This window comes from Protopterus annectens, chromosome 3.part0, assembly GCF_019279795.1.
Source record: "Protopterus annectens isolate FY-2018-M chromosome 3.part0, PAN1.0, whole genome shotgun sequence".
Lineage (NCBI taxonomy): Eukaryota > Metazoa > Chordata > Ceratodontiformes > Protopteridae > Protopterus > Protopterus annectens.
In genome coordinates this window covers 762,269,839-762,341,927 of record NC_056731.1, presented here as the reverse complement: position 1 = coordinate 762,341,927, position 72,089 = coordinate 762,269,839, and positions in this window count along the sequence as shown.

Below are 72,089 nucleotides of genomic sequence, written 5' to 3'. Positions count from 1 at the left end.
GAATCAGTCTCCAGAGCTGTGGATGAGGGTAAGGTAGTCCACACAGCCTATCTGGACCTCTCCAAGGCCTTCGACACCACCCCCCACTCTGGAATCATAGATAAACTTACCAAGCTGGGCATAAATCCCTACATCACTCAATGGGTTGCCATTTGGCTTACTGACAGAACCCAGACTGTAAAAGTAGCCGACTCCAAATCCAACTCCAGACAAGTGACAAGTGGAGTACCTCAGGGTTCAGTCCTGGGACTGCTCTTGTTTGGCATCTACTTCTCTGAAGTACAGGCCAACACTAAGGGACTCTGGCTAACAAAGTTTGCAGATGACTGCAAGCAGGGAGCCATTACTGAATCCCCAAATGATGTGGATATTCTACAAAAGGGCCTTACAGAGACAGATGTTTGATGCCAGAGTCATGGGCGCAAGCTTAATGCCAAGAAATGTATAGTTATCCCCTTTGGGAAAAAACATGTACCAATGAATTACCACATATGTGTCAGTACACTAAACACTGAAAGTGTGATGAGAGACTTAAGGACACAGGTAGACAGTGGTCTCACCTTCAATAACCACATTGTCACAACAGTCAGGAAATCCTTCTATGTGGCACACCACATCACTAAGGGATTTTCATCCAGAAAAAAGGAGACCATTGTCCCACTGTACTCATCCCTCATTAGACCCATTATAGAGTACAACACCCCATTTGGTATGTACCTCACAAGACATCTGCAACAGCTGGAAAGGCTGGAGAAATACCTCACTAAAAGAATCACAGGCCTAAACCAGATGCCCTATGCTGACCGTCTAAAAAAACTTGAGTTATAGTCTGTGGCATATCGCCTACTCAGAGGCGATCTCTGCTTAACATACAAGGCCATGTCAAACCCTGAGCTGTTGGACATGCTCCACTTAAAGAAATCCCAATCCCTCAGAGCCACATGCTCCAGGGATCTAAACCTTGTCATCACAATGAACAAAACAAGCTGGAGGGATAGGTTCCTGTCCCAGAGACTCCCCATACTCTGGAATAGACTGCTCATACATGTCAAGAAGAGTGCCTCCTTAGCCCTCTTCAAAAGGAACCTTGATGATTGGATGGGAGATAGGAAATTCAACCCAGGGATCACATCAGTTGCCCTGCTAGACAGAGGTCCAGGGAAGTAAATATTGTGGGAAGAAATATCCAGGGAATTGTTATGGCTAGGCTTGTATAGGCCCTAGGGCCGATAGCCTAGTACCAGCCTATGAACCTATGAAAATACTTGAACCATGGAAAAAACAATGCTCCCTTTATTAAAACTATTGTTTCGCCCTCTTATATGTGATTTTTGGGAAATGCAGATTATTCTTAGTAGGATGTATGTTCCTACTAGACAAGCTGTAAATCCTCTATGAAAAAAAGAATACAAAGTAAAAAAACATAAAAATAATATATAGTAGATAAACATGAATGTAATCCTTTAACAGATGAATATTTTAAAGTTAACCTTTCATATTACACCTTTGTCTTTTCTAATGGCTCATGCTGCCCTTGTTCTATGACTCCCCTGGAATAAAAATAAAACCGCTTAATAAACCTGCATTGTTTGTTTTTATTTCACTTTCACCATTTTCACTTATTGACATAATTTGCACCATGATGTGGTCCTGCTTACACTGTCATTATACATAATTTACTGGATTTACTAATCTTCCGTGGAGGACTAACTTAGTCCTGCATGGAAGTGGCCGTTTAGGAGCAGGATGGCAGCGTGCCATGCATATAAATGAAGGCACGCTGCCTGAGCTCCAAATCTTACACGTAGTGTGTAAAAGTACAGGGGGTGTGTCTGAGAGCAGAGATCTCAGACTATACATGCCTCCACAATGAAGAACAGCAGAAAGGCCAAAAGAATGAGTGAGACTGCTCATATGTGTCCACATACCCCCAGCAACATCCCCCCACGTGTACAACAGCAATACTAAATACAAACAAAATAGACATACCATTTTTTTTTTATGAATCCGATTAAATCTAACCGTAGGTGCACGGGTTTGCCCATTGCTTAGCTATGTTTAATGGAGCTTAAATGGCAGAAGAGGATAAGAAGGAAGATATATGCAAATGAAGCAGTATAGCAATAGTGTAGTGGGCACAGCATTCGCCTTATGAGCAGGCATTCCCGGTTTGAGTCCCACTGCAGCACATTCCATTTTCCATGTCAAATCACCTTATGCCCAATATTTTGTTGCATAACCTACTAAATAACATATATTTGTGAACTGGAGTACTGCATTAAATGCAGATGTGAGGTATCAATGTCATAATTTTGCAAAGTCCACAGGTAATCACATGTGCCCCATACAGTATATGTACACAGAAATCATGGATACAAATGGATGGTAAAATGTGTAATGAATGATAACTACTTACAGCTTCCAAATCCCCCACCATCGCAAGAACCATTCGCCATTACTGTCTAAATTAGTCCAGTGGTAAGTGGGAGTAAGCACAAGTAAGCAAGTGTAAGCAGTAGTAAGCAGTAGTATGTGGGAGTAAGCATATGTAATCACTAGTAAGTGGGTTTAGGCCTGTTTGCGCAGGGGTAAGCAATGCAAATACAAGTTAAGCAATATTGAAGCTAACTCTCTGTAAGCATATTTAACCGGAGGTTAGCAGTGCTTAGCCTCGTGCAAACCCACACAAACCTGCTTACAAGTGCTTAAAAGTGCCTTAATCACTCTGTATCCAACAGCCGCTTTTCTGCCCAGCAACAAAATGAACAGCCTTGCAGGTCTTGAACCCAGGACCCTATACACTATAGTCACAGTAGTTAACCACCAAGCCATCTCAGCAGTACATAAGAGTGAGGCATCACCAAACAAACCCTCACTATAGTAAAATCAAACTGAACATGTGAAAGGCATCAGTATACAGTCCTGTGTTCTATAACCTACTCCATAACATAAATATGTGAACTGGAGTACAGAAGTAAGGCCAGATGTGAGGTGCAAATGTAGTTAGAGTGTTGAAGTCCCCTACTAAACACAAGGACCCCATACAGTCTATGTACACATGAATCATGGATACCAGACATATATATAAGTTGTAATGAATAATAAATCAATGCCAAAAGGCAAATATAATGCAAAGTCAATTTTAAGCAATGCTAAGCATTGCACAGGTGAGCTTAGGAGATGTAAGCAATGCGTAGGCCAGCTAACTCAATGTGCCCAGAAGTATACCCCTTTAAACAATGCCAACCTTAGGTAAGCAGGTTTGCCCATAGCTTAGCCTTTTCATAACCAGCCAATCACAGCAAAGTGTGGGAAATCGGCCCTACTTAAATCCATCAGGTGGGAATACATCTCATAACTGGTTGTAGCTTCCTCTTGCAGGCACCATGGCAGAAAGGGGAGATGGAGTGCACTTCCGGGCACAGCGCTGGGTCATCCAGGGGTCCAGAGTCATGGCAGGACTTCTTGTCAAAGACCATGAGCAGAGACTGCTGCAGGGCCAGTACCAGGGTTCCCAATATAAGCCAGAAGCCTGGGAACATCTTGCCCATGACCTCACCAGTGCCACTGGCATACCCCAAACTGGTGAGCAGATCAGGCATCACTATGCTGACCTGAAGCGGCGAAAGAGGGAGCTCTTGGATCAGTGGATCCAAGAGGCTAGGACAACAGAGGAGGTCCCAGCTGTGTGTAAGTATCACTCTGCTACCTGTTTAATAATTGCTAGCTCATGTATATTATGGATAGATATGGCTAAATATTCCTCTATGTCCTTCACACCTGCAAGTGAGCTGGCTGTGAACCAGGAGTCCCATGGCTGTCGCCTGGAGAGGTTGCGACGCAAGGCAGGTTAGTAATACTCTTGTATGTACTGTCACAGGAAATAAATCTAAAAGTATTAGTAAATTAATTGCCAGTATAAAACCCGTATTGTTTAAGGCAAGTAATGCATACACCGGAGAATATGGCAGGAAGTGTCTCGTATAGTTTGTATGTAAATAAAAGCATAATAGCCTGGCAACAAAGGTCTAACTGCTGGACTGCATATGCACACTCTGGTATCATATGGTAATGTAGATTTGTAATCACTTAATAGTAGTGTTGTAGTAAGCAGTTACTCACACTGCACAACAGAAATATAATGTGTAGGAATGTCTGTATATGACTGGTGTAATCCCCAGAGGTCACTTATTACAACTGAGAGACACATATTGACAAAAAACAGTGAAAAGGCAGACAACAAAATCCAAATAGCACATGCAACTGAGAAGTGAACTGTTTTATTTTTATCACACACAGCCATGGTTTGAATCCTGGGAGTGGTAGTAGTCTGCATACAGAATCATACCCCACAACTGTTACAGATATGTCCAGAATGTCCAGTAAATTGGCCCATAACAGCTGCCTGTCACCCTGTCCCCATGGGAAATCAGTGGGATGATTCCAGACATATAGGCAGCAAACAGGAAATACAACTGATTGTCACACATCTATGAGAACAAAGATGGCACACTAGCAATTCCCCAAAATTTTATGAGAGTAATAAGCCACTTATGTCCCATTTATACCCTATGTTGTCAAGCTGTGACCAGAGCGTGTACATTAACAGAGTGAGATGTATGTGCATAATAGTAATGTGAAATCTGGTACTGTGTGTGGCAACATTCAGGTAGTGCTAACAAACATTGCTCCCACAGGTCTGTCAGATATGAACACTGTGCCCAGAAATAAAATAATGATACCCTGTACTGGTACTGTTTATTGTGGCATTGTATGGCACTGTGACTGATGCAGTTGCTCTGAATAATAAGGTATTACTCATCACTGTCACCCACACTGTGCTACATGATAGAACTGTCTAGGAAATCCTGTATAAGAGTGTTGTAATACAAGGTCAGAATGTAAAACCACAGGAGAATTATAAGACAGAAAGCAGATGGTAGATATACAGCAATATCTATATAGCACACATAGCTGTGATGGACAGTGTTTTAATTTTAGCAGACACAGCCATTGTCTGAAAACTGGGAGTGGAAGTAGGTTGCATACAGAGCCACACCCCACAACTGTACAGATAAGTCCAGAATGTCCAATATATGGGCCCATATCTGCTGCCTGTCACCCTGTCCCCCTGGGAAGTCAGTGGGATGCTCCCAGATGTTTAGGCAGTAAACAGGAAATATAAGTGATTGTTACACATCTATAAGAACAAACCTGTCACTCTAGCCACTCTAAAAACTGTTATGAGAGTAATAATCCAAGTATGTCCTATCTACACTCCCATGTTGTCAAGCTGTGACCAGAGTGTGTACAGTAACAGAGTGAGATGTATGTGCATAATAGTAATGTGGAATCTGGTACTGTGTGTGGCAATGTTCAGGTAGTGCTAACAAACATTGCTCCCACAGATACGTCGGATACAAACACTGTGCCGAGAAAAAAAAGCTTGATACCCTGTACTGGTACTGTTTACTCTAGTACTGTATGGAATTGTGAGTGTTGCAATTGCTCTGAATAATAGAGTATCACTGATCACTGTCACCCACACTATGCTCCATAATATAACTGTGTAGGAAATCCTGTATAAGAATGTTGTAAGTCAGTAAAGGTTGAAGAGGGCAATAGTCTAGATATGTCCCAGTTCACCTGCATGTGGTCAAGACATGGCCAGACTCTGTGCAAAAAGAGATGGACAGGTATGTGCACAACATCAGCCTGGAATCTGGGAGTATGTGTAGAAACAGTTAGTGTTAACAAACATTTCCTCCACAGGTATACCAGGTAAGAGGTGCATACTGCAGGTAAAACCAGTTCATGTACAAAGATGACAACAGCTATATCACTGTCCAAACTAAGGCAATATGGTAGTGTAGTAATACTTATAAGGTGCAGATAACAGCACTGACTAGGAAAGTAATGTGAACTACAGGAATATACTAGTTGTTAAACGACATCTTTCCCTCCCCCCACCATAACTCCAACAATACACTACATATCCACCTCAACTGGTATGTGATTACTCCACTGTTAGTTGGGACATATGTCCTATTGGTTGATAATTATTTAAATCTGGTTCTATGCATGTGCTATGTTGAAATACTCCAACACTGGTGTCATGGTGCCATCAACGTACCTGCATGCTGTTGTTATTACCACTGTGGTCCCATATATGCATGTGTTCCGTTTGCTATGGAAATGTTCTGTATCTGGTGTCTGGATTAATGGGAATATCTATGCATGCTGTTATACCTAATCCTGGAATGTGTTGACTATTACTAACCCACATATGCTGATACACCATAAACACCATAGCACATATGGGAATGCGGGTCCCAGTGGACCCACCTGTTCCACCTCAGCTGGCCATGGCACCAGGCACCAGCACATGTGGGGCCCAACCCAGGAACTCCTTGTCCATTGGCTCTGCACCACCTTTGGGTGGAACCGCCTCAGAGGATGGGGCTTGTCCCCCCCAGGAGCAGGTGCGGACAGGAAGCTGTCACCCATTGCCAGGTCCGGGTCTTGGTGCGTAGAGAGCTCGATCAGCAATTTGGAGATCTTCTATGCCAGCTCAAGGGCTGCATGTCATGACTAGAGGGTCAGCTGGCTCTCTGACTCAGCCCCCAATGCAGCCACCTTCAGTGCTGTGAAGGTGCAGTGGTGACTGCCATGGGTGGGGATCTCATTCCCACTGTTTCCACTAGGGGGCTCATGGGCTTCCGATTTCCCAACACATCTCCCCATCAAGGTGTTTACCCCCCACATGTGTCATATACCACCCCTGTATGCGTCTTGTTTGTCTTGTCTGGTAACCTAACCAATCTACCTTCCTGAATATACCTACTATCCCTCCCCAACATCCCACTCTCACCTGAAAATAAAGGGAATTCTGTTTCCAAAAAAAAATATCACCCCATACATAGCTGTCAATTTCGCACACGTGTCCACTGGACACATATAATCTGGTCTAATTGGCATCACAACATCTTATTGTTGCCCTCACCACTCTCTCAGGGGTATGAGTGTCCAAACCTACCTCCAAATTTAGTGTATATGCACAGCTGTTTCTCTAGATGAAATGGGCAGCTATGGATGTTCCCTATACCCTCCTGCACATCCCTAGCTATTTTCTCCACTGTCTTTCCCTTTTTGTGCCTCTTTTTCACCACTTTACTATCAACCCTATTTTCTTTTCTTTTAAAGAAATTAGTGCGGGAGTAAACAGGAGTAAGCACTTTTAAGCAGCAGTAAGCGGGTTTAAGCTTGTTTGCATGGGGGTAAGCAATGCCTACACAGGTTAAGCAATTTAGAAGCTAACTGAGTATAAAAAACTGTAACCGGAAGTTAGCAGTGCTTACCTCAGCTCAAACAAGCTTACAACTGCGTAAAATTGCCTTAATCACTCTGTATCCAATGGCCCGTGTTCTGCCCAGCAACAAAATAAACAGCCTCTGCAAGGCTCGAACCCAGGACACCATAGCCAAAGTGATCTACCACTAAGCCATATCAGATACGCATAACTCTGATGTTTTCAGAAACATTATCCAGCCCAGTTGTACAGGAAATGTATTTAAACATGTAGATGTATGTGCGTGTGTATATATATTTATATCTAAATATATATATATATATACATATCTATACATGTAGATATAGATATATATATATATATATATATATATATATATATATTTATATATATATATATATAAACATATATAATACATATGCATACATCTATAGATATATATGTCTACATATATATATATATATATATATATATATATATATATATATAGATATATATCTATATACAGCAATATACATATATATATATATATATATGTGTGTGTGTAAGCAGATATATATATATATGTATATATATATATATATATAAAAAAAAAATATATATATATATATATATATATATATATATATATATATATTAAAACAAACCACTGGCGAGTGTGAAGGACGAACAGCTCAGTGTTGTATGTTGATGGAGCTGGTGTTAGACAATAATTTCTTTAATTTTGAAGGAGATTTGCATAAACAAATATCCGGTGTAGCCATGGAGTCTCGAGTTGCACCAAGTTTTGCTAATTTAGTTATGTCATCGTGGGAAAACAAGTTTTTGGTGACACATTCTAAGTCCAGTAATATTGTATTTTACAGAAGGTACATAGATGACTTGATTTTTCTTTAGAAAGGTGACATTAGCTCTTTCACTAGTTTTTTTGAAGATTTGAACACCACTACCAATTTTTTTAAAATTCACATTAGGTGAGTTTGGTAACACTATTAATTTCCTGGATCTGCACTTGACTATTGATTATCAAGACCACAGTTTTCATAGCAGCATTTTCAGGAAAGCAACCTTTGTGAATCAATATTTACATTATGACAGTTTACACCCTAGACACATAAAGAGGGGTGTAGTTAAAGGTCAATTTATACGACTTAGTCGTGTAACTAGTGATGATGAGTTATTTTTGCAGGAGAGCACCAATTTGAAACAATTCTTTCTAGACAGAGGATACATAACCAGTTGGTTAGATTATATCATTGGTGAGGTAATAAACTTGAGAGAGAATAAAGCCAGTCCAATATTAAAAAATATTCATCACAACAAAACTTTAAAGAAAAAGTTGGAATTGATGAATAATTTTAATTTGTCTTTCCCATTACCCATTACAAATGAAATGGATATTATTAAAGGTATAGTCCTTAATAACTGGAAAATAGTGATGGGAAATTATGAGTTGGCTAATATTATTGGAAATCGTCCTATTTTTACATACAAAAAAGTGACTAACATCAAGATGATTTTAGAAAGAGGTGCCAGAAGTCTTGGTCAAATCAGTGATTCTATTTCGGGCACTTTTCCTTGTACAACTTGCAAACAGTGCAGGTTTATTAGTGGAACATCAAGTATTTATTTGAAACATCAAAATAAGGACATCAAAGTCACTGGACATTACACGTGTAAAACAACTAATATAGTCTATTTGGCACAATGTGTTTCATGTGAACAATTTTACATTGGGAAAACCATACGTGCCTTAAATAAACGAATATATGAGCACAATTTAGCTATAAAAAAGAAAGACTTGTCTAATGCATTAGCTAAGCATTCAACTTGTTGTCCTTTTTTTAAAAAATTCATTTTTTCTGTCTTGAAAAGAGTTGACGACACTTTGTTTAGTGAAGATTTCAAGACATATTTAGAATGTAGAGAAGCCATTTGGCAAATTAGGTTAAAGGCAGACCAGCCACCAGGTTTAAACGATATGATTAACATCAAATGTTTTTTATTAATACAGAAGTTTTAGTTCACATTTAGTTGGTATTTATGACTATTTTATGATTATTTGTAAAAAACACTTAGACAGTATTCATTTTATTAGGTTCATAGGTTAGTACTAGGCTAACTGCCCTTGCGAGCCATTTTAAGCCTAGCCAATTATCCCCTGTGAGATTCAAACCCTGTACCTTGTGTTTGTAAGGCAAACACCTTAACCATTAGGCCATATTATGAAAGTATTATTGAACATTTAGTTGTATCTCACTAGATAATTGTGACAAAGTATTCATTGGTTATTTATTACATGTGACTTTTTTTGAATTTGTATATAAGCTATGCATAAGGTTTTGGGTGCATTTCTGAAGAAGTTCATTTTTATTAAAAGAACGAAAACGTTAAAAGGCAGACTGAGCTGTTCGTCCTTCACACTCGCCAGTGGTTTTTTGTTTGTTTTATATATATATATATATATATATGGGTCTACTTCTTTTGACCTAACTTTCATTTGCCTGACACTCATTTGCCTGACCCCATTTGACTGAAATTTCATTTGCCTGACACTTCATTTGCCTGACACTTCATTTGACCGACAAGTATTATTAGCAAGAAAATGGAATATGCCCCCTTCCCCACTGCAGTGTGACCCTGGAGTTAGAATATATAGTTAGGGGGTGTGGGGGTGAAGCCATATTCCATTTTCTTGCTAATAATACTTGTCGAGCAAATGAAGTGTCAGGCAAATGAAATTTCAGTCATTTGGTCTCAGGCAAATGAGTGTCAGGCAAATGAAAGTTAGGTCAAAAGAAGTAGACCCATGTATATATATATATATATATATATATATATATATATATATATATATATACACATAGATAGATAGATAGATATATACAGACATACATCTGTAGATAAAAATGGGAACATAACAAAAACATATATGTCCACATGCACCGTTAATGGGGTTGAGGGGGCCCAAACAACATAAGTCCTGTACGTATAGGTACCCCCCCCCCACAGCCAAATACATCTGCCCTGCAATACACTACCAACTGTTGCAGATCCCATAACCAAGACCTGACACAACATGGGCACAAGATGTTAACAGTACAGCATCCCACCTGTATGATGTCAGGCTGGTATCAGTAACATATCATGCAGTACAGTCTGGCTACCATAGGGAATGTACAATGTGGAAGCACTCAACATCCCTAGGATACATATACACAGACACATATATGCAGATACAGATATATTATTTTATATATATATATATATATATATATATATATATATATATATATATATATATTGATATAGATGTAACTACACATACACACAGAGAGATATGTATAGGAAGATACATATGTAGATGGTGCACACAGTATGCATACAGTTACCACCTTACCAGCTGGACACTTTGTATGAGCCACCCATACAAATGACAATTGTTGCCTGCAACATATACCCACAGAGAGGTCAAAGGACATAACACCACACACAGGTTTGCATACATGGGAAAGCTTTATTTGTGCACTATTACAGTTGTATATGCCATGTCATATAGCTGTTTAGACACTGACATACATATAAACAGAGTAATGCAACTGTAAAACAGTTATATTAATACAGTAGTCTGGAAAGGTTTATATATGTTGCTGTCCAGGCCGAGGCCTTCAAGTAGTACAATAGTAAAGACAGACTGGGCCACAGGATACCAATCAATCAACAGTAAGTAATGCAGATGTATAGCCTAGCAGCCTCTATCTACACTCTGTACACAATCCATAGGGGGTACAGACCTCAACTGACACAATGGGATGTATCTGTTACATAACAAAGCATAACTGACACAATCACAATCACACTGACAAACAGAACAGTCTGTATGTCAGGAGGCAGTAGGCCTGCATTTACCCAAGGTGAATTGTATGGTGATGTACATCCAGATAACTTAAGACAGTTTACCTCTGATACCCCTACATCTTGTAACAGCCTAGGTTTGTTATGGAGCATCCCTCTCCCCAAACTCAATAATACAGGGACATATACCACTGTTACATACACTGGCCTCTGGAGTGCATAAGGGCACACATGTATTGTGTAGGTGAAGCCCACACATATGTGGACTTCACCCCACAGTATGTGTGGGGGACACAACAGCAGTGGACTGATGGCAGGAATGGCAGCATGACATACTCACAGCCCACTACATAACAACCCCTGACAGCATGTCATATGTACAAAACCTGGTATGTAGGTGGAGGACAGAGGCTGGAACACAGGCCCATATGTATAATACTGTTTTCATACACTAAGCAAGTTGCTGGTGTTACAGGATAGTCTGCAACATACCCTTACTCAGGAATATGAAGTTAGAAATAGAAATGGATGTAGCCATGTACTGATAGCACTCAACACACACTGCCAGTGATATATCTGACACAAGACCTGTGTTGTGGACAGACAAAACATAACAGGCACACCTCTGGCCATCAAGAGGATAGGCCCACAGTTGAGAGCTATGTAGACAGACTGCATTCCAAGTTAAACTAGTATGTACACACAAACCCTGTAACACCGGTGCTATACAATGCAGACAACACTACTCAAACTCGGTCTGTAGTTCTGGAACCTCCTACAAATATGTGGCTTGCCTGAGTGTGCAGGTTCTCCTGTAAGAGGTATTGCTACCTGCTGTCTGTAACACTGCTGCCCACACATAGGAAGGATGTCCATCATACAGGAAGGGTAAAGGGACCATGCCCACATGATGTAGGGATTTATAGGGGTTGATTGCCATGACAGTGGTAATTGGAAGCACTACACAGCATGCTGCATGCAGGTAGCAAGTGGAGGACACTGACTGGTGCAGAAGCCATCACCTGATCTTGTGCATCATCTACAAATTCCATGCTGCAATCTATGCAAAGCAGCTCATTCTATTTACTGGAGAGAGACTGAGAGTGAGAGAGAGAGTGCGTATAAGGCACAGAAAAAAAAAAAAAAAACATCCAGAAGAGTCTGCATTCCCAGAACAGGTATGTGAATTATATATGTATGCAATTGACTGTAGTACTTGGTCCATAATAATTTTACACTGAAATTGCATTTATCTGTGCCTGCACTTTAAAATTAATTTTGTGTTGTAAATTGTATTTTTAACTGTTACTGGCTTCCCATTCAAGTGTGACAGCAATTACTGCACTATAAAAATGTTTTTTTGCATTTGTTTCTACTGTTTTCTTGAAAAAAAAACAAAAAAACAAAAAACTCTTGCTATTTTCCCGCCTTACTAAGCTAGAAATGTCCAGTTTCAGATAGCTGCTGATACCTGGACTGTGTTTAAGGTTCTGTGTTTGGGCATACCTTACTTGGGCAAAAAGGAAGTTTCTTTGTTCACCATTGAGAGTGGGGAGCTTTGAACAACCTACCTGCCCTTGGAGGAGTGGTTTCTGCCCAGAAACTGTAGTTTTATTGGCCATTTTGGGCTAATTTCTATCTCTTTAATCTTTCTGGTATAAAAACTACATTTGCGCTGTTTTTGTGTTTGTATAAGCTCAGCAGATCCTGTCCAGGTGTCCTGCATAGACCTACAACACCAGAGAGACAAAAGGAGAGATTTTGGACTGTTTAAGTACCATATTTTTGGTTTTTCATGTTGCTTATTGCTATATCCACCTAAACGCTCGTTTTCTGGTGTTTATTGCTTCTCAGAACGCTCATTTCACACTGAAATTGCACTTATTTGTGCCTGCACTTTAAAATTTATTTTTGTTGTACATTGTATTTTTAACTGTTACTGGCTTCCCAGTCAAGTGTGACAGCCATTACTGCACTATAAAAAAGTTTTTGCATTTGTTTCTGTTTTCTTGAAAAAAAACAAAAAGAAACAAAAAATTGTGCTATTTTCCCACTTTACTAAGCTAGAAAAGTCCAGTTTCAGATACCTGCTGATACCTGGACTGTGTTTAAGCTTCTGTGTTTAGCCATACCTTACTTGGGCAAAAAGGAAGTTTCTTTGTTCACCAGTGAGAGTGGGGAGCTGTGAACAGCCTACCTGCCCTTGGAGGAGTGGTGTCTGCCCAGAAACTGTAGTTTTATTGGCCATTTTTGGCTAATTTCTATCTCTTTAATCTTTCTGATATAAAAGCTGCATTTGCACATTTTTTGTGTTTGTATAAGCTCAGTAGATCCTGTCCAGGTGTCCTGCAGAGACCTACAACCCCAGAGAGACAAAAGGAGAGACTTTGGAGTGTTTAAATACCATTTTTTTTTTGTTTTTCTTATTGCTTATTGCTATTTCCGCCTAAATGCTCGTTTTCTGGCATTATTGCTTCTCAGAATGCTCATTTTACACTGAAATTGCATTTATTTGTGCCTGCACTTTAAAATTCATTTTTTGTTGTAAATTGTATTTTAACTGTTACTAGCTTCCCACTCAGGTGTGACAGCCATTACTGCACTATAAAAGCATTTTTGTATTTGTTTCCACTGTTTTCTTGAAAAAAAAAAACAAAAAAAAATATTGCTATTTTCCCACCTTACTAAGCTAGAAAAGTCCAATTTCAGATACCTGCTGATACCTGGACTGTGTTTAAGCTACTGTATTTGGCCATACCTTACTTGGGCAAAAAGGAAGTTTCTTTGTTCACCAGTGAGAGTGGGGAGCTCTGAACAGCCTACCTGCCCTTGGAGGAGTGGTTTCTGCCCAGAAACTGTAGTTTTATTGGCCATTTTGGGCTAATTTCTATCTCTTTAATCTTTCTGATATAAAAACCGCATTTGCACGGTTTTTGTGTTTGTATAAGCTCAGCAGATCCTGTCCAGGTATCCTGCAGAGACCTACAACCCGAGAGAGACGAAAGGAGAGACTTTGGAGTGTTTAAATGCCTTTTTTTTGTTTTGTTTTTTCTTGTTGCTTATTGCTATTTCCCCCTAAACGCTTGTTTTCTGGTGTTATTGCTTCTCAGAACACTCATTTTACTCTGAAATTGCATTTATTTGTGCTTGCACTTTAAAATTCGTTTTTTGTGGTAAATTGTATTTTTAACTGTTACTGGCTTCCCACTCAAGTGTGACAGCCATTACTGCACTATAAAAGTGTTTTTATTTTATTTATTTTTATTTTACATTTGTTGACCGGGATAGTCCAACTGGATACATGTCCATTTTCAGTGGAGGCCCGGGGAGAAAATCTCCAAGGTAAACGCAACATGACAAAAAACTTGGTAAAAGACAAGTTTACAAGTTCAGCTGGCTATACATAAACATAATCACACAAGATATTAATTTTACACAAGGTAAGGTTTAAAAAATGCAATTCTGCACAGTTATGAATTAGTACAAAACATAGTGAGAGGATTAGTCTGGCTTGGAACAAGGATATAGCCAGTGCGATTTAAAATATAGTTTAAGACTTTTTTTTTTAATTGACTTAGGGTGCTCTCGAGGGTGATTTCAGCAGGTAGTGAGTTCCATATTTTACCGACATAGCTGGTGAATAAACAGCCACCAGCTGAATTTTTGGCTTTGACAGTTTGTACTAGTAACCTGTTAGAGGAGCGAAGTGGTCTTAGGTTACTGCAGGGATTGATAACTTTTTTAAGTGCAGGTGTACTATCAGGCCAGTAGAGTACTTTATGTGCCACTAAAAGTTGGTTATAGTGAAATAGCCAAGGCAATTCTAACCATCCTAAATGGTTCTGTTTTTACAGTGGTGTGTCTTATATGGCATACCAGTGGCAAATCGGGCTATGTGATTATAACAGCTAGAGAGTTTATTCAGTTCAGTTTTGCCTAAGTTGGTGAAAAGAGGGGAAGCATAAAGGAGAGACGAAAGAAGGTGAGAGCATGCAATGGCTATTTTAGCAGGTAGTGTTAGGAAGGGTTTAATCCTGTAGAGTGAGCCAAGGTTTTTATTAATAGTTTTAACAGTCTGATTAACATGCAGATTGAATTTGAGATTATTATCTACAGTGACACCTAGAAGCTTTGTGTAGCTATCTGGGGGTGGGGGGGTGGGGGGGATTATGGTACCATTGTTAGATTTTATAGAGAAGGATAGAACAGTGGACCTACGAGTAGGGGCGAACAGCAGTAGCTTAGTTTTCTTTGTATTTAGGATGAGGTGTCAATCTGTTAGCCAATTTTCGACTATATTGAAGGTGTTTTGGTTAAGTGTTTGTAGATCAGACGGGGAGGTGGCAGAGCAGATCAGAGTGGAGTCATCTGCATACTGAATGCAATTCGCATCTGGGATGACCGTAGAGATCATTGATAAATATAGAAAATAGGAGTGGTCCAAGTATGGAGCCCTAAGGAACTCCCAGAGTGTTATGTAGGAGGTTAGAAATTTTGTTTTGCCATAGGACGGCCTGTTGTCTACTGCTCAAATAGGATTGGAACCATTGTAGAACTTGGGTGTCTAGGTACAGAGTCTTTAGCATGTGAATTAGTTGTTGATGATCCACAATATCAAAAGCTTTGGAGAGATCCAAAAATAGGGCAGAGGATATTTTATTACTATTACGGTTGTTGTTTATGACATCAGAGAAGGCAGGAAGGGCTGTGGTGGTGCTATGGTGTGGCCTGAACCCGTGCTGGGAGCTAGCCAGTAGGTTGTTTTGAGTCAGATATTGTAGCAGTTGCTTATGAATGCATTTTTCCATGATTTTAGCCAATGGTGACAATATGGCTATAGGACGGAAATTAGACAGTTCAGTGGAGCTACCACCTTTATGGAGTGGAATAACATGGGCTATTTTCCAGATTGTGGGAATGGAAGATTCTGTTATGGTTCGATTGATTATAATGGAGATGGGATATGCTATTGCATCTGCAGCTTTTTGCAGATACTCAGCAGGCAGCAGGTCAGCAGCTAGGGCAGTTGGTTTTAGTTTTTTAATTAGACTTCGAATGTACGATGTAGACACTGGTTGAATGCTAAAGGAGAGATGGTTGTTGGGAGTGGTGCTATTGGAGCTGCAGTGGCTTGGGGGAAGTTGATTAGCGAGGGACTGAATAGCCTCAGTAAAGAAGCTATTAAAGGTGTTTGCTACATCATCTGGTTGTTTGTTAATACAGGTTGCGGGGGTTGGGGTGGAGGTATGTCCTGGGCACAGCAGTTTATTTATGCCTGCCCAAAACCTTTGAGGGTTAGCTTGATTTTTTTGCTGCAGCTGGCTATAGTAGTTTTTTTTTAATCTAGGATTATGCTTTGTTTAGTCAAATTCCTTAGTTGTCTATACCTGTTATGATCTAGGGGGTCCTTTGTGGTCTGCCATATGGCCCATGCTTTGTTTCTGGTTTTCAGTTTAGCTTTGGTGTCTTTAGTTAGCCAAGGTGCAACTTTAGTTTTTGTTCGAGTGGAGCAGGCAGGGGCATGAGAACTAAAGATAGTTAGAAATTTGTGATTGAAGTGAGCAACAGCTTCTTCAAGGGGTAGGTATTTTAGGACTGACCAATTGCATGATGATAGTTCATCTTGCAATTTAGCAGGGATAAAGTTCTTATTGTTTCTTACTGTTTTTATGGTAGGTTGATGGGGATTAGTGACTTTGTGTTTAAGTATAAAGATAAGAGACTGGTCACTTAGGTCATCGGGCAGGGTCCCTGTTTTATACTGTTGTGGAGGACTATTTATAAGTATCCAATCCAGTATACTTTCTTTGTGATTAGCTTTACCTAGTCTGGTAGGGGAGGATATAACCTGTGTAAATCCATAAAGATTTTCATGGGTGGTTGGAGAGTGAATGGAACAGGTGTTCCAGTCTATATTAACATCCCCAAGTACTATGGTTTCTTGGGGGTAGGTACTGGATAATCAGTGGAGTGTGTTTTCTAGGGTAGATTCATATATTCATATAGATTAATATATTATTACTAGGCTAACTGCCCTCATGGACTACTTTAAGCCTAGCCAATTACCCCCTGTGAGAACCAAACCCTGCACCTTGCATTTCTAAGGTAAGAACCTTAACCATTAGGCCACCCTCCCACATTATTCCCTGGGGGGATGTATAGGCAGACAATATTTATGCTTTTGTTTTTATTAATTTGCAGTTTGTCAGAAAGAATTTCTGCATTATTAACTTGGGGTGGTAGTGAGGAATGTATAGATACTTTTAGAGTTGCTTTAAATAGTATAGCTACCCCCCCCCCTTTCTGTTAGTGTGGTCTAGTCTGAGTATGTTGTAATCAGATGGCAATACTTCATTGTCATGCGTGGAGGGCTTTAGCCAGGTTTCAGTTAGGCAGAGTATGTCAGGTGAATGAGTAGCTAAGAGAGCATGCAGATTATGTACTTTATTATTTATGCTTCTGATGTTTAGGTGAAGTGTCAGGAGGGAGTTTGGGGTCCTATTTAAAGATAAAGTTTTGGATGGGCTCTAGACACAGGTTATGGGACCATCAGCAGCAGGGGGTCCTGAGTTTGGGTGGATATCACCATCTATTATAAGGTTATAGAGACATCCTTTATAAGCTTCAGGAATTTATTGATAAGCTTTTGATATAGTCTGTGCCTGGAACTTGTGTGTGTGTACGTAATGGGGTGATAGTGTGGGTAGGGTGAGGAACGAGTTTGTGGGCAATATATTAGATGTTCTGTAGTGTTTGTTGTTGTGGTGGTGGAAGTTTGGGAATTTGGGTGATGAAATCCTTGGTGATACTTATTTTCATAGTAGGTGAGGAGATATGGAATAATCATAAGGGGTAGTACCGAATAATGTAACATTATATTAGCAAGCAGATGTTATAGGTGGCTGAGACTGCGGAGCTAGATATATTATCAGTAGGATCTTGGTAGTGAATAAGAAATGATAGCGAGAGGTAGGAGGAGTAGTGTAGTTAGGGAGGAGTGTTGACTGGTTGTTACCAATGCTGTTTTTGCATTTGTTTCTACTGTTTTCTTGAAAAAAAAAAAACAAAACAAAAAAAATCTTGCTATTTTCACACCTTACTAAGCTAGAAAAGTCCAGTTTCAGATACCTGCTGATACCTGGACTGTGTTTAAGCTTCTGTGTTTGGCCATACTTTACTTGGGCAAAAAGGAAGTTTCTTTGTTCACCAGTGAGAGTACGGAGCTCTGAACAGCTTACCTACCCTTGGAGGAGTGGTTTCTGCCCAGAAACTGTAGTTTTATTGGCCATTTTGGGCTAATTTCTATCTCTTTAATCTTTCTGATATAAAAACCGCATTTGTGTGGTTTTGCGTGCCGGGTAGCGCCGGTTAGCTAGGGTTAAATTATTCCCGACTCCACGAATTCTACTCTTCAGTTTTTCCCTTGGAACTAGACAAACCTTCAACTTTAGCACTCAAGCCTTTCATTTTACAGCCCAGCACTTGCTTAAAACTCATAACAAGCACTAAATACCCCTAGCACTAGCCCCCCCTTATACCATCCAAAAGGACAAGGCTGTCTGTTTGTCCACACCAGCCAATGATAAAAACAGCTCACTCTACCTATTCAGGCATGTCCAAAGAGCTGTTTCTGGTGTACTCTCTAGTCCAACTGGTGAATCTGGGCATTTTGAGGCAATGTTACAACTGCCTCATGTACACAGACAACCTTCTCCTCCTACCACCAAACACTAATATATGCGAGAGATGCAATTATACAGCCAGACTGGAGGCAAAGCTCTCTCATCCCCAGACTGTAACTGACTGTCAAGAGGAGAAGGATAATACTTGCAACACACCACCAGTCTCACATACACCTAACAAACCAACACAGGCAAATAACATGCATAAATACATGAAACCATACTCGGAGGTGCTAAATAAAAATCTGCAAAAGCAGCAGAGACCTCCAAAGCAGACATCCAAGCAACCTCCACAACCCTGAAACACATACTTCACATAATCAGTGTGCCATGCAATCACAGCCCTCAAGGCAAAATAACATACCCAACACACTAGTGATAGGCGACTCTATAGTCAGTCACACTGATGTCCCACTAACTAGGCTGGACAAGGAGAAGGTTACAGTTAGCTGACTGTCGGGTGCCAGGATCCGCCACATAACATAAGCACTCAGGTCATTTGAAAACAAGCACAAATACGACTCTGTCATTGTACATGTTGGTGTGAATGACCTGAGATGTACCTCCCTGGACTACATGAAAAGAGACATGGAAGAGCTCTCTGATCATGTAGCCCAAGCAGGTATGACCCTGACCCTGACTAACATCCTACCCTCACCAAGAATGATGCCACAGTATAAAGAAAAAATGATCAACTTCAACAATTGGCTAAGTTTCTGGTGTCATTCAAAGGAGATCCAGTATCTGTCTGCCTGGGATGACATGCTCGACAAGCCATGTTGCTTTGCAAGAGATGGCTTGCACCTGTCACCGTTAGGCTTTCAAATACTGGCAAAGGCTTTTGCCGCCCCAATAGTGCCTTTTTAAGGCAAGGCTCAAAAGACAAACCCACCGCCATAAATAGCACAAGTAACCAAAAACTGAGGGTAATGCTACTCAACATCAGAAGTCTAAACCTCAAAATGCACGCACTCGAGGCACTCCTCAGTATGGAAAACATTGATATCTGTGCAATAACGGAAACCTGGTTTAAGGCTCCAGAGAGCACCCCAGCACTATCAGGCTATAACTCATACCATACCTTTTGGCCACAGAACCCGGACCGGAACACAAAAGGCGGGGGTGTATCCATATTCATCTAGGATACTCACACCTCCAGGTTAGTGGTGCAGCACGATGCATCAGAGATCATTCAAGTGCAACTAACAACGGGCAAAACTGCAATCTAAATTGTAGCTTGCTACAGATCACCCACCATGACCCAGGACCCCCATTCCGCATTTCTGGAGACACTGGGAAATATGAAGGTCCTACCAAACACCCTAATACTGGGTGATTTCAACTACCCAAACATTAACTGGGGGAGCTACTCAAGTACTAACTCCCTTGCCCAATGCTTCCTAGAATTTATAAACTTGAACGCCCTGGATCAACTGGTCAACATCCCCACCAGAGGGAACAACATATTGGACCTGGTCATCACCAACATGGGAGACTGGTGTTCCACAACTGACATCAACCCCTCGCTGGTTAGATCAGACCATAGACTAATCACTCTGGATATTCACATTCTTCCCCCAACCCCAATAAAAGAAACCACTGTGAAAAACTTTTCAAAAGAAAACTTCACACTGCTTAAGACTGAGTTGGAAAGGTTCACAGCCCCCACGCCAATGGACAATGCTGTCCAAGCTGCTGAAGCCTATACAAAGGCACTCTATGATCATCTGCAGGAATGCACGGATTGTGCTATCCCAAGTAAAACCAAGACTCACTCCTCCAAGAAAAGGAAACCAGTCTAGTGGACCCTTGCCATAGACCTCGCAAAGGCTTTCAACACCATTCCCCCTTCTGGTATTATAGACAAACTCACCAACCTGAACATTAACCCCTATGTCATGAGATGGGTTGCAAATAGGCTCACAGACAGAACCCACATGGTGAGAGTTGCAGACTCTAGGTCCGGCTCTTAAATGGGTTACAAGTGGCATCCACCAGGGCTCAGTCCTAGGATCCCTCCTGTTCAGTATATACTTCTCAGAGTCCAAGCACAGGAGGACTTTGGCTGACCAAGTTCACAGACAACTGCAAACTAGGGGCCATAATTGATTCTCTGGCTGATACAGGCACCCTCCAGAATGGTCTCACTGAGACGGACACCTGGTGTCAAAATCATGGCCTTAAGCTGAATTCCAAACAGTGCATAGTCATCCCCTTTGGAAAAAAACAAAGTACTTGTGAACTACCACATAGGTGGTTGTCCCCTAAATACAAAAAAAGTAATATGGGATCTGGGGACCCAAGTAGATAGCAATCTCTCCTTTGATAATCATATTGCCAAGGTGGTTAGAAAATCTTTCTACATGGCCCACCTAATCTCAAAAGGGTTCTTGAGCCTCTCTACTCATCACTTATTAGACCCATTATAGAATACAATGCCCCATTTGGGATGTACCTTACAAGAAACCTGCAACAGCTGGAAAGACCACAAAGTACATCACCAAGAGGATTACTGGCCTCAAACAGATGACCTATGCAGCCTGACTAAAGAAACTCCAGCTGTACTCGGTTGCATACCGCTTACTCAGAGGTGATCTCTGCTTGACATACAAGGCCATGTCCAACCCAGAATTGATGGATATGATCCACCTAAAAAAAAACAAATCCCTGAGAGCCACACGCTCTAGGGATAAAAACCTTACCACAACGATAAATAGGACGTGCTGGAGGGATAGATTCCTGACCCAGAGACTCCCCATGCTTTGGAACAAGATTTCAATATACATCAGGCAGAGCCCCTCACTAGCACTCTTCAAGAGAAACCTTGTCGAGTGGATGGGAAACAGAAAATTTACCCCAGGGATCACTGCAGTGGCTCTGCTGGACAGAGGCATGGGGAACTAATGGCTCTGCTGGTCAGAGGCACAGGGAACTAATCTAAGGGGGTGGTGAAAGCCAACACACTTTGGCTAGGCTTATTAATGCCCTTGGGTAGATAGCCTAGTACTTATCTATGAACCTATTAACCTATATGTATGTATATATATATATATATATATATATATATATATATATATAGGTTCATAGGTTCATAGAGTAGTACTAAGCTAACTGCCCTTGTGAGCCATTTTAAGCCTAGCCAATTATCCCTTGTGAGACTCGAACCCTGCACCTTGTGTTTGTAAGGCAAACACCTTAACCATTAGGCCACCCTCCCACCCATATATATATATATATAATATATATATACACAAGAATCACAAAACAAAACCAGTCCTGTAACACCAATCCAAAAACCACACTATGACAGTGTATTTTTTAGCACTTTCATCCACTTTTTATTGCGTGAACTTCTTCAGAAAAACAATTTACCCTACCCAAACTTCGTTTTATATCTTTTCTCTGATAGCAAACAGGAAATGACATCAAACCAATTTTTAAACAGAAAACTAACTTAAATAAGTACATATGTATAATACTGATTGTAAAAAATTTTTTTTTTCTTTTTTTCTTTTAAGTTAAAGAATCTTTTGTATAAAGAAATATATAAAATGTATGTACATATAAATTCACCTATATAATAAAAAACATTTTAAATGTATCGATTCCTTTAAACCAGGTGCACTGTCTGCACCTAAATACAACTGCCAAAATGCTTCTTTACACTCTAATATATTGTTAAGATCACCTTCAAACAAAACCTTATCTACCTTCCCTAGAACAAAGAATACAAACTTTTTGAAATCAGGACATATGAGTGCATGTCTAGCTAGTGAATTTGTTTTCTCTTTCTTTTTGATGGCCAAATTATGCTCATATATCCTGCGTTTTAGACTTCTTACAGTTTTTCTGATGTAATAACCTTTGCAGGACATACAGGTAGCAATATATACAACATATTCACTGTTACAATTGTAATAATTTTTTGCCCAAAAAGTTTTATTTGGGTGACTGAGAGTTACAAAGGAAGAATTGCTAATAAACCTACATTGCTTGCAATTTCTGCAAGCGTAAGTGCCCTTTTTGTTACATCCTATTCTTGTGCTGCTAGTAGTCATGTTGTTTCCAAATTCTGCCATGTTCTTAATATTAGTTACCTTCTTATATGTGAATCTGGGTGCCAATCCTAATGACGTCACTAACTCTTTCTTCCCAAGTATAACTTTCCAGTTATTCTCTATGATGTTTTTGATATGCCACGTTTCATTGACTATAGGTACAGGAAAGGCACTCATATACTTCAAAGATCTATTTTCCAGTCCACCTGATGTATCATCAATTACTGGACCTACCATTATATCAGTCGAATACACAGTGGGTGAAGCTACTCCCCTTCTTAGTACCATAACTTCATTTTCTATCTGTTTTAACCACTCCAGGGTGTAACCTCTGGATAGAAAAAGTGGTCTCAAAAAAGAATTTCTTCTAAATAAATGGCATCATTAGAAGTTAGTCTACTAAGCCTGATGGTTTGTTCTTTTATGACTCCCTTTTTCATTTGTTGTGGATGTAAACTATCTTTCTGTAGCTATTGGTTGGTGAATACTGGTTTTCTATAAACCCTGCTCACAAACTTTTTTCTCTCCATATCTATACTTAAATGTAAATCTAAATAGTTAGTGGATTCCCCAAATCCACTGATTTTGAAATCCAAAAAATCTGTAGTAGAATTGAGGTCCCTAACCAAGTCCACAAATTCTTCATAATTCCCAGTCCATATAAAAAACAAATCATCTATATAGCTATAGTAGACTTGAACCTTATTGAAACTTGGATGTTGGTTTAAAAACTTCAGTTCCTAGTTAGCCATGACTAAATTTGCGAATGCAGATGCTGCCCTTGCCCCCATTGCTACTCCGGAAACTTGTCGGTACAGAAGTTTGTTGAATTTGAAAAAAATTGTTATTTAAAACCAACTTCATCAAACTGCAAATAGTGTTAACTTTTTCACCAGTAAAATCAGTATTGGTGGTAAGGTACTCTCTAAGAAATTCAATACCCCTTTCTCGGTCGATGGAAGTGTATAGGGACTTAATATCTAAAGTACCAAAATAAATCAGTCTTTCTGTTAAATTATAATCTCTCAGAATTTCTAACAGATGCCATGAATCTCTGAGATAGTATTTTGATTTCTGAACAGTGGGATTAAGAATGTAATCTAACCAGACCGATATGTTTTCTGTTTTTGAATGTTTGGCTGAAATAATGGGTCTAAATGGGGGATTTTTTTGGTTAGTTTGAATTTTTGGAATACCAAAAAAAGGAAGCCATTTTGGGATGTTCAACCAATAGATAGTTATAGTTTTCGTTGTCAATTTTACCTTGACTAAACATGTCAAATAGTGCAACATCCAACTTTTTGTAACTTGTATTAACTTCTTCACAACTGACCTTTTTGTAGGTGTCTATGTCTTCTAACATGACCTCCACAGAACTTTCATTATCCTTTGTGTTCATAATAACAATTTTTCTACCTTTGGCTGCTCTCATAGTTCTAATGTCAAAGTTCTTACTCAAGCTATATAATGCATTATGCTCATCTTTGGTAAGGTTATGTTTATAATCTCCATAACTAATCTTCCTGAATTCTGTCTCAAATATACTTTGAAATACTTGGACAGTAGTTTGTAGGGGAGGGTTGAAAGTGCTAGGCTTACTTGGCTTATTGTCTGATGTTTTATTTGTTATACTAGTCTGCTTCAATACATGCTGCATGATGTAACTTAGATTCAACTTTCTCAAATATAATCTATTAAAAGTTTTCCTACATTCTTGTTACAAGCAGGAATAAATGAAAAGCCTTTTTTCAAAACACTTTCTAATTCGGGTGAAAGAGAAATGTTAGATAGATTGAGAATGTCAAGACAATATTCTTGTACACCTTTTTTATTTACCATTTCCTCCTGTTTCCCCCCCTCCCCTTCCCTTCAATGTCAGTTTGTTCTCTGATTTGTCCATGGTTAAAAGGGCCATTATTGTGACCAGTGGCAGTATTATCTAATGAAACTGCCTGGGCATAACTGGCACTATTTTCATTTGTTTTTCTATTTTGGTCAATCATTGAACCTTCATTTTGTATAACTGAAACGTTGTTACTGTCCATTTCTAAGTTTGACGTGTTTTTGCTAGGAATCACTTTTTCAGTGTTGGTAACACCACGGTCAAGTAGTTGTGTCGTTTCGTTGCTGTTCCCAGGACCACAGTTGTTAGTCATTGATTTCTCCTGTGTCCCTTCCTGAACAATATAAGCCTGATTCAATTTATAAGAGAAAATGTCTCTTTTTAATTTTGACTACTTTCTAGAAATAATCGTAGCCCTGTGTCTATCAGCCTTCGCTTCTAAACCATTGTATAGTTCAATGAAATCTTTAAAGCAGCCATAATTTTTTATTCATTCATTCATTAGTTAGATATTTAACTTGACTTTAATGACCTCTTTGCCATAGTGTACCACTAGGATATGCATCATATTCAAACCAGACTCATTATATAAATCTATAAGAGTTTTACTCAATTCATCTCCAGGCATAAAACAATTTGGAAATGTTGCAGTTCTCAGGCCCTGCGGCACAACTTTACGTGAGATGCATTCTTCTAGATATTGTATTTCTAAATACAGGTATGTCCATAAATATACAGATACTCATGTGTAGACATATATATGAGCACATATATACAACATCACATATATCTACACATATATAGATATATACCTATATGCACATGTCTACATATATACAAATACACACACCAACATATATGTATGTAAATACATGTCCCCTATATTACTACCACAGTGCTGCATGCTATGTGTGAGGAAACAGCACACATAGCAATATACACAGATATCTACAGCTGTCAGTGTGTGCAACATGGATGGGTATGTCACATGTGAACCCCTTGTTGGAACCACATTGCCCTTGTCTGTGAATTATGGAATGGGAATATGGGGAAGTAGGGCAGGTATAGTTGTGGAGGTTGTCAGGGTGGGTAGATATTGAGGACAGCCTACATGGGTGGTATGTGACACATGTGGTGGGTAAACACCCTGGATGGTGTGTGTGGTCTGTGATATGGCTGCCCCATGTGCCCCAATATGGACACAATGGGGACAAGCCTCCCACCCACTGCTACTCACAACAGCAGTCCACATCCCGAAGGTGCCTGGCCTATAGGCTGAGCAGGAGGAGCATGTGGGCCCTGTGAATGTGTACTGGGTGCCTCAAGGTGATGTAGCACATCCCACAAGTGTCTGTGGAGCCCCCTATGGAACAGATCCTGGACCTGACCTCAGGTGACAGGATCAAGTTTGTGTGTGCCCCCAGGGGAGGACAACATCTGCTGAGGTGGTTCCACCTGAAGATAGCACTGGACCAGTAGATGAGGAGGCCCCAGGGTGGGCCTCACATGTGATGTGGCCTGGTAACATGGGCAGATGAGTTTGGAGAGGTGGTTCTGCTAGCAACTATTCCCTAAACATGCTATTGTGTCACTGTTATAGAACATATGTGGATAGTAATAGTCCACATAATCCCAGAATATGTCCAACAGCATGCATAGATATCCCCAGTAACACAGAATGTCAGATGTGCAGCAAACACATAGCAAGCACACCACAGGCATCTATGGAACCATTGTGGCCCTTACAATGACATGCAGGTGAATGGTCTGTAACAGGCCACCAATGATAGTGTCCACACAGGGAACATGGCTACAAACACATTGCACAAAGCTTGGTACAGTACAATATCTGCCCCACTGGTAGGTATGCTGTAGCCATACCTATTAAGTTGTGTGTACAGTTTGCTATCACTGATATGGTGGGGGGTGACAGTGATGTGTATTAAAAACTGTAGTAACCTTGCTGCATGACTTGCTCACACGTGAGTCCATCTTTATGTCTTTCAGACACGATGTTGCATAGAAGGCTGCCACCCTACATAGCAGCTGAGAATGAAATCCTGCTGAATGAACTAATACAGCACTATGCAATCGTGTTTGGCCAGGCTGCCCATGACCAGCAGAAGTGGACCGCCCTGTGGAATGACCTAGTCCACAGGGTCAATGATGTCAGACTGCACAAACACAGTTATGAGCAGGTCCGGCATCATTGTTCTGACCTGCTTTGCAATCCCCATCGGCATGCTGCTGCAATCCGGGGGGGGGGATACCTCACCATGGGGGGGCCATGCCATCCATCCCCCCTGACATGTGTGGAGGAGCTTGTGGCCTGCCTCATGGCACCTACCCATACGGCTAGCCACCAACCCTCCAGACACCTTTATGGAGGTAGGTGCCACCTATACACCAGCTGAGGAGTGTGCAGGTAAGGCCACAGTGCACATCAGTAGACCACTGTTGCATATATATCTGCATCCATACAGGTACAGCATATATATCTGACAAGTCATAGATATATTTTGTTGCTGCATAGTAGTGATAAACAGATGTCCATATATGGTAGTATTGTGGAAATGTACTGCTGATGTATTGTAATACTGCACCCACCCTGTAGCAATGCCACAGGTGTGGCTACTGACTTTGCATCTCTCACCTTCTTATCTAGGTCCCTCTGGAATACCACCAAGGCAGCAGTCTGTAGCTGGTGAGTATGGTTTATGTAGATGCTTGTCAATACACCAGGCATGTAATGGTGATGATATATTCCATGCACACATCTAACATACCTACCCAGAATGCATGCTGTACATGTGCACATATTGTTGCCATGAAATCCACGGCATCACAGGGGTGACCATGATGGGGTATGGAAGGGTATGTCAGACACCTGAATGATAACTAACATCCTGTCATTGCAGAATGTGTCCACAGGGAGTAAAATAATGGTGGGAGACATGGTCTATAGTAGGGACATGTATGGAACAACACCCATATATAGTGCAACACCAGTGTATATACCTGTAGGACAATGGCAACTGCTGCAGAGATACACTATGGCATAAGGCATTACAGTGGTCCACATTATCAGCTGAGACTAGGCTGTAACATGTGGTGTTCAGTGTATGGGACACTGCAAAGTGACACACATGTGTAGAGCTTGTCATGTAAATGCAAAAAGGCTGAAGAGGGTGTCAGCATGACACACCAGTGCACTGCAGAGGGGATCCTAAGGATACTAAGAATGGTTGTATCTGCACAAAGTCAGGTTCAGGACATATGGCAGCTGTAATCCTTTCCCCACAGCAACAGTGACGGCAGTGTGTGAACACCAAGGGATGTGCACATGAGTAGACCTTGCAATCATGCAGATTAGGGGGACATGTGTAGGGCAGACTGAACATACACTGGCAAATGCAGATGGCCCACACTGATATACCCCTGCCAGGAGTAGTGACTACTGTAGTACAAACAACAAGAGGTGAAACAAACTGTCATGATAAGGGTGTGCACACATATGCCCACACGGTGTCTATGCATTGTGGCCAGCATCCACACACCTAACACATTCTGTTGACACTGCATGTGAAAGTACAGGACATATGTCACATATTGGGCTCATGTACTGTTAGGATATACAGTGATGTGGTCTCATGACAGATCAAGGATGGGTGTGTCACATCAATAAGGATGTGTATACCCCTCATAGCCATGGTATGCTCTGATGGTTGTCAGTGTAAAAGTATTGGATTGGTCATACATGGTCCACTGATGTTGAGAGCTGTGAATCAGACATCAGACATTCACAACTGACATCTGCCCACATATCATCCCAGGTATGTGTTTCTGGAAAACATAGGGGCTGTGAGCATTAAAGCTAACATAACTGACACAGTAGTACACATTCAGCAATGGGCTGTACACCTGTGAGGTGCGGTGCACAGTACATGGTAGGGTGCAGAACAGGTGCACAGCAATACTGTGTACATGGGTGCAGTGGTATCCAGGGGAAGGGGCATCACCTAGTGACACAGCACATGCATCACACACATGTATACTGTTGCTAGCATGGATTGACTATAGCTGCACTGCATGTTGTTGGGTACCATATGTTATGCATGTTGACAGATGGATAAAAGGAGGACCGTGTGTACTAACATTGTGCAACCTCACCTCTGTGTGTGTGTGTGTGTGTGCGCGCGCGCATCCTGGTGGGTAGCTAGTTTGTCTGTAGGGTCACTCTGGTGAAGTGGAGGGAGGTTAATGCATGTAGTATGCGTGTGTGGATGTGTGTGTGTTTGTGTGGCTGGCCAAGTATGCACATGTGTGATTGTGAGGTGTTCATACAGTAGTACCTCCCTTTGGGATCATGCAGTACATGGACATGGACTGCCACTTTACACACCAGGAATACTTGTAATGTATGTAATCACAGAAGAGCTGATAGTATAATATGGTCTGTAGCATGGAACAGACATTGAGAGGGAAGGTAGACACCAGGTATACCCTTAATATCGCATTCAGCAGAGAGGTCACCTACTACCCATGTATGCAGCATTACAGATGCATTGGGAAAGTACTAGTCAACACCAGGGAATGTATCCATATATTACAGTTGTCACATGATACGCTGATTGAGCAACATATCTGGCATGTACTGAGCATCACATACACATGACACACCAGTGCATGATATTATGGAGTGAACATAGTAGCCCACACATATAGGGGCCATGCTCATGATGTCCGGACATACACAGGGTGAACACCGAATGACAGCAGTGAGGCCATCTAAAACCACTACACACAGTTCAGGCAGGTAATGTAGTAACAGGTCTTGCGTTGTGATCACTTGTGTAAGCATTTAGAGGACTGATATGTTAATGAGTGGTATCAATGTGTGTATGTAACCAAGTGTGATGCAGGATAGGGTACACATGGACATATACATGGGACTGTCTGTAAAGTCACAGACAGGTAGGTATTATGGTGGTGTGTGTGTGTGTGTGTGTGTGTGTGTGTGTGTGTGTGTGTGTGTGTGTGTGTGTGTGTGTACTGTTAGGCAATGATGTACAGGTTCTAAAGTGCATTTATTGTTTTCCCCCACAGGTGGCAATGTGGGTCAGGGTCCCTCCTGCATGAAATCTGATGTTGGTGTCCATACAAACACCAAAGATGATGATAGTACTGTTGAGGCACAGGTAGGGTTGTCAGGGGCCGACAATGCTTCATCATTTGACATCCCCCTTTTAGCCACCCCAACCCTGCACACAGTTTCAGTGCCTATACATACTTCATCACCAGTGGCCATAGTGGAGGGACAGCTGGCATTTGGTGGCAGTGTACAGGAAAGTGTGGTAACCATGCCTAATATGTCTGGTCATGCAGGCATAGCCGGATGTCCGGCAGGGCACCACATAGGCAGATGTCCCTGGTTGCTCATGGTAGGGCCGCTGGACATCATGCCCCTGGCAGAGGCAACATAGCTAGTACCAGCAGGTGCATGTTTCAGGCTGTCATGGCAGTGCAGGCATGTATGGAACATTACACCAGACAGGGCCTGAGCCTGCAGAGGGCTGCTCTCACATCTGCAAGTGACAACTTCCGTGAACTGTCTGGTGCCATCTGTGCTTACACTGAGCTCATAGATAGATGGTCTGGTGAGATGATGGCCCTCATCGACTGTGGTATGTCCGTGCTTGAACATGTGGTGGGGGCAGCGATGGCCACATGGGCGTAGACCACCAATGCCAACAGCTGGCAGTCAACATGGACATGCTAAGACACCAAGGGGCTCCTGTAGTGACAGTACCACCACCGGCAGTGTGGGGGGGGTGCTGTTCACACCACACCACAGCAGCCCACGTGCACATGGTCCAGGTCAGTCCCAGGAGGGACCAGGTACCAGCAGACATTTGTCATCATCACGTGAGAGTAGCACATCAATGCCTGTACCTGGACATGCCCATGGAACCCCTGGCAGGCACAATCCACTTGTCCATGGCCGGAGGCATGGAACTGCACACTCTGCCAGGTATAGTCTGCAGCTGTCCATAAACACCTGTGTAGGGCAGCCACATGGCAGAACTTTGTGCATGCATACCAACACACTATACAAACACACCTAAGGCAACCCCATACCTATACACACCACATCACCCAGCCCAGCACACCTCATACACCCCTCACCCACACACATGGTGTCAAATGTATGGCCCACCCACAACCTCTGGCAAACCAACAACACACCCTGTGCATATGAGGATACCTGTGCCACATCCCTGTCATCCATACCATCAATGCAGGGAAAGGCTAATCTGGCTCTGATGCACATGGTGACTGTACTACAGTGTACCACAGTACTGCAGTGTAACATGTTGTAAGGAGTAAAGTGTAAAGCACATATGTTAGGTAGTGTAGCCATCCAGCAATGATGCATTATAGCTGTTAGTAACACAGGTTGATTGTGGTCTATATAATTTTATCCATTTGTGTTATAGGTGTACATGTGTCAGCAAGAGGATGCCCTGTGCATATGATGATATCTGTGCCACATCCCTGTCATCTATACCATCAAGGCAGGGACAGGCTAATATGGTTCTGATGTACACGGTGACTGTGTATCACAGTACTGCAGTGTAACATGTTGTAGGGACTAAAGTGTAATGCATATATATCAGGCAGTGTAGCTGTCCAGCAATGATGCATTATAGCTGTTTGTAACACTGGTTGATTGTGGTTTTTATAATGTTATCCATTTGTGTTGTGGATGTACATGTGTCAGCACGAGGATTGTCTGCAGTCATATTCCACAATGGGGTATGGCACTGTGGTGACACCATAGCTGTGACATATCTGGGGTACAGTTGAACACGTCACAGATTAGTATAATGGTTATTGCCTGTGCCACATGGACAGGTAACCGACTGGGGCATGTATACCCTGCACCTGATGTAGACCCATCCACATACACGCACACTGTTACTTGGTAACACTGGGACTAGACCCCTATCTAGGTATGTAGTGATACTGAAGTGAGTGGCTTACATTGCACACACCACACAGCATTTAGGGTGAGGTGTGTCCCAGGTTACATGTTACATGCAGAACACCCCCAGACACGTACAGTATGCTAATGGGTGTATATGGACAATGCATAGTGTGACATACCTTCATATACACATTAACAGATACATAACAGGCAGACACATATCAGAGAGACAAAGGCCTATCACTGCTAACTAACATGACCATGTGTCCAATGAGTTACAGGTAGGCTGCACACAGCATATGCATAACTGGCCTGGATTGTGGTATCAGTTACATGTATGGTTGATGTTGACAGTGGTAACCATAATGTGGTACGAGACATATACCAGGTGTACCTTGGTGTAATAACAATGCACACAGCATCCACAACCCCCAGTGGATATTGTACTCCCTGAAACCCATGATGACACTATGCTATACCCACCATCACACATTGGCCATGACTGCAATACAACCCATAGTATATCCCAACAGTAGTACTACAGTGATATGCATCTAATGCACATGCCACACACATAGTAGGGTGTTGCATTGTCATGCCTCACCTATGGGCAGCAACAACACTACTGTGTGGCAATGGGTATTGTAATAGGAGTATGTGGCCTCAGAATGCTGTTCCCTACAGATATACGGACATGAACACATACACACCCTTGTCAGAACACAATGGGTATCCCATGCCTATCAGTTCATTTGTACAAAACTGTTGTGCTGGTACTGCAAGGCTCATGTAGCCAGTATGGAGAGGAGCTTAACAGGGTACATGTAATGTCTCATAGAGCAGCAGCCACAACTGACTATGGCAATGGGTGTTGCAGTGGTTGTGAAGGCCTCATGGAATTCCCAAGTACAGGTGTGCTAACACACAGACACTGCTATGCTCAGTCATGCACACGTACACATGTGTCAATACTGGAGTGCATCACTGCAGGTGGTCATAGCTGTGTACCTAGCTATTGTCCAAGGAGAGATGGGTTGTGTAGGGATTGTGTGTACAGTGGTATCCTGCCACCTGCCATGAGGCACAGGCAATCTATCGAAAGACACTACTGTGGTGACCCTCAGGGTGAGAGCAACATGCATCAGCCAATCCTCCAGGTGCCTCCTGCACATGGCCACAGAGGTGATCAAGTTGACATGTATGCAACATGTATTACAACACATGGTTAGTGTCTGTGATGGAGACCTGTACCAAGTATGTTCTGTTGACTGTGGTAGTGTAGTGGATGTACCCATGGCATGTGGTGCGTACAGGGTGTTATCTGCTTTATGTGCCAGTTCTTACACAGTTGGGCAGACATGTCAGTGCCAATCAAGCTTAGGTTGCCTGTACATATCTCAGCTGGATACCTGCCATCTGCACATCTGTACAGGGACTGACAGTCATCAGCTTCGCAAGTAGCTATGCAGTAGGATGAATGTGTTGACAGATAGACGTTTGACAACAATATGTATGCCATAACTACATGTCAGAAGCCTTCACTAACATGTGCTGTACAGATGGTAGTCTACAGTTATATTCCACGTGTTGCATCATTATCCAGTAGGGGTTATATACTGTGACACAGCTCACACATCAGGGATACAACATGGAGGCCTCAGAGTCCAGCTATGCCTACAGGTGTGCCTGTTGTCAGTACTACATTTAGCACTCGACTCTTGCCTGGGTAAGTGCTGTCAACAATAGTACCACCATGATACACTACATGCCAGTGTGCCAGCACGTATCCTGGGCTACTACCCCTTTATGTAACACATTCACATGGATAACAGTGCTGTACAGGCCTCATATATATCTGTGTCCCACACATGACACTCACACCCCTTGCTACTGTAATGACAGCACATAGGCACATGTATTGTACATGGCATTACATACACTTATTACAAATGTCATTACCCTGCAATGTTATCAGACTGAATGGTGTGAACTGGTTACCAGGGCAAAGCCATGCTTAGCAATTATCAACATTGCTGCAATATAGTAGCTGAGCTTATTTGCACACTGGTAGGCAAAGCCTACACTGTGTAAGCACCCATACGTTTACCCACAGCTTAGCACTGCTTAGCTTCACGCATACCCATGCAAACCCGCTTAAAGCTGCTCAAAACTGCCTTAACCGCTCTGTATCTGACAACCATTGTTCTGCCCAGCAACAAAATAAACAGCCCTTGCAGGTCTTGAACCCAGGACCCTGTACACTATATTCACAACACTTAACCACTGCACCATGACCACTGTGAAGACAGCTGTTGTTTTTCCAAGATATCTGTCAATATACATATTGAGTAGCATTGAACAATTGCCTTTACTTCCACAATTGTGTAGTACTTGTTATTAATATGACTGTTGCATCACATATGTTGTTTTATCATAATGTACACATAGCAGATACGTATGGTGAGATACATCTGTGGGGTATACACAACCATGAGGTATACACATGACAGGAATATGGATATGTACATATAATAGGTTGATATATGTCTACATGTACATACACATACATATGTCTGTATACACATCTGTATAGTGCAAAATATATATGGCCATGTGTACATCTCTTCGTATCTATACACACACACACACACACACACACACACACACATACACATATATATATGTATATATATATATATATATATATATATATATATATATATATATATATATATATGCATATATAGATATATGTATACATAGCTATATATGTATGCACATCCTATGTGTACACATATTCCTATTTATATCTCTATATGTGCATACATATCAATTCTGATATACCTTTTACTGTCAATATATATGTAGATATCCATACGTATATGTGCATATGTATCTCTATCTGTATATGTGTAGACATATATTGCAGTGTATATGTATATATCTGAGTGTTTTTATATATATATATATATATATATATATATATACATATATATATATATATATATATATATATATATATATATATACACACATCTACATATCCATCTATGCATGTCGATATGTATATGTGTAAATATCTGTATAGATATATGGATAATTATATATGCATATATGTTCACCATATGTCCTGAACATGGGGTGGAGCCCTACCTCAGCTCCAGTAGTCCCAACCTTTTAGTGCAAGGGGATGTTAGGTATGTATTGCAGGTATATATGTAGACTATTGCTACTGTAATAGGGGTTGTTCTCACAGACATGTTGTGTGTGGGAGGTCACATCTGCTTTTAACGTGTGCATCATTGGCTACTGACAGACGTCCTAAGGACATCATAGTACAGTACCACTGCTAGCACAGTAATGATCCTGTGAACTACAGAAAAGATATGGCCAATAAATTTGGACAGTCTGTCACACCTTGGTCAGTCCTGAGGTACACACAGAACCACTCAGTGCAAGACATGTGGACCAAGCCTGACAATGTGGATGTTAACAGCTATGTAGATGGGTATATCACCTAAATACTGGTATACATTTGACCCCATAGGTTATGCATTCACACACCCCTGTCTGTCCTGACACATAATAACCACTGGTACAGAAGTGCCATGGCCACATATTACCCACTAGTTAGTGACATACATCTGTACAGCATCCCACTGCTTTGTCTGCCATACATGACTGTTATGGTGGCCCGGCAGCAGTATATCTGGCAAGTATCTGGACATAACATCACACTGGGTAAATACACTAAGCTGCTAGGCATGTAATAAAGCACTGTGCAAGCTGCAGGCAGACTGCCACAATGGTGGCCAACATTCCCTATGGGGGAATACACATGTACCTGCACATATAGCAGGCTCTACAGACATGTCACAGCACAGAGTAACAGACACCTGAGTGAAAGTGCATAACCACAACCAATGTGAACACAGGCACAGCCACATATTGTAAGCTAGCGTAATATTACAGTATATGGACTATCTGATCAACACCATCCTCATATGTGCTACTCACACACTAACCCTATATATTCTGGGCAGCTACACAGTGTGGTCCAATGCCTGTCTGTGGTATGGGGCGTGTGTGTTTGGACCTACAAACATGTAAGCCTATAGGGTAACATACAGTGGAGCAGCATGTAACATCAGATAGAACCGGACCAAGAGCAATGACATCTACCACAGTCTGTACACAGGCCAAAGTACATATTCACAATACACACACTGTCAGTCACCATAGGCACATAGACCTCAGTACTGTACACACAACCACAGAATGCCAAAGTTATGTCCTCAAATATAACCCCTACTTACATAACATGTGTAGCAGTCTGATATCTCATTGGCTTGTTATCAGATATGATGTCAATTTATTATGGTGTACAGAACATATGCACCTCTTACTGCATGACATATGTATGAAGGTTGACAGAGTTGTGGCTGGAGGCACAAACACAGGGCCAATATTAACATGTTGCTGTGATAACCTCATATACTTTCTGTTGTAACAGGGTTTGTTGCAACATATATCCTATGAGGGATATGGTCAATAACTCTCATGGCTGTCACCATGTACTGACTGCAATCCTCACACTATGCTTCTGCAGTTCACAGTTAGGTGCTCTGTGGGTAACACAAGACACAAAGGCACCACACACTGCCCAGTCTGCAAATGACCCTACACATGGGGGTTTCCTCATAAGCATAGCACTGAAATGGCAGGTATTAAGACATGTAGAACAGCCATATCCACACACCCCCTGTTAAACCAACATTACCACAAATATAGTATAGCAGCACTTACATTCTGTAGTAATATCAGGCACATCCCCCTCCTGTATGTTAGCCTGTTTCCACAGTGCATGTTGTTAGATGTAAATTCCCAATCCATCTGTGATGCTGTTTGCCAAACAACAGATCTAGGTCTTGCTCACAGTGAATGAAAAGGCCCAGCACCAACATGATGTTCCTAGATATTTGAGTGTATTTCCATGCAATTGGCTATAGGAATGTTACCACAGCTGTTCCACATGCAATCAGATAGAGGAGGGCTGCAATTCATGCACAGGCCATCAGCTGATCATGAGCATCACTTACAATACACATGCTGCTGCCTAAGCAATGCAGGTGTAAGTCTCCACATCCATCAGAGAGGGAGTGAGAGAGATAGACAGAGGCAAAGATAAGTCAGGGAGTGGTGAGAGAGTAAAACATTAATCATGTTTGTGTCACACACCTACCAGTACAGTGTATCAACCCCCTGACTGACTATGCATTGCTATCACATGTCTATGCAGTTATTGGATGCACCACATAGGTTACATGTTGTGGAGCCCTCCAAACGTATATGTGATGGTGAGTGACATCTGCAACAGTGATATTGTAGTTATATGGTAGGTATAGTACACGTGCTGTTTGCATGAACAGGTGTCAGTGTCAACACAGGCACACTCTCTCAGGGACCCACACACACATTGACACACTTGGCAGGGTCAGGCATACAACTCCTCATTAGTTAGATTGCCACAATACAGTACTGTGCAGGTATCACATGCACCACAGGGGTTATCCAGAGGTTACATGGGCAAAGGGTATGTGGAGGTGTCTGACATCAGACAGTATGCTTCAGTATGCCAATTGGGGTTGTAGTGAGCTTGACTGTGGTCATAGGCATCATACACCACACACACAGACACAGGGTGCCAGTACTGACATGCATGGGTGCATTGCTTCATGGGTGTGTAGTGGTCGACTGTGCCAGATGGCTATACAAGGCTAGGTGATGGGTATGCCTTGGCATCAGACCACATGACAATGGTCTGCAGTGTGGCTCAGGGGTGTAGTGTCTGGATTGGCCCACACAGGTGGGTATTGTATTCACCATCCAGTCACCTGGGTAACTGTTGTGTGTGGCCATTGCTGTGCATTGCTTGCCATGTTTTCCTTAGTCCATGACATGGACGGTGTCTGGGATGTGCATATGTGCCACATGCATGTACAGTGACATGTGGAACTGTACCTGGGGTGTCTGGCCCATGTTGTGTACACAGATTGTTGTCATCAGATGTGCCAGCCCTGGCCTTATGTGGTGGGAACTGATAATGGACAGCAGGTTAACCCTGTTCCTACACTGATATCATGATACAGGTATTCCCTGGTGACAGTGGTATCTGTCCATACAGGGCATGTGTTTAAGGCATGGGTCACATGTGATGGCACCACAGGTGTTGCAGGTGTCCAGTGGGGGAACATAGTGAAGGTGCACTGTCTGCATATACATACCTATTGGACTGATGGACAGGGTGCCATGTCCTCTGTGGCCCAATGCAATCACACCATGGTTACTATCAGTGGGCAATATGCAGGGAACTACCAACATAGCGGTTGTTGCCTAGGCAAGTGTTTGCGTGTATGAGACATGGGTTGAGAGTGTTCTCTGGGTAATACAAGGGTTGCTAACTTTGTTCGCCAGGCCTTGATGTTACATGTAAGGGTACGGATTTGCACCCCAGCCTTTCAGCTATTTCACATATTTTATCCCTCTAAGGTGGACATTGTGACATACAGTAGGGCCACCATATAAGAAATTTGCAAAACCCACTCCACAATACGTCCAGTTGTTACACACTCACAGCCACTTCCACACGGGATATGAATGACAAACACAGACACACACACCTGCCATGGCTGGGATTAGAACTCCTACCTAACTAGTTTATTACACTACAGCAGTACGTAGTTATAGGATGTGCCACGGAGATTACTGGAGTACTCCTTCCCCAAAGGTGTATTTCACAGTGAATGACATCAGCAGGCTTGCCAAAGTAGGGCATTTGAATTGTATTGAGTGTGACTAGCCTAAAAATCATTGCTCCCTACATAGACATAGAAACACATTTACATCCACACTTGCCATGTGTGGGAATAGAACCCCTACCAGAGTTCTATATCACACTACAGCATTACGCTGTTATAGGATGCACCATGGATATTACTGAAGTATTTCTTCCCCAAAGGTGTATTTCCAAGTGAATGACATCAGCAGGCTTGCCAAAGTAGGGCATTTGAATTTTAGTGGGCGTGTGTAGCCTAAAAAGCATTGCTCCATACACACATACACACATACACACACACACACGCACACACGCACACAAGCACACACGCACACATGCACACACAGACACAATTGCTACATCTGGGATCAGAACTCCTACCTAACGAATTTATCACACTACAGCAGTACGCAGTTATAGGATGCATCACGGAGATTACCTGGCTACATTGATCCCAAAGGTGTATTTCACAGTGAATTACATCAACAACTTTGCCAAAGTAGGGCATTTGAATTGTAGTGAGTGCACCTAGCCTAAAAAGCATTGCTCTCTACAGAGACAGAGATGCACACACACTCACACAGATGCCATGTCTGGGATTAGAACTCCTACCTAACTAGTTTATTACACTACAGCAGTATGCAGTTATAGGATGGTCTACGGAGATTACTGGGATACACCTTTCCCAAAGGTGTATTTGACTGTGAATGACATTAGCAGGCTTGCCAAAGTGGGGCATTTGAATTGCAATGAGGGTGACAAGCCTAAAAAGCATTGCTCCCTACACAGGCAGAGACACACAATTGCCATGTCTGGGATTAGAACTCCTACATAACTAGTTTATCACACTACAGCAGTACTCAGTTATAGGATGCACCACAGACATAACTGGGTAACACCTTTCCCAAAGGTGTATTTCACGGTGAATAACATCAGCAGTTTTGCCAAAGTAGGGAATTTGAATTGTAGTGAGTGTAACTAGCCTAAAAAGGCATTGCTTTCTGCACAGACAGAGACACACACAAACACACACTTACCATGTCTGAGATTAGAACTCCTACCTAACTAGTTTATCACACTACAGCAGTACACAGTTATAGGACATGCCATGAAGATTGCTGGGCTACACTGTTCCCAAAGGTGTATTTCACAGTGAATAACATAAGCAGCCCTGCCAAAGTAAGGAATTTGAATTGTAGTGAGTGTGACTAGCCTAAAATGCATTGCTCCCTACACAGGTAGAGACACACATACACACAGTTGCCATGTCTGGGATTAGAACTCATAGGTTTATTGGTTGGTACTAGGCTATCAGCCCTAGGGCCTATACAAGCCTAGCAATAACAATTCCCTGGATATTTCTTCCCACAATATTTACTTCCCTGGAACCCTGTCTAGCAGGGTGACTGACGTGATCCCCGAGGTGAATTTTCTATCTCCCATCCAATTGTCAAGGTTCCTTTTGAAGAGGGCCAATGATGGCTCTGCTTGACATGTATGGGCAGTCTATTTGAGTATGGGGAGTCTCTGGGTCAGGAACCTATTCCTCTAGCATGTTTTGTTCATTGTGATGACAAGGTTTAGATCCCTGGAGTGTGTTGGTCTGAGGGATTGGGATTTCTTTAAGTGGAGCATGTCCAATAGCTCAGGGTTTGACATGGCCTTGTATGTTAAGCAGAGATCACCTCTGAGTAGACGATATGCTACAGAGTATAGCTGGAGTTCTTTTTAGATGGTCAGCATAGGGCATCTGTTTTAAGCCTGTGATTTTTAGTGAGGTATTTCTGTGGCCAACTCCTACCTAACTAGTTTATCACACTACAGCAGTAGACAGTTTTAGGGCACAACACAGATATTACTGGGCTACACCTTTCCCAAAGGTGTATTTCACAGTGAATGACAGCAGCCTTGCCAAAGCAGGGCATTTGAATTGTAGTGAGTGTGAATAGCCTAAAATCATTGCTCTCTACACAGACAGAGGGACTCAAACACAGTTGCTATGTCTGGGATTACAACTCCTACCTAACTAGTTTATCACACTACAGCAGTACGCCGTTTTAGGATGCCCCACAGAGATTACTGGGATATACCTTTCCCAAAGGTGCATTTCACATTGAATGACATCAGCAGCCTTGCCAAAGTAGGGCATTTGAATTGTAGTGAGTGTGCCTAGCCTAAAAAGCATTGGTCTCTACACAGACAGAGAAACACACAAATGCACACACGCGCACACACACACACACACACACACACACACACACACACACACACACACACACACACACACACAGTTGCCATGTCTGGGATTAGAACTCCTACCTAACTAGTTTATCACACTACAGCAGTACACAGTTATAGAATGCACCATGGAGATTACTGGGCTACACCTTTCCCAAAGATGTATTTCACAGTGAATAACATCAGCAGGCTTGCCAAAGTGGGTAATTTGAATTGTAGTGAGGGTGACTAGCCTAAAAAGCATTACTCCCTACACAGACAGAGACACACACACACACACACACACACACACACACACACACACACACACACACACACACACACACACACACACACACACAGAGTTGCCATGTCTGGGATTAGACCTCCTGCCTATCTAGGTCATCACACCACAGCGGTACACAGTTATAGGATGCGCCATGGAGATTACTGGGCTACACTTTTCCCAAAGGTGTATTTCAAAGTGTATGACCTCAGCAGGCTTGTCATAATAGGGCTATGGGGAGGGCAGTATGTGTGCATGGGCCATAAGCCATTCATCTAGAGGTTAACACACCACATTCAGCCACACGCAGGGTTATATTCTGCAGCTATGTGTATACAGCTGCTAGATGACTACTTCCTTGTACAGTCATGTTGCACAGCTAGCACTTGCACCACATAGTCTGTAATGCTAACGGATACCGGTCGCTAATGTCTACAGTGAGTGACATTTACACCTCATGTGGTTGTAGCCATTTGGCTGTGTGCTGGGTGGGACATGTCTCATAATGGATGGCTCCTTGTCACAGTCACTCTCTTCAACACATCTATGTATGTCTACTTTTGACTTATTATAGTGTGTTGTCCTTGGATATATGTATGTATTCCTATCCACTGTGTGTAAAAAGCATGACTGGTGCATAATGAGGAGTGTATGCACTAACATCTGCAACTGCCAAATATGTATGGTCCACTGTTGTTTGCAGACATGGGCCTTATTTATGTGAGCATGCCCAGTATGTTCTTTCAGTATGTTATTGTCTGACATTGCCTTCATTTCTCTAAGTGTGTGAGCATGCCCAGTATGCCCTTCTGTATTGAATGTGTGGATTGATTCCAGGTAGTTTGTACTCAAGTGCAGACCTTTGTGTTGTACACCTACAGGTAGAAAACCTTTTCTGCAGGGTATCTGTCAATCATTTGGCAATATGAGGACAAACTGTGCAGGGGATAGTGTGTACTGTAGGTGATTGTGTCTGTGCTGCTTCAGCTACATGGTACTGCTGTTAGCAGAGATATTCAGACATGTGTACTGTTATACACTGTGATGTTTTCTGTCCTCATGTACTATCAGGTGGACATTCTTGCTCACAGTGATGTCTTGTGGGACAAGGATGACTGCAGCTGTGTCCAGTATTGTGGGCAGACGCATACATATTCATGGTAAGTTATGCCATTCTGGAGGAGGAGCTGCAGACACTTGCTGCTGGGTCTGTGTATCTGGTTCAGAACCTTGGTACAGTGCTGGCAGAGGATCCCATGTTTGTACATCCATTGACATGACAGTATGGCCTGTGGCAATACCTCACAGCTGTACAGACTCACACAGGTTACCCAGAGGCAGGGGTCATGAGTCACAACATTATCCCTATTGTGGTGTAAAGGCAGGTTTGTAGCCACCCATTTATGTGTTTCCAGCCAGGGATAGTGTGTGTAGACAACTGTGTGTCGGACCTTGCACATTCCATTCTGCCCATACTCCCAACACCCCCTCTATTATTCTATCTTCTTCCATACATTATGTATACATTCTCTGATACTTTCCCTAAGGTTATGACCTCATCACAACTGTGTTTTGGTGTTGATCCACAGTTCATGCAGTGGGACATGGTGGACATATTACTGTGGTTTCTCCACATGGCCTTGCATATGGCATATGTGGAGTGTGTTATGCTGTTATTTGGGTGTCCATGACATAACATGCATTGTCAGTACGTGTGAGACACAGGCCTTTGGCAGAGGCCGGTGGGCCATTTGGTGCTGATGTGGGCCAGATGTGGCAGGATGTTGCATTCTGTCAGCCCTACAGTCTCAGACCACCATACAGTATATTCCCCTGGGGTGACAGGCTAGGTGTTCATGCAAATACCTTCTATCAGTCTTGATCAGGTAGTGTGGATGCTAGCAGGGTGCTTCCTATAGCTAAGGACACACCTGCATGGGACACCTGCACTGCATGTTGCATTTTTTTGCTATTGCCATATACAGGTGGGGTCATATTGTACCCATTCCCCACAGCAGGGTTACGACCAGAGAAGTATCTGTGGGTAGTGGTTGGGTGAGCTGGGTGCATGTGTGCTATGGACACTACTTGCATCTGACACACAGATATGCATGGGGAATTCCAGTTATGCTGCCATGTGCAAGTACATCAGCTGTTTCCCAATACATCAGTCCTACCTCCTTTGTGATCTGCAAGTGTCTGGGCAGTCAACACCAGTATCCCCTACTACAGAACCAGATAATGTGATGCATACCTGTATGTACAATTCCAAGGATGTGTCCATTTCACAGTTACACAATATATACTGTATGTCTTGGGTACTTTCCCCTGTGTACTGCTTGTATATCTAGCCCAACAGCCATGCCATGTCAATCTTTCAGATGGTGACACATATTACCACCATACATTTACAATGGCTTACTGCTAGCATGTGTTATACTGGTGGGAATTGTCTTTGGCACTACAGTTGTGAGGACTTGGCCCTGTCATCAGCAGTAGTGAGCAATGGCCACTAGGTCTTACCTCAACATGCATACATACTGACCATTCTCACACAATATGAAACACACCAACCTAACACACACATACCTGGATATTGTGCAAATGTTACTATCTATCCTGCTACCTTGGCCACCTCTGGGCATCTGTGCTCCAGTGGTATTATACCTACACATACATGTTACTACAGTTCTACATAGGGTTGTGAGGGGGCACACCTGACTGTTACGATGTGTGTACATCTTTGGATTGAGGGGGGCACACCAGACCATTACTACATTTCTAAATAGGTTTGGGGGGCACAACTGACTGTTACTACATTTCTAAGTAGGGTTGGGGGGGAGCACACTTGACTGTTTCTACATTTCTACACAGGATTGGGGGAGGGGGGGCACACCTGACTGTTACTATATTTCTACGCAGGATTGGGGGAGGGGGCACACCTATCTGTTTCTACATTTCTACACAGAGGTTGGGAAGGAGCACACCTGACTATTACTACATTTCTATGCTGGATTGGGGGAAGGGGCACACTTGACTGTTTCTACATGAGTATATAGGAGTAAGGCAGCACACCTGACTGTTACTACATTTCTACATAGGATTGGGGGGGCACATGACTATTTCTACATTTCTACACAGGATTGGGGGGGCACACCTGACTGTTTCTACATTTCTACACAGGACTGGGTGGCACACCTGACTATTTCTACATTTCTACACAGGATTGGGGGGGCACACCTGACTGTTTCTACATTTCTACACAGGACTGGGGGGCACACCTGACTGTTTCTACATGTCTACATAGGATGGGGGGCACACCTGACACTTGTACACATTTGCTATGACTGTACTGGTATGTCAGGTACTCCATTTAATGTTGTATTCTAACCTATCATGCTGACTGGAGGCATATCAGTGTACTACAAGTCTTAGGTTTGATTGACCTACATATTAGTTTCTGACTTCCTACCCTTTAGAACTAACACCCCACTGTGTGACCTGATATAGTCTGTTTGTGTAGGCCAGGGGGGGGTTACCCATATGCATCATTCAGAGGCCATAGCACAGCCTTTGTTTGTGTTTGTCTAAACCTGTCCTGCTGTCTGAGACTGTTGTTGGGAATGTGAACCTCCCTGACTGGCATGTGTGAGCTATATGGACACACATTTGGCCCAGCACATTTCCTGCAGTGGGTTTTATTGCCCTGTGTAGTACTGGCTACTATGGTGACACCAGTATTTGTTACAGATCTCCTGGTGCCACCATAGGTGTCTACTATCTGCTGGCATACCATTCAGCCACCCAATTTCCTTGCATGCTCACATCTATACTATAGATACAGGTAACAAAACATATTACTCCATTCGGCAATTGGTAGGTTGAGTGACTTACCTTGTGGGTGTGCCAGTATTGAGGGTGGTGCTGTAAGGCTGCCTATGTCAGATGCACATAGTACACTCCCTACACATGGTTGAGCACAGGTAGTGTCATGTTTGGCATCCCTTTTACTGTATGCACAAGTCAGAGAGAGGTGTCATTCCCTGGGTTCCTCCTGTGTCAGTGTATGTGCTATGCCTTGCCTCTTTGCAAGGCCAGGGCATACTGGGCATGCCTTCTTCTGCCTACTGGTGCAGCCTCAGGTTGTTCCTCCTCTGAGTCACTCTGTGCCTGTGCAGGCCATGGCAATGGTGGGGGACTGTGTATCCTGCCAAGTGCTGTTCCTGCTGCAGCTGTTTCTGCAGGATCATATTGTGTAGCATGGCACATACCATGACAATTTGGGTACATGTAGCTGGTGAGTACTGCAAGGCTCCACCGGATGTGTCCAGGCAATGGAACCATGACTTGAGCATCCCAAACACATGCTCTATTATAATTCTGGTCTGTGCATGTACCTCATTATGTAATTCTTGTTCAGGTGTGTGTGCATTTCTGATGGGTGTTATCAGCCACGGCTCCAGTGCGTAACCAGCATCCTCCACTCAGTGAATGTAAGGGATGTCCCCAGTGGCAAATCTCTGGTACAGCTGTGTCAGATGCCAGATGTGGGAATCATGATAGCTTCCAAGGCAGCCAGCACACACATTCATAATTATGCCCTGGGCACTGCACATGACCTGGCAGTTGATGGAGGGTTAGCCCTTGCGGTTGATGTAGACCCTACCCCGCTCACCGGGTGGTGCTTTGATGGATATGTGCATACAGTCTTTAGCACCCACTACCTCAGGGTATTCTGGTATTTGTAAACAGTTGCATATTGCTGGCCAACGCCTCACGGGTGTTGGGGAAATATACGTGCTCACCGGCATGTGCTGACATGGCATCCAGGAACTGGTGGAGCACCCTGGATGCTGATCCCTGTGAGATCCATATCATATCCCCAGTTGGCCTTTGTAAGATACCTGTAGCTAGTATTCTTAGGCCTACACATACCTTGGTATCCACTGGGATGGGTTCCCCTCTGTTAGTTCTGTGTGTCAGGCATGGCCGGCAAAGCTCAACAATTTGCTGTAAGAGGTCCCTGTCCACCTTATAGCACTCCACTATCTCCAGCTCATGTAGGCCCTGGTAGGTTACTCTGGGTCTGTACACTCTTCTCCATCTCCTCATTGTGGGTTAGTCGACAGCATTCACATCCTCACCACCCTCAGCCTCTTCCACATGTTGTTGTATGATAGCTATTGCAGCCCCTATCATTTTGTTGTTTTGTTTGTTAAAATTTCCCCACTTGTATACTCCGGTGGTGTAGAGTATTGGAAAAAACAGAGAGAAAGGTGTTTGCATAGTTTATAGTAGTGTTCTGGGCTGGGCTGGTCTGCTGCCTGTGTAATTGGCTGATTCTGATACATTTCACTTGCCAGCTATGCTAGTTCTCCTAGATTACCTTCCTACTGCTGTTTTCCCTTCCCATTGCCTTCTTGTTTAAGCCCGGGGGTGGGCCGCATAAGCACAGTGCTCAGATGTGCACAGAGCTGCTATTTCCTGCTTTTTTTTTTCATTTAAAACCCGGCGCACGTTGCACACAACCGCTTAGGCAATGTAAAGAGTGCTAGGCAGCCTCAGACACACCCCCTTGCTTAGCTCTGCTAAGCTAGGAGCAAACCCAAGCCACAGGGCTCCAATCCACTTACAGTATGCCTGACACACCACCCTATGATGTCAGCTAACTCCTAGGCTTGCACCAAGCTATTCTTGCTCTTACACTGTTGGGTACTGACTAGCATGCAGGGGAAATCTGGGATTCAGTATCATTCCCCTCATTTGCATAGGATTGCCTACTAATGCATAGTTACATGTCCCACACTGAGCCTCCCCCCTTAGCGACCACTATTCACTGGCCATGTTGTCTTCTGCCTGCCATTGAGTTTGTTTGTGTCTTTCGGCTTTTCCCGGTTAGGGGTCGCCACAGCGGAACTCCAGTCCGCTAATGATTGGTAGTGGATTTTTACGTACCGGGTTACCAGCCCTGACGCACAACCTTCAACGAAGGCACGCCCCATTCACGTATGCCTCCACACAGAAGATGCTCTAGCTGAGAATCGAACGGGACAACATCTTGCTAAGAGGTGACAGCGCTACCGCAGCACCACCACCGCAGTAGCTGCCTGCCATTGAGTATAATGGCAAAATAGTGATTTTGGTTAGAATGCTTATTTTATGTTTTTTTTCTTATTTTCCGCACGATCCAATTTGCGCGCCACTGCCCTACACTCAAACAGCCGAGATCGGCTAAAAAAAAATTAAAGTTGATTTTTTAAAATTTTGCAAATGTTTTCCATGCCAATGGCCTTATAGTTGGCCATTGGCATGCTTTCTACATGATAGCCACCCTTTTTTGAGCTGTCATGGCTCCGTTTTGTAATTTGCAGAAATGTACTCCATTACTGGCGGGGTACATTTCTGCAGATTACACTAGTCCTGCACGGCCAGTTTCCAGCATCCTGGATTGCAAATTCACCTCATTTGCATGGATTTCTCCTGCAAATGGGGTGATTTGTATACAGGTGCTGAGTCCGTGCAGGACTAGTGCAGGACCGCTTGTGCATGTCCCTACAGGTTATTCCTGGATCGCACGGCAGACATATTGTTTGCTGGAGCTCCTGCACTAGTCTTGCATGCTGTGCAGGGCTTGTGGAATCTGGGGGGATGTCCAGTGTTCCCACCTGATGCTCCACATGTCTGAGGAAGTGAGGGCAATAGTCACTGTCACTAAGTAAGCTCTTGACTATTTATTGCATATTCGGCTGCCTGATCTATACATTACTTAATAATCAGCACCTAATTTATAACCCTGTCAAGGGTGATTTGCCTAAGAAGGCAATCCCTGCATAGATAAATATTGCTGGAAAGGGTAAATCACCAACACTTAGGAATGATTGTTAGTATTATACAACTGAGCTGTTTACAAATGTTACCTTTTAAAATAACTCCACTGCATAACAAAATCCTCGCATATCCCTTATGGTGAAATAATTCAGGGTGAAGATGGCCACTGATACTAAACATGTATACTTTATACACATGCATACATATACTGGCTTATACTGTACCTGTGTACTTTATATACATGCATACATATACTGGGTGATACTGCACATGTATACTTTATATGCATCCATATGTATCTGGAGTATACTGGGGGGGTTCATTTTGTGCCACTGATATTGTGAGACTGCAAGGCTGTATTTTCTGTCATATTGTTATATTCTGTCTTTTTTTTATTTTTTACAAAGGTTGATAGTATGTATATTCATGGTCAGTCTGCAGTCCTTATGCTGGATGAACTGCAAATTAGTTTGAATTAGATTTTTCAAATTTAACTGTCAAAGTCATAACACAAGAAAGTTCTGTTTACTATTACTGATGAGCAAAACCTAGAGGACTGTGTTTGGATGTCCAGTCATAATCACTTCATGTGTTTAAGACAAGGTTGTCAAGAAATTCACCTCCAGAATGTAGTGAAGCAAAGCATGATAGATGAAGCTTGACATCCATTTCAAGAACACATAATAAGTAGGTTATGATCTGACATACATGATCATAATTCTTTGTAGTACATGGAGTTTTAGCTGCTTTGATGTACTACTAGTGACAGAGAAAAAAGTTGTAAGTGTGAATTGTTTTACAGCTCTGCAAGCCGTAAAGCTCTTAGCATTATCACAGGTAGCATCCAGAAGCAAAGTGTACCCTTTATTCTGCAAAAATCAGTAATACAGAAAAATAAGTATGGAGGTCTGAACTGGTTTGCAGCTTTTAAAGCTTCTTAGCTTCTTGTCACTGTTCTATGGTGGCTACTGTTTATGCTCCAGGACAACACTAGAGCCAGACCTTGCTGAAAGGTGCTAAACAAAATTGTTTGTTATGTCAGAAAGGTGCATAACAAAGTTGGATTTTTTTCCCTGAATTTGGAGTGCAATCACAGCAGTCCATGCACTACGTTTATATCTGCTGAAAATATTGCATATTGCCACCACTGACAAATTCATTTGTTGAAGGGCTGCTTACAGTAACTAATTAAATATTACTTAAGTACTTTCTGCTCTACATATCTGTGCCTAATACTACATGAAGAAGACAAAACCTAACCACCACAGTTAATGATTCTCACTTATTCTGCAAAACTGCAGTTTGCTTGCTGTGATTCTGCCTTTTATTACTCTGTTTTTGTGTTGTCTGTCGTATCTTTGGCTTGGGCTGAGATTGTAAAGGGCCCTAAGGATCAGACAATTAATATATATATATATATATATATATATATATATATATATATATATATATATATATATATGGTTCTACCTGACATAAACGAAACCCCAAAACACCGAAAACGCAATCACCAAAACCACATAACCGACAGTACAAAAACACGAAACCCCACATGCCCGACAACGAAATAACCGACGGTACACAAACACGAAACCTCATACACTGCACACACCACAATCACAACAATCAACAAACAAAACACATTCCCTGTCCAAAAACCACATACACAACACAAGCACACCAAAATCCCTACAAACCCACACATACACAACTACCTACAACCCTAACCCAAACCCTAACCCTAAGGTCCGTCACTACCGCACTTACCTGACCGCTCCTAACCCTAACTCACTTATCCGCCCCTAACCCAAACACAATCACTACCGCACTTACCTGACCGCTCCTAACCCTAACTCACTTATCCCGCCCTAACCCAAACACAATCACTAGACACTTACCTGACCGCTCCCTAACCCTAACTCACTTATCCGCCCTAACCCAAACACAATCACTGCACACTTACCTGACCCGCTCCTAACCCTAACTCACTTATCCGCCCCTAACCCAAACACAATCACTACCGCAATTTCATTCAGCCTTACCTGCACATTGACATTCTTATGAGCCGTCGACTTTAACTACTTTCGGCGTTTTCAGATTTCGCGCTTCTGAGGCTTCAAAATTTTCTGTCGGTGTTCTCTGCTGTCGGTGAACTAAGGTAGAACCATATATATATATATATATATATATATATATATCTATATCTATATATATATATATATATATATATATATATATATATATATATATATATGTGTGTGTATATGAGTCCCATTTTATGCACAGAATTTCCATTTTACCAAACCTAACGTTACCTTCTCCACTTTGTCAAAACTGCAAAATGTCTGAAATCTTACTATGTTGGGTTCTGTGTTACTGAAACTGTTGATGTGATAGTGGTGGTGTCAGAAGTTCAGGTACAAGTGTACAGTGTTTTTACGTATGTCCTTCTACTCCATGCTAGTTGATTGGGATCATAGATTTAACTGTAGGTTTATAATTAGTCAGGATGTGGAGAATTCTTTATACAGAGCTCGTAGCTATAATCGGAGATCACACTATTGTAAGGGGTTGGGAAATTTACCCTTGTTTTCACTGTAGTGCGATCTTGAAGTTGGTATATATAATATGTAGGGGATATGGGGGGCACAGCCCGCACATGGGGGTTGCTGGGGGGCTTGCCCCCTGCAAAAATACTAGAGAATGTTTGTTTTATTTATTAAGTTGTAGGTATTTTGGTGTTTTGCTGTATGTTGTAGTGAGATTTCGGACTAGTGCAGTTTCGACAAAGTGGAGTCGGTGATGTTAGGTTCGGAAAAATGGAAATTCAATATATATATATATATATATATATATATATATATATATATATATAAATATATATATATATATCTGTGTGTGTGTGTGTGTGTGTGTGTGTGTGTGCATACACATATATTGCAAAATGTTGATTACAGCAATTTGTGCATTGTGCTTTCAAGTACAGGACAAAGTGACTAGTGTGTCATAACATATACATAGAAAGTTAATCAGAAAATTGACTTGTATTCGAGCGTTGTTAGTTACTACAGTATAAAAGAAGGTTACCTGTTCGGGTGAATTCAAGAATTAAGTTCTTCAAGTGGAGCATGAGCAAAATGATAAACAGGAGCTTGCCTGAAGACACTGGAGATGTTGACTAAGAAAACCCCTTCAGGCCTTGATGTGGATAATAAGAAAACCCAGTCAGGCTTTGAGTGTAGTTGAATCTTGGTGGAAGTACCTATTTTTTTCAGCTGGATTTGGTGCCCAGGAGAGTTCTCCAGTCTAGAACTTTCTTTCAAATGCATCTCATTTGGTGGAAGGGCTATATAACAGACTGTGCTTCTGGTGAAAAGAGTTATGGTATCATTATTTTGCTTGTGTAAAGAAGCCAAGTGAGGTACCATTTTTTATTTATACTCTGAAATTACAGTCGGTTAGGTTAAAAAGTCATCTTTTTGTTCATGCTATGGAATTATTGAATAAACTTGTGAGATTTTATAGAAACATTGCCTCTATCACTTCATTGAACTTCTGCAGGTTGTATGAGCATGTGCAAATAGCCAAGAACATTCTGTATACTATTCCTTCCAATAGCTCTAAGTCAAGCTACATGACATTTTGGGCTACAAATTCCTTTTTAAATTATTAGTGTTTCCATGTGGTGTTCTTGTAATTGATCCTGTCAACAATTTTTTTTACTCCTGCCTCTTGCTGTATTTCCTGGTGATGATAAACCATGGATGATTTGCTTAAAGTAAAACTGGTGCAGGTATGGCAATGTTTAGCTGCACTGTAGGAAATTATGGTGGGTAGCTCTGCCTCTTCCAAAAGTTCTGTCATTAGAGGTATGTCCCAGGGTTCAGTCCTTGTGCTGTTTCCCAGGGTTCAAACCTTCGGCCATTACCCATTGGCTTTCCAATGTTCAAAGTTAATGTAAGGGGTTTTTGGCTGGCCAAGTCTGCAGAATACTGTAAACTTGGTGCCAGCATAAACTCACCAGAGGGCACCAAACTCCTCCAAGAGGGCTTTTCCCAAAGAAGTAGCTGGCATCAAAACCATAGACTGAAAGTAATTGCCAAGGAGTGTATAACAGTATCCTTCAGCAAGCTTGTCTTCCTATGTAGCTATCACATTCACATCATAAAGCTATGTCAACAATGAACTGTCCTTTAATCAACTCATATCCACTACTGTAAGGAAGTCCATATATCTAAAGGTATAGCGTCCAGGTCCAGGGATGTAATCTTTCCAATGAACTCAGATCTCATCATGCCGATTATTAAATATAATACTCTGTTCTGTATATACCTGTCCAAACACTTGTCACAAGTGGAGCAGCCACACCACTTTCTCTCTTAATGAATCAAAGTCCTGAATCACAAAAATCATGGAGACTATCTCTAAGCCTTGTCCCTCTTCCTGGTATCATACAGGCCACTAAGAGATGACCTCTGCCTCGCATATAGAGCTTTAAGAGACCTTATTCTGTCAGGCGTTTTACACATTCACAAGTGCAATGGTAGCGTGAACACCTGCTCATGGGATCTCAATCTCTTTTGCTACATAAGTAGAACATATTGGAAGTATAGTTATGCATTTCAGAAAATGCCTCTTCTGTGGCACCATCTTCCACTACACATACAGCGAAAGTAGTTTTCTTACTCTATAAAAATGTAATTTGATCAACTCCTGATTAAACCAACATAGCTTAGCCCATCCCAAGAACAGGAACTCACAAACTAATACTTACAATAAGATCAAAGGTCATACATTGTGAGTTCTGAATGTCAAACAATGTGAACACAAGACCAAGAATCACCAAAGTCCACAGCCACAGTACCTAAATCTCCAAAAAATGTGGTTAGAAGCAGTAGGTTGAGAACAGCACATTTATTGGTACGTAATCTGAATCACACCAAACAGTAACAAACAATTAACCAAGCGCTTTCGCTCGGTTATTACCGAGCTTCTTCAAGGTTAAAAAATCTGTTGTGTAGTCAGCCATGTTAAATACTAAATGCAACATCACATGACATACCCCCTCCTCCCCCCACATGTGAGTCATCCCAAATCAGTTTCTTAAAAATACAGTGTGTATAAACTTTCGTTAAATGTTAAATATGTGTTCCAATCCAAAATTCAAACTCAACTTTGAATCCAGTAATGCCAAAAATAAAAATATATAATATATTACAACACATATAAAAACACATAAAAAATAAATTAAATAGTAATGAAATTAATAAACATGACAATAATAAATATTAAACTAGACCATAAAGTAATTAAATGTACCAATACAACACATTACCAATACAACACATGGTAACCAAACTAGGGCATTAGGCTAAACTGCAAGTACATCCAATAATAGTATGTTTAATGGGGAAATTTAAGCAGTCTACAAGAACCCCTATTATAATCGTGCCCTTCTTAATTTGCGCACACTGTTTATATTCAAGGCGTCATTCATGCCCAGTGGTCTAATTGTGTCCAGTCTAAGCTGCCAAAACAGTTCCCAATACTCCAACCTAGCTTCCCAGTTCCCTTCCCGTGGGTCGGGTGTCACTTGTTCTAAAATTGTGAACTTAATTTTCACATAGTTGTGAATGCTTAAAAAAGGCATTGGTCACTTTACCCTTACTAATGTCATATTGGTGTTCATAGACACTTTTCCTAAAAATCCTCTCTGTCTTGCCTACATAGAAACTGTGACAATGTAGGCAGATTCCTATGTATACCACTCCTTTGGTGGCACAATTAAAGTATTGTTTAAACTTGTATCTAAAATTTCTGGAAGGGATAGAAATAATCTCTTTATTCAACATGAAGGCACATTGGTTACATGAACCACATCTATGGGTACCCTTCTTCATTCTAGTGGACTCATTCTTAACAGCCTTGTTTTTCTCAAAAAATTCTTTCAAATTCGTTCCTCTTTTTCTAAAGAAACCTGGTACTGAAGGAATGAGATGTTTTATATCCTCATTCACTTAAATAATGGGCCAGTACTTTAAGATGACCTGTTCTATTACCTGAGAGTCTGAACAATATGTATATGCAAAACTATTCTTAAATTTGGAGGTGTTGTTGCCTATCACCAACTCAGTACCGGCTGTCCCGGTACCTAATAAAGGGTAATACCTAGATTCCCTGTTATCGGTAACTTCCTGGGCCAGTCCATCAATCAAGTTGCCTGGGTATCCTTTTTCTATAAATAAGCCACGGAGTATGTTAGCTTCCTCCAAAAAATATTCAAAAGTGCTGCACATTCTCGAGGCTCTAATCAATTGGCCCTTAACTATCCCTTTTTTCTGGTAAAAAGGTGCCCTTCTAAAAATGAAGGTACGCGTTGGAAAAGGTAGTCTTCCTAAAAAGTTTGGAATGGAAACAGCTGTTTGCGTAGTCCTTAATTAATGTTACATCCAAATAGTGTAAAACATCTTGGTCAATGTTATAAGTAAATCTAAGAAAATCAGTACATCCAATGATGTGTTCCAAAAACCCATTCAGGTCGTTAATAGAACCATTCCATAGTAGACAAATATCATCTAAATATCTGGTGTAATGTGTAATGAACTTTTTCCATGGTGTGTTGAACACAAATTCCTGCTCCCAATGGTAGAGTACACAATTGGCATATAGCAAAGCACAGCATGCTCCCATCGCCACGCCTTTCTTTTGGCGAAAAAACTCTCCATTAAAGTAAATGAAATTGTTTGTCAAAACCATCTCCTGGTTAAACCAACTTAGCTTAGCCCATCCCAAGAATAGGAACTCACAAACTAATACTTACAATAAGATCAAAGGTCATACATTGTGAGTTCAACGTTCCATTTCCTCATTCCACTCTGGTCTTCTCACCTCCCTGCTTTTGTCATAAGACATCCTCAATCAGTCTTCCATCCTTCATTCTTGTCCTTCTCTCACCTATAACACTCACTGTCCCTAACTAACATTTTTATTTCCTTTCACCTGTCTCAGTATTTTTTTTTTATTTTTCTTTTTCATTCTTTTCTTACCTTTCTCACCTCACACCCTCTTTTCCTACTGCCATCCTACCAGCCTGCTTCTCAGCTGTTTTTCAATAGTTTATGTACAGTAATGAATACTCTTTATAGTTTTTTTTCCACCTTGTGTTTTTTACTAGTCATTACTTTTTCCTCGTAACTTAATATAATTATAGCTCCATTTTTTCAGTGCTATATTACCACAAAATTAAACAATATTTCATCTGTGTTTTAAAATTGTATTGCACAGCATTATATAATACATCTTTCTTTCTTTCTTTCTTTTGCACTTATACTGTTACCTTTCATGACTAAATTGTATTATAACTCTTAACATGTGTAATCATTAATTACTTATTTTATTTTTGTACTGTAGCTTTTCTCCCTGGGCCACGTCAGAGAAAGGGTGTTTTTAGGTTCAGTCAGACAAACCCAGTAAATACATGCCAATAAGTAAAGGAATAAAAAAAAATTAGACGAATGGATGGGAAACCACTAATTCACCCACAGTTTAGAAGCCATTTCAAATATTAGTGCATGCCACAAGAAAACAGATTTTTTGCCTAGTTCCAGAGGATATCTGAAATGACACAGAATAAACACAGTGAACTACAAGGTTAGAAAACCAAGAAAGAGAACACAGGTGCATGTGTTCATAGGTGTGTACTAGGCTAATGGCCCTGGGGCCTTTACAAGCCTAGTCCATAGGATTACCCTGGCATTGTGCCGCCCAACCTTAGTTCCTAGTGCCTCTGTCGAATAAAGCCACTGGAGTGATCTCCGAGGTGAATTTTCTATTTCCCATCCACTCATCAAGATTTCTGCTGAAGAGGGCCAGTGAGGTGCTCTGCTTGACATGTATGGGAAGTCTATTCCATAGCATGGGCAGTGTCTGGGTTATGAATTTGTCCCTCCAGCATGTTCTGTTAATTGTGGTAATGAGGTTGAGGTCTCTGGAGCGTGTGGTGTGGAGGGATTGGGATTTCTTTAGATGTAGCATTTCTAACAGAGCTGGGTCAGACATGGCTTTGTAAGTCAAACAGAGATCGCCTCTAAGTAGGCAATATGAGACAGAGATTAGTTAGAGTTTTTTGAGTCTGTCCATATAGGACAATTGTTTAAGGCCTAGGATCCTCTTTGTGAGGTACTTTTTCGGCCTCTACAGTTGTTGCAGGTGTCTAGTGAGGTACATGCCAAATGGGGCATTGTACTCGATGATTGGCCTAATGAGGGAAGAGTAGAGGGAGACAATGACCTCTTTCTTCCTGGATGCAAAACCCCTAGTAATGAGATGTGCTACATAGAAGGACTTTCTGACCACAGTAACAATGTGGTGGTCAAAAGAGAGGTTGCTATCAACCAGTGTTCCCAGATCTCCTATAATGCCTTCTTTGTTCAGTGGACTACCATCAATGTGGTAATTCAAGGGAACCGGGTTTTTCCCAAGGGGGGGGTGACAATGCTTTTTTTGGCATTGAGCTTAAGGCCATAGTTCTGACACCAGTTGTTGGTGTCATTGAGGCCTTTCTGTAGGATGTCAACATCACTTGGGGAGTTAATAATACTTCCCAACTTGCAATCGCTTGCGTACTTTGTCAGCCAGAGTCCCTTCATGTTGGCTGGGACCAAACAGGAGAGGACCCAGGACTGAACCCTGTGGACTTATAACTGGTCATCAGTCTAACTTGGAGTCAGCTACTTTCACACTGTGGGGTTCTATCACTGAGCCAGTTTGCAACCCACCTAGTGATATAGGGGTTGATGCCTAGCTTAGTGAGTTTTTCTATGATTCCTGAGTGGGGAATGGTATCAAAGGCCTTGGCCAGATCAAGGTAGGCTGTATGAACCACCTTGCCTTCATCTACAGCTTTGACTCAAAGAAGTCGACCAAGTTGAGTAGGCATGATCTACCCTTCACAAAACCAAACTGTGTAGGATCCAGTGTTTGGAGATTCCCTATATCCTTGTTTATTAGGTCCATGATGATGCATTCCATAGCTTTGCATAACAGACTCATCAGGCTAATTGGGTGATAATTCCTGGGGTCTGTAATCACTCATCCTTTGTGAAGTGGGATGACTGTAGTAGTGTGCCATTCGGTAAGGACAAAGCTGAGGTGAGGCTGTGATTGAACAGGGCACACAGGTGAGATGCCAGTTCACTCTGTAGTTCATGTAGAACACAGCTAGGGATATTGTCAGGTCCCATAGAAGGTGTATTCTTGGCCTTGGACAGTGCTGTTTTAACCTGTGCAGTAGTAATACTGGGTGACTGGCAATCTACTGGTATTGTGATTGGTCCTTTGTGGGAGGAGAGGGGTAAAGTTAGCACTGAATCTGTCAGCAGGTATATTGGCAATATCTGTTGGCTTGGTATAGGAGGTATGATTGTGCAGTAGCTCAGAGCAAATCTGGGTATTGCCATGGAGAGTCTTTACATAACTATAGAAGGCCTAGTGGTTGTCTTTACTATCTGCTGCAATATTGTTTTCATAGGTAGCTTTAGAGGATTTGATGAGGGATCTTAACTTTTTGTTGAGGCTGATAAGGGGGTTTTTCCAGTCTTGGGACTTTGCCTTGTTCTGCATCAGTTTCCTCCTTCTGTTGTAGAGTTTGTTTATGGCAGGGGTCCACCAGATTGGCTTCCTTTTTTTTGAGGAGAGCATCTTAGTTCTATTGGGTATGGCGAGATCCATGCATTTGTGTACATGTTTGTACAGTGCATTGGTGTATGATTCGGCAGACATGCAACTATACCCCATTTGCATGGGGTGCCGTGAAGTTAGCCATCTCTATTTTTAGAAGCCCAAAGTTAGCTTTGGAGAAGTTTTTCATGGTGGTTACCTTTGTGGGGGGTGGGGGGTGGGACAGATGTGGATTTCCAAGGTGATTAGTTTGTGGTCAGATCTAACCAGGGAGGAGTTGACTATTGGTGTAGAGCAACGGTCGCCCATGTTAATAATGACCAGGTCAAGGATGTTGCTACCTGTAGTGGGGGTAAGAATAAGCTGGTCCAGAGTATTGGAATTAATGAATTCCAGAAAGCATTGGGCAAGTGCATTGATACATGAGTAGTTTTCCCAGTTAATGGAGGGGTAGTTGAAGTCGTCCAGTATGACAGTGTTAGGTTGGACCCTAATATTCTCCAGGTGCTTAGTAACATAGAATGTGAGTCTTGGGACATGGTTGGGGACCTATAGCAGGCTATCACCTGAATCGCTGTCTAACCCAGTGTTAGCTGCACCTGAAGTATCTCAGATGCGTTATGTTGGGCTACCAATCTGGAGGTGTGCACATCCTTTATGAATATGGAAACACCATTGCATTTGGAGCTTCAGGCCAAGTTCTGGGGCCGAAAGGTGTGGAATGAGTTATAGCCTGGTAGTTCAGGGGTGCTTTCTGCTGCCTTGAACCAGGTCTCTGTTACAGGACAAATGTCGATTTTCTCCATTTTTAAGGAGTGCTTCGAGTGAGTGCATTTTGAGATTTAGACTTCTAGCATTGAGCAGCATGATTCTCAGATTGCATTTGTTTGTAGCTGTTACGGTGTTAATTTGGTCTTTGGAACATCACCTAAAAAAGGCACTATAGGGGTGGCAAGAGCCTTGGCCAGTATCCAGGAGCCCAGGGGTGACAGATGCAACCCATCTCTGGCAAAGCATTGAGGTCTGTCAATCATGTCATCCCAGCCAGACAGATACTGGATCCCCTTAGAATGATGCCAGAAACAGCCAATTGTTGAAATCAATCATTTTCTGCTTGTACTGTGGTATCATTCTGGGTGATGGTAGGATGCTGTTCAGGGCTATGGTCATACCCGCCTAGGCTACATAATCCAAGGACTCCTCCATACAGTAGAGCAAATTCCTCACATTAATACACGGAAGTCACTGAAACAAGTAGAAAGATTTGTGGTGAGCCTGTAAACTGAAGTTCATACAGGAGACAACAGGGAATTTTGACATAAAGTACAGCTACAGGAAACCTTGTTTAAAGTACAAAGCATAAAGTAATGGAATTTCTCTTAATAAATAATGGAGTGTGTTTAGAAATGCCTTAGAGAACTAAAGTGATGGAACATAACTTAGAGGCAATACCCTGGAATGAAGGTTAGGTTGAGATCTTACAGAGTATGAGTCACAAAAGCAGCTAGAGAAGTTTGTAAGATGCTCAATCTGGAAGAGACAGAAGAGTCACAAAGTGAATGCAGCAACCTAATAGTGTCAGTTCCTAAACTTAATAGAAGTATTAGATTCTCTAATGACTTTAGGAAACTGGGAAACAGGGGTAGCTCATGATACTGCGCTGCTGGGCTGAAGCCCCCCCCCCCACATACACACACACAGACTTACACACTTTTTTTAGACTGTTTTTTATTTTTTAAGTAAAAATACGTTGATTATTTCATTTAAAAAGATTTAAAAGAAGCAGCTCATAGCAGTTGCATTTACCTGACCATAAAACTCAAGAGAGCATGCACACAGATCGAGTTCCATGGCATTACTAGTTTGGTAAAAAGAAAAAAAAAATCAAGGCTATTTTAAAACAGACTGGAATCTGGGCATACACCAAAAAAGATGCCCAAGCTCACTGCAGTTTTAACCACATTGATTTATTGGGGAATCAGGCTGTTAGGATCAGCAGCCTGGCATTGATCCCAGCTTACAACCTATGATATGTGAAGTGGCTGCTGACATAAGCAAGAAAGAGAACGCCAGGAGGAAGCAAAACCTGAGGATTTCCCTTCCTGCTTACTTTTGACTTCAGAGACAGAAAGCACACCGCACACTAGATATCCTAGCATTCATGAATGCATTGCAACAGCAATAGCAGGAACTTCACTATCTTATTTATTTCCATCTCTGAAGGTTAACTTCAAATCATCCCAGATCAGTTGCAGCTGTTTTTTTTCCAGGTGGGTAGTCAGCTGATTGCAATAAAATAGAAAATGAAAAAGAAAAACATGCTTGGAGGACTGGTAACAATTAGTAGTTAAAAGTCTATATGCCTTAGATTTTTTTTATCTTGGCAGGGTTAACCAGATATGTTTTCTAGGTAGACTAGCCAGTACATTTTGGAGGCTGTTTCATAGGTTTGTACTAGGCTAACTGCCCTTGGGGGCCATTTTAAGCCTAGCCAATTACCCCATGTGAGAATAAAACCCTGCACCTTGCATCTGTAAGGTAAACCTTAACCATTATGCCAATCTGAGTGGATAAATATTCTTTTCTTTTCTTTCTTTCTTTTCCTGATATACCAGCAGGATCAGCCAGATACTATGTAGGCATTATGTTTTGAGGGCTGTTGTGGATAATTTTTTTTCTAATATCCTGGCACAGTCAACAAGATACTAGGTAGGCAGTATGTTTTGGAAGCTGTTTGTAGATGAATATTTTTTAAATCTAATATCCTGGCAGGGTCAATCCAGATACTTTAGAAAGGTATACAATGAGTATGGACACTGATTGTTGATGAAATAATTAGCCCTTCTATTTTGCTGTTGTAACTCTGGCTTTGCAGTACTAAGGTGTATTTTGGTGAAGTAAGATTAACTACAAGCTACTGTTTATGTGAAAAAAAATACATTTATGTAAAGCATTGTTTTCTTTTTTGTTTTAACCTGACAAGATCAAATCAGATACTGTGGGTGGGCAATGGAGACATTATGCCTGTGCAAAATGAGTAGTCCTGCTGACTGTTCATTGCTGTAATTCTGGTTTGGAAAGATTAGCGTGTATTTGGGTAAGGCAAGCTGACATACAAGCTGTGACTACTGTTTCTATGCAACAAAAGTAAATTAATGCAACCGTTATTATTATTATTTTAATCCTGGTATGGTCAAAGCAGATACTTTAGGTGAACAGTGTGTATGATGAGTATTTGTGGATGAAATGATTGACCCTATGGTTTTGTTTCTGTAATTATGGCTTTGTAGGACTGCTGTTTATTTGGTCAGTGTTGACACAGCTGTAATACAGTCCCATCTTGTTGCAATTAGCCATGCCACACCTGCCTTCTGCAGTCTCCAGCCATCACTTCTGAGTGACATTTCAAAGTCTGATAGCTATCTCATGCTCAGAATTTATGTCTTGTCAGAGGACCTAGGAAAGGTCAGATACTTGACAACACTGAACCTGATGAAGGGATACTGACAGATATCACTCTCTCTCTCTCTCTCTCTCTGCCAAAAAACAGCTTTGTAAAACCTTAATGTATATCTCAGTACACAGTGTTATCATTTGGCTGATGTATAGCTCCACCTAGTTTTAAGAGGTTGTTGGATAAAATGTTTATGCTTCACTTTCAATATGCTACAGCAAAACTAGATGCCATGATCAGCCATTCAGAGGACTGGGAGTCTCATTGACCAAAAGTGCAGGCCATATTAAATTCTATAACACAGGCATGTTTGACAGTAAACTTCTAAAAAAAAGTAAACTAGGAACTGTGGAAACCAAGTACTTCAGATATCTTATAGAAGGTATGTCAGTAAGACTACAAATAGAAAAATACAGGTCATAAAACATAGTCTTTACTCTCTCCAGAATGACATGGGAAAGCTTTTCTTGGCCTAGATGGGCACTAAAGAAAGTCTGTGACTATAGCATGTTTTTCGACAGATCTTAGAAAAGAGAATACTCTTACCAAGTTACAGTGGTCTCTTAAGGTAGACAAAGCATTTAATAAATTAAAAAAGAAGATTCTCCATGGGATTCAATAAACTCCATGTAGGCTTGGCACAAAGCCTACACAGAGATATTTGAGCAGTGAGCATCAGCACTAATTACCTATCCATGCTATGCACCGCATTTAGAAGTAAACAAGCTTGGTTTTGTGGCTGGCAACAGTGCTGCTGGCCAGGAAACCATATAAAGCAACACAGATAGTTAACATGTTTACAACACAGCAAACTGGGTTAGTGGGACTGTGTGGAATGCCACAGTGATTACCATGGTTTAACATATACTAATGTATATGGTTCAAACACAGAACAGGACAGTGTATACAGTGCAGAGTATTGTGAAATCCCATTCCAGGCATTCTGTGCAAAAGTTGTGTAAATGATCTGTAAGGGTAGATGGACTGCCATATAAAATAGTCAAGGGAAGTGTATGTATTGAATAGGGACACACAGATGAATTGTAGGAATGAACACAGGAAAAGAGGACAAGTGAAACATCCTAATGTACAGCAGATGAGGGCATGTCAATGGAAGACAGTTGTGGCAGGAATACTAATCACATATCAATATAGTACAGTACAGAATGCACAATGAAAATGTATATTATGTGACTGTCACACAAAGTGACATAACAACAGAGAAAATGTCTTTGTGAGATAAGCATCCTAACATGAACAATGCAGAGGACATATATCAGGGATGTTATATGCAATTGAGGTTAGCTGCATATTGTGAAGCTGTGCAAATTGATTTGTCTGAATATGAGTGTAATGTCAGCAGAGGTCTCCAACAATTGGGTCACAGTTACAGGCTTATGGACAACAGTAAAAAGAGCATGCACAATCATGGACAATATCAGAATAATACCACCAGTAATCCCATGTCTCTGACACAACATATGTGATTCTGAGTGATCATATATGGTTCTGCACAAAAACACTTGTACAACTATTATGACATGTAAGCAATCTATGAGGGTAATCAAGCACACTGTCCTGACACTGTAACATCTGCTGGAGGTGTTAGGAGAGACACAGCTATAACTGTATGTGATGTTAAGATCACTACAGGCTAGTTGACTGGTGTGCATGGCAGATATATATGTTGCAATCCAGACTGTCTCGAATGTAACCCATGCCATCAATGTTGTCAAAGAGCTATGTATGTACTCTGTGCATCACCAGAACAGGTATCACACATGCATCTGATGTAACACCTTGATGGGTGTTCTGCACCATCAAATAGTAATGTTTATGCAACAATATGAATAACTAGGTGTGGCCAAAAAGTTGTGTGACAGATCACTGTGGCAAAGGGGTACACTTCAGTTACACATTGATGGAAGATGTGTAGGGAGGTACATGAAGAAGGGTACATTGTGCTCAGTTATTGGTGTGATGAAAACTGTGACCTATGGCGGTTTTGGAGGTTTTGATGTGGATGTCCTTCACATACTCAGTAGTTGTGTTACATACAAGGGAGTAGTCAGCACTGTGGCTACATGCTGGTGAATGTTCCACATACCATCTACCCAAGGACACAGGCCACATGCCAGTTGGTCTGCTTATGCTTATAGGGTGTGATGTCTATATTATCTTTGGGTTTTGGATTCATTTTCATAACATAACCCATCCCCCCTGTTTTTGTTTCATCTCATGTGTTGTCATGGCTGTGGCAGCAATCTTTGATGTGTGTTGATACTATCTGTACTATACTAATATCACAGTTGGAGTCAATGACTGCCCACAATCTGTAGTCCTTCATACAGCTGTTTGAAAACAGGATGGGTATGTCATTCTTGATGTCTGTGACTTAAATAATGGACAGGAAAGGGCTTAGCAGACAGCCCTGATGTACAGACCTGATCACTGGACCCGGGATATAGGTCACATCACATTTCAACATATTTAGATGCCATGTATGTGATCCACTAGTCTATCCACTTGGTGACACAGGTATTTATGGCCACATCTGATGGTGTTGAGTGAATACCTCAGTGTACATTTCTGTCAAATGCCTTGGCCTGGTCAAGTTCCACAGGATGATACTGTTGTCAACATGCATGTCCATGATGATCTCATTGAGTACATCTAACCGATGTAGCAGACATGTATGTAGCATTAACAACTCACACATGTCTGTTGCACACAGCCGGGATTATACTAGTGTTCATTTAAAAATGTCCATGATGACATGTTGGTCTACCTCACAGATGAGGAGAGTCAGGATGTGTCTATACATGCATGCATCATGTGCAGTTCCTCCCAAACACAGATGGATGTTCATGTACATCCTTCTATGGGAACATAGTCCATGTGGAGAGTGTGTTGAAGTGTGTATCCAACCATGTCAGGTAGGTGTATGTTTTGAATCATGCTATAGGCAATATGTAATGTTGCCACAGCCCATTGATTCAGTGCAATAGGTCTGGATCTAGGATTGGACACAATCCCCCACTCAGATATTATTGAGAAACTCTCCCAGCTGGGGATTAACTTTTGCATCACTAGATGGTTAATCAATTGGCTCATCAACAGAGCACATACTATGAAAGTTGGTGAATCAACCCTACCAGTAGAGCTGCCACCATCAGTATACCCCAAGGATCTGTACATAGCCCTTTACTGTTTGGAATCTATTTCTTGACAGTCCATGCTAAAGTATACAGCCTTTGGCTTACCAAGTTTTCTCATTCTTGCATATTGGGTACAATCATTGAGACCACCAATGATGATAAGATACTACAGGAAGGGCTAACACAGACAAATGACTGACACCAAAGAAACAAGGTCAACACATAAATACAAAAATGTGTCATTATTTAGCATGTAGAATTCCATGCTAATTATATGTAGATAGCAATCTGAACTTCGACCAAGTGTCTACAGTGGTATAGAAAGGCTGTTTCATGCATCTCATAAGTCAGGCCATCATATCCAGATCTGAAGATGATATAATAGCTTTGTACTCAAACCTCATCAAAACACTAATAGAGTTTAATGCTCCCTTTTGCACATACCTCACCAGAGACCTGCAGCAGCTGGAGAGACCACATGGGTTTCTTACCAAGAAAATATAGGGCCTACAAACCATGCCATGACGTATGTGGATAGACTGAAAGCCCTGTCACTGTAATCGGTATTCTATATGATGAGGTGAATTATGCCTGGCCTACAGGCCAATTTCTGATCCTGCCCTGATGAGACTTCTGCACATATGCATATCAGCCATAGCTGATGACATCAGCAGAGTCTGGTGATAAGAAAATGGTAATAGCAGTGTCCCACATGCTGGTGTAAAATGCTCTCTCTGATGTCAAGCAAGTGCATGCAGACACACACACACACACACACACACACACACACACACACACACACACCTCCCAATTGACTGCAGTGAGAACAGAACCCCTACCTATCTACCCAAGTACACTGACTAGAGAATTCTATTTTTAAGACATGCCCCACAGCTCAAGACTGACTGGGAGAGTGTCAGACAACAATTTATAGATAATGATATCAGCAGTGTCTGGTGAGGATAAAATGATAATAGCGTTGTCTCACATGGTGTAAAATGCTTTCTTTAATATTAAGCAAGTGCATAAACACACACACACACACACACACACACACACACATACACACACACCTCCCAACTGACTGCAGTGAGAACAGAACCCCTACCTATCTAAATAGACAGACTAGAGAACTCAGTGCTTTACACATGCACCACAACAAAAGTTCAACTTTTACAAGACTGCAGGCCAACTTATAGTGGATGATATCAGCACTGTATGTTGGAGAGAAGAAGTTTGGATGCCTGCATGAAATGGATGTGAAAGGTAACATTATAGCATGTTCATCTGCCAAGATAGTTCAAGTTCTGCATATTACCAGACTGATGAGTGCGCATTGTGTGGTGAGTATTATGTGGTGGTTGTGTTCCAATGTGCAGGTATAGTTTAAGAGACAGCTTTACAAACTATATGCAAACAGGTGTCCTCATTACTATAACTATTTGGAAATCTGAATAGATATTGATATTCTAAAGATGTGCATGGTATATCACACATTTGTTCTCAATTTATGTAGTGTAATTGATATATGTGTCAACAAGCACTGAGAGACCAGAGAGGTAACACATGGCTGCATTGTAAATATGGGACATATACTTAAATAGGGAATTCATTTTTTTATGTTTTCACATGTCGTTTCATGACATGAAGACTAAAGCGACTGTAAACAAAACTAATAGATGTCATTATTTACTTTGCATGGCACAACAGTGAGCAGCAGGTTTGTGCAATGGCTGGCAAAGTGTTTGTGTATGCAAGATACACATTTATAGTCTTTCCCTGTTTGTGCATAGTTAAGCAGTGCACAAACACAAGGCCCATTCCTAAAATTATGAGAGCTAGTACTGAGTGTATGAAATGCACCTGCTTAGCTGACTCTTTGGCATCAGGTGTAAATGCATTGATACAGTCCTTTTTCAGCCCACATGATATAGCGTTCAAATCCATGTGTATGCAATACTTTTAAATAAGTATTGATAATGCAATAAAAATTTACTTTCCTGCCTTCAATGTGTTTTACTGTATTTTAACATAGCTCAGTATGTTTAAGCAGTACTGCACTGAGGTAACCACACCACAGAAGAGCCTTTCACCATCGCTTGGCATTACTGTGTGATGTCAAATCTGCATAAACACAGAGGCCAAAAAGAGAAGGGCTCCATTGGTTTTCTTGGTACTTATGTATGTTGTGTGTGATTCTAATTTTTGACCAGATTATAGGTGTTAAGATGGGGTAGATAGGAAAGTGATGAAATGGGGAGCAAGCAGGGGGAAGAATAAAGGGAAAAAATACAGGAATATGCAGGAGGGGGGTAGAAAAGAACCATAGCTATCCATTTCTTTAACAGTGTAAACTGAAAATATGTACAGAATATTAGCTGAATTTGGGCGGTCACCTCCACAAAGGGGGTGACAGTGAAGTCATGTTGTAAAGCCAATTGCAGCAAATCAACTGCATCAAGAAGACACATGTGTGAATGGAGAGCTATGTATGGGTCAGTATTTTTTTGTGGGTCAGGTGCCAATTTTTTTTTATTCAGTAAAGAGAAAAAAGCAGGGTAAGGGATGTTGGTATTTGTGGGTCAGATAAGTTGGGTAGGTGTGGAAGCAAATGCAAACAAACAAGGGAAGACACAGGGATGGTGAGGGACACAAAAGGTCAGGGGACAATATGATTAGGGTGAGGGAGGGAGGGGACAATGCAAGCCAATGCCCATCAAACATGGAGACAGTGAGAATCCAGTCGTCACCCACAAGACTGTCATCACTGACTCCTTACTGTGCTGGATGCTGGAGTGATTGATATCTTCTCCTCCTATGGGCCATGAGGAAAAATAGCCTCTCCATCTGGCATAGGCATACACCAATGGTGCGGTGCACAATCCCATGCACCAACCCTGGTATCTCCTGGTGAGTGATGAAATCCATACCTCTGCCTCTACTCCCAAAGGATACCACAGCACCAACTGCTGAGGTAGTGCTACCTGAGGGCACAGGTAGTGCAGGGGAAGCAGAGGCAGTGCTGTCAGGTTGGGTCTCAGATGTGCTGGGCATTGTTGCTGGAGCCGATGGAGTGAGGACAGGCTGACCCACTGGGGCTGGTCTACCTTGCTATGCTGTGAAGCATTTAGTGATTTGTTACAGATGGATGACATGGAGACATTTCGATGACACATAACAGAAAATAAAAAAAAGAGATAAGAGTTGGGGTGGGAGGAAAAAAAGAGATAAAACATATGTGACATGCAATGCACAATTTTACAACTACTGGACTATTATATTTAAGTATACATCCTATCAACTACAAACTATAATCACGGATTCTCCAAAGTAATCCTTGCAATGTTCATATATTGCACATGTACTTGTTCCAAGTATACTGATTACAGTTAACAGCAGGGCATTTATGCCACTTGTATAGAGTTAATTTATGTAATATTATTAAGGAAATGCAGTATTGTATAGTTGCTACTCATGATATTTGAGCCCACAGCCTCTGATTAGAGTCTTACACTTGACTCCTAAAATTGGCTTGTGCTACAGATTTACGCATGCATACATATTTGCTTTTACAGTTAGGATATGCATGCTCACTTTGCTACTACTGTATAGACTACAAAAAATATATCATTCACTTCTAAACCTACAATAATGCTCCTGTTCTGCTACAACTTGCTTCCCCTCAGTCTCTCCAGATATTCAGCTTGAGCCTGCCAATTCAACTTAATTTCAGTTTTAGCTATGAAATTAAAAGAAATTAAAAGAAAAGAAAAGAAGAGTGTTATGCATACCAGTCTTGGCTATATTTAGCTTTCTATGTATTAAAAATTGTCTTTATTAGCAGACTTACACAACTATGGGATGTCACCAGTTTGAAACTCAGTTAAGCACTGGTTGAGCATATCCCTCTTGTGCCTTGCCTTTGTAGGCCATTGAAGTGGTGCCTATATTGTTCTCCAGTTTGTGGGAAACCAGTCACACCAGATACAGCCTGTGCCAAACTACTCCAAGTCTCAGACTTGTACTTGGAGCCAGAATAGTCCCCCTGCAGAAGCCTTTGGCTGTGGCACTTTACCACGAGTCCAGTAAATATCCTGGACTCCTAGAGATCCCACTTCTGTGGCCTAAATTGAGCACCTTCCCCTCTTATGACAGATATATCTAATACCAAAAGTAGAGCAATGGCAAATAATGATTTTCTGCCAATTCTTGTTATGACATTTACTGGTAGTGCACAAACCCGTGAAACTACGAAAACCGGGTTTGTAGAATATTAAGCAGAAAGCAAAAGTGCCAAGCAGGGAAGAAAGCAAATTTTGAAACCGGAAGGTTAATCTGAACCTTGATATCAGTTTGAGGGGTGTCTGCTGCTGTAACTGTTAGGTGAGTTAACTTTACAGACGTGCACAGGGAGCATAAGTTCCATGACCTGATGCATTTTTGTTTCGGCTTTATACAGTGATTAAATTGATTTTTAAAGTGTGGGATTCAAACCTATGCATTAGGGACAAAACATTTTCTTCCACAGTGGTGATTTTACATTTTGACACAGAACAAATACGGCTCAGACATAGTCATGAATCATTCATAAATACAACGGACAGTTTCAGATATTAACCTTGCATGTGTGTGACCTGACAAGGTTCTTGTATATAGATTAATTTGCGTATTTGTCTTATTGAAGTGTGAAGGCCATCCAATTCCAGATAGAAATATTATACTTACAGAAATATAGTAGACCAGTATACCCTCAGTCATACATCTGAAAACACATCCCTTATACATAATCCATATAAGCTCCACTATCTAAAGTGTTATAAGTGGTATTGAATACAATGTGAAATGGAACAACAGTAAAAATGTCTGAAATGTCCTGTATTAGAACCCAGAACTGTGTGTATAGCATCCCCACACTTATACATGTTGCCACAAGAATGTCAAAACACTTGTATATTTTTCTGTTCATTGCTATAAACTGGACTGTCACAACAGTAAAAATATGTTACACGTCCTGTATTTGAACCCAAGACCATCCATATTACAGCCCTACACGTACACCTTCTGCCACAGGATTAGTTAAATGACAGTTGCATTATTCCCTCTTCATTCTTAAGTGTTTTGCAGTAACCACTGTGCAATGCATATGCCAGTCATTCATATTATTACACAATACTATGCAGGTTCAACACTTACCTTGTAAATCCAGCAGTTGCAGCAATTTTAGTTCAGGGCTAAATCTGTCTGATGCTAGCAGTACACAGCTATTACATGGGTAGGTAAAGGTTGTGAGCATTGCCTGGCATTGATGTTATGATATGCATGTGCATAGGATGAAGGTTTTAGCCCCTTAGATGGTGAGTAAATGAGCTATGCATTACCTCTTAGCCAATGCAAGGGAATATTAAGCAGCCCTACATCTGCCTATACCAATCGCAGCTGCTGGTTCCCCCTCTAACTTTGTCACCTGCATGCAGCTGTGGTAAGCTTGTCATTGGTGGTGGGATTTGCGCCCCTTCCCCTTGTTGGCCCTGCTGAAGCTGTTTTCTCAGGATGATGTTGTGTAGTATGACACATATTGTGAATATTTCAGTACATGTACTGTATTGTATTGCAAGGCTCCCCCAGATATAGCTAGGCACTGGAACTGTGACTTCAGAAGCCCAAACACACACTCTATGATATTTCTGGTTTGAGCATGTGCCTCATTATGGCATTCTTCAGTGAGTATGTGTGCATTTCTGATGGGTGTCATCAGCCACTGTTCCAGTGCATAACCTGCATCCCCCAGTAAATGACATGGGGTATATCCCCACTAGTGAAGATCTGATACAGTTGGGAAGTGTGCCAGATATGTGAGTCATGGTAATTGCCTGGATTGCCAGTACAAACTTTCAGGATGATTCCCTTGGTATTACACACGACTTGGCAGTTAATAGAGTGGAAGCCCTTCTATTTATGGAGAGCCTTCCCTGTTCCCCAGGTGGTGCCTTAATTTCTATAAGTGTACAATCTATTGCAGTCAGTACTTCAGGATAGTGTACTACAGGGTAGAACTCCTGCATCTCTGTAGCCATGTTCTCAGGCATACTGAGAAAATATATGTGCTTACTGGCAAGTCGGAGCATAGCATTCAGGATTTGATGGAGGATCCTGGATGCTGTGCCTGTGACACCCGCAGCATGTCCCCTGTTCATCTCTGAATGGTTCCTATAGCTAAAATTCTAAGTGCTACACATACCTTTGTCTCCACTGATATGGGTTCCCCTCAATTTGCCTTGTGCCTTAGTTGAGGATGACAGAGGTTGCACAGTTCCTGTAGTGTGTCTCTATCCACCCTGTAGCACTCTACAATTTCCATGTCATGTAGATTGTGATAAGTTAACCTGGGTCTGAAAACTCTTCTCCTTCTTGGCCATGGTCTGTTAGAAGCAGCAGCAGTAGCATGGACTTCCGTCTGTTGTACATACACATGAATTAAAGCAACAGCAGCCCCTAACATTGTTTCTGTGTAGACTCCTTTCTGTGGCTGTATTCCAGTGGGTTTTGGAATTCACAACAAAAGCCAGAACTGAGTCTACACGGCTGTTTTATAGCTTGTTTTATAGCTTGTTGAATAACTCCTCCATCTTGGATTGGTTGATTAGCATATAATTCAGCTGTTTATGCTGTAATTAGCATGCCACATTGTTTATCTTGTTTGCGCAGCTCTACACAATGTAGAGCCACTTATTGAATCCAAAACAGTGCACTATCGTATGATCTTCATAGCATGATGTGCACATGGTGTAAGCAAACCATGTAGGGTTTATTGAATCTGCCCTCTGATGTTTTGAACCTGTGTTAGTGACATTCACTCTTGTGATTCTTCTACCTCTCCCAAATTGAAAATGTTCTGAACTTCTCTTAGAGAGTTGTTTCTGTGACTCTGATTTTGCTAAAGACTACCATGTACACTGATGTGTCAGTGGAAGTTACGGATCAGTGATATTCAGAGGGGCAGCCTATGCACTGTATTAGTAGAAAATTAAGAATGCTGAAAAGGGATAGTGAGCCATAGAAAAAGAGTCTTTAGCAACAGGGTGGGGCTTTTGTTCCTTGAAATGCCCTTCTTCAATGGCTGAGTAAGGAGCTGAATGGGAATGCCAAGTTGTGCCAGTGGGCATAACCTCCGCAAACCTTGAAGGTACAGTGACCCACCTGCACTACTAGATTGGAATTCTGATGGATCATCCAGGTCCTACAACCCATCATATTGATTCCAACCCGTATGGTTTTGTACTAGGAGGGGTGTAGTTGTACCATGCTTAGTGCTGTATATGAGTATTGTGCATTATGCCTTTAAGCACAAGACAACGTGACTTGTGTGCGGCAACACTCTCACAAGAAGTTATTAGGAAACTGATTTGTATTACCTTCTTCTCCCTGCACCACTGTACTCCTGTGTACTAACCCTAAACTTGCCCCTAACCCCAACCACACACATATTACATTACTAAAACAGTACTACTAAACAAGATGCACATAGACACTTCACACACATATGTACACATTCACAACCCAAAATCTAAACCCTTCCTTGGCCCTTACTGTAATCCTAATCTGTGAACATTCACACACACACACACACACACACACACACACACACACACACACACACACACACACACACACACACACACACACACACGCACACACGCGCACGCACACACACATACACACACACACACACACACACACACACACACGCACGCACGCACACACACACACACACACACACACACACACACACACACACACACACACACTCACACTCACACACGCACACACACACACACACACACACACACACACACACACTCCCAATTGCCAATATTACATGTACATCTCCTCATTAAAAA